At 30.9% G+C, this 72,089-nt stretch overlaps 2 protein-coding genes and 2 non-coding genes across 8 annotated transcripts; 3 read left to right on the plus strand and 1 right to left on the minus strand.

Moving 5' to 3' along the window:
* Window positions 1-3,719: 3,719 nt before the first annotated feature.
* On the minus strand, window positions 3,720-14,471 carry LOC113859375 (oligopeptide transporter 7-like). Its single transcript, XM_027492168.1, has 3 exons — window positions 14,390-14,471; window positions 9,805-10,396; window positions 3,720-4,086 (listed from the first exon to the last, which is right to left on the minus strand). The coding sequence occupies exons 1-3, from the start codon at window positions 14,469-14,471 to the stop codon at window positions 3,720-3,722; spliced, it is 1,041 nt and encodes a 346-aa protein (XP_027347969.1).
* A 25,063-nt stretch (window positions 14,472-39,534) lies between these two features.
* Window positions 39,535-39,641, plus strand: LOC113860287. Its single transcript, XR_003503741.1, has one exon. It is a non-coding gene; the product is annotated as a small nucleolar RNA R71 (small nucleolar RNA).
* Window positions 39,642-46,394: 6,753 nt separating this feature from the next.
* Window positions 46,395-51,088, plus strand: LOC113857987 (multisite-specific tRNA:(cytosine-C(5))-methyltransferase trm4b). Of its 5 annotated transcripts, none has more exons than XM_027490357.1 (9): window positions 46,395-46,671; window positions 46,758-46,902; window positions 47,299-47,389; window positions 47,658-47,855; window positions 47,982-48,211; window positions 48,303-48,434; window positions 49,248-49,315; window positions 49,415-49,476; window positions 50,292-51,088. In XM_027490357.1, exons 1-9 carry the CDS (start codon window positions 46,559-46,561, stop codon window positions 50,423-50,425), a joined length of 1,173 nt encoding a protein of 390 aa, XP_027346158.1. In that variant the 5' UTR covers window positions 46,395-46,558; the 3' UTR covers window positions 50,426-51,088. The 5 variants fall into 5 exon arrangements, with proteins under 5 accessions (XP_027346158.1, XP_027346160.1, XP_027346159.1 ...); XM_027490359.1 differs by having other exon boundaries at window positions 46,409-46,671; window positions 49,415-49,472; window positions 50,292-50,873; XM_027490358.1 differs by having other exon boundaries at window positions 46,409-46,671; window positions 47,658-47,828; window positions 50,292-50,873.
* A 5,091-nt stretch (window positions 51,089-56,179) lies between these two features.
* On the plus strand, window positions 56,180-56,286 carry LOC113860357. The gene has a single exon (XR_003503810.1). It is a non-coding gene; the product is annotated as a small nucleolar RNA R71 (small nucleolar RNA).
* The last annotated feature ends 15,803 nt before the right edge of the window (window positions 56,287-72,089 follow it).

The following is a 72,089-nucleotide window of genomic DNA, read 5'->3' on the forward strand; positions in this document are numbered from 1 at the left end:
GAGCTAAACTTAGAAATATGTGTTCTGATAGACATACTTTCGGCCATGCGAAGCATGTATAAGCATTGCAACACTCTTACATGATTGGCCACCATTTTCTTCAACTACAATGGCTCTAACTTGTTCCATAATAATGCTTTAGTTTTTCCTTAGAGGACCTCTTATAATACGTTATTTGTACTGGATAACTGAATGATAGAAACAACTTTTTGTTAAGCTCATTCCTACTTAAACTCTTTCATGGTAACAAGCTCTTTATCTTTCTTGTCAAGTGCCTTCAAATTTTGATTTGTAAGAACTATCCTTATATGAACCTTCTACGTATTGAAATTGATGAGGTCATTAAACCACTGAAGATCAAACTTTGTTGTCGCTCTGATACTAATTTGTATAATTATTGTGGAAGAAAATTGATATAAGAAAATAAAAGGTTGTTCAACTGATAGCTTACATCTATACATCAGACTTCTATAACTGATATAAAAGTATAATGGTGAGTACAAAGGAAGTTTATATACTTCTCACTATCTTAAACCAAAATACACCTCACAAGTAATTTTTCAGATTTTCATTTAATAAACTTTGACTACCATCAATTTTTCATAATTGATTGTAAATCCTCCTTTTTTCTTTTTCTTATATATGTTCATTGTCTCCTTATGATCTAATTGCAACAATGAACGTATTCATCAACATTTAATTTTAACTAGTCATTTACATAAATTTTTTAGAGATGATTGTCTGATCATTCTTAGCTAACTTAAAAAAAGATTTAAAGCATACATTGAATTATTAAAAGTATAATCAACATGTTTAAATATTTAGAATGTTAGAGATTGAGAATCTTCATATTTTGAATCAAAGATCATAGAAATTGCACTCCAAAGTCTTGAGCAAGCAACACAAAAAAAGAAACGGGCCAATCATTGAATCCTTGGTATTAAATTTTTTTAGGCTTTATTTAGGAGTTTGGAAGAAGAAAGAAAAATGTTAGATGTAAAACTTTAATTTAAATATTCAAATAAATAAATTTCACAAAAATAGAGATAATAAAAATTTTCATTCAAACGGTTCCCAATACATAGTTCATTAAAGTAATTCAAAATAAAGATAGATTACAAGTTTAAATCAAATTATTTCTACAAGAATAGTTCAAATATATAAGAGTTTTCAAAATAACTTTCTAAGTTCTATAGTAGTTTCATCCGTCCCTTCACTGAGTCCGGTACTTGTCGTCTTGGTCACCTAAAAAATAAATGTAAGCGTGAGTATTTAACACTATCACACACAAGCACAGAGACTCACCTTGCACATTTCACACATTTATTAACACAACTCAATCGTGCATCAAACAGGCACAGAGCAATAATTTCAATATTTCATTCTCATTCACACACAGGTGTGCTCACAAAACCATTAAATAATCCACACACACGTGCGCTCACTGTGGCATTGTAATCACAGATTCTTGATGCTCTCAACTTCAAGGACTTAGTCAGTTCAAACCATTGATGGTCGCTAGATAGCTCCCGCTTCACGGATACAACGTGTGCGGTATTGAGCCCCTAAGCAAATGTGTTAGTCAGAGGTTGAGTCAGGAGGAGAGTGTGTGGCCTGTGGTGCACTCACGCTCACTGTTGGTGTCACCACCATCCTCTCTTCCCCAAGGTATTTCTACCACCCCATCTTCTACACCCCCAGTATATCGCTGAACCATTCATAGTTTTCTAACATTTCAAACATCATCACAATCAGATCCAATATGTCATTCACACACATTTCTAACTATTCAAATTATTCAGTATCAATCAATGGCATGCAACCACACACAGTCACCCACAACAGGTTCAACTATTTCATCACATGTAATATTCAACATCAATCACATTGTATTCAAACACACAATATTTCTTATCACAATTCATACCAATCAATCAATTCCATCACAAATACTATTCAACATCCATCACACTATATTCTACACAATCTTTCCATTGAAATCTCATCACAATCAAATCATTTTCATTAAGACATACATCCTCCTACGTTTCAATCATTCACATTACAACACAAGCAAAATAACGAATTTCAAATATAATGAGATAGGGTAGAGTCCCCCTTACTTCAAATCGAAAACCCACAACACTAATCAACAATAAAAGTGTCTTCCACATAGATTTCTTCCTTCAAGCATTCCAAACACGGTTTTAATCTTTAATCTAGCCCCCAAACGACTTTGGAGGCAACTTAATCGGTAATAATAGATTGAAAATTGAGAGAATCAAAGAGAGTTTGAAGAGAGGAATGGGAAATGAATTTCTCAGATCCTAAACCCTTCAAATACTCCTCTGGTTGCGACACTCTCGCTATAGCGAACCATCTCTCGTTGTAATGAGGTTCCCTCGCTACAACGACACCCTCTCTCGCTATAGTGAAAATCTCAGAGGAAACCGCACTCTAGTTTCTGCAGAATCTTGCTACAGCGAGGCACTCTCGCTACAGCGACTACAACCCAAAAATGCACCTCTCTCTATTGCATTCTCGCTACAGCGAAAAGTCTCTCGCAACAGCGAGAACACAACAGAATCACCCATTTCTCCCAAGACCTTCTTGCCACAGCGAAAACGCCACAGATCCATGCTCTACACTCAGGGCCTTCTCGCTACAGTGAGAACACCCTGCAACACACACTTAACCAATATTTTTAATCAATCCAACCACATCCAATCTCTCAATACACAACCAACATCCACAATTATACATATACACACATACACAGATATATATATATATATATATATATATATATATATATATAACGTATTCACACATGTACACATACATTTACATCATCATACTCATCAAATATACATTCAAATAGAACTCCCCAATTTATATTAATATATAAAATATTATTACAAAATTCAGAGCGTTATATTAGAAAGGTAAGGGAGGAAAGGAGAAGTAGGAAGAAGAGTTAATAAAAAATCTTTGAATTAAAGAGAATTAAAAAATATGAACTTATGAAGGTTATGAAACATCTCACTTTCATCTAGAAACTTCTAAACAAGGGTTATTATCAAATAAGCCTTCTCTTTCACTCCCTCCCTCTCCCAAAAAAAAAAAAAAAAACTCTCAAACAAAGCCTTAAGGTTAGAATAAACTTAGCAACTAAAAGCCAGGTTAAAGAAAATGCTCCAAAATCCTTGTTAAATAATGTTGGACTAAAGTTTAGTTTCAAACTATCAGTCTCTTATCACTTGCATAATTGATTCTAAAGCTTCAAGGAAAAAAGGGCTCAAAAAGTAAAATTTGTGATACCTATTTTCCTTCACTCCTTATTTGTTAATTAAAAGCCTCCCACAAGTTTGTTTCCACATAAAGGTTTGATCTTAGGTGGTGTATTCAAGGTCCAAATGATGTCAAAAAGTCTAATTTGTGTAAATAGACCTTAAGTCTTTTTTTACCTTTTTAATGTATCTTTCAAACTTATGGAATGTTAGTGGAACAAAAAGTTTATTAAGACAAAAAGGATTCTCATCCTAAAGAATATCAAGCAGAAGATATATCTAGAGAGTGGAACCTTTTTATATAAAGTAAAAGACATAAATTTAAAGTATATAATTATACATGAATGATCATGATTATAAGATTTGAAAAGTCACATAATCACTTAAAAAGAACACGTGTCTTTTTAAAAAAATTATATAACATATAATTTAATCCTGACTATTCATGACACATATTATATACACAGCAAGTTCTACATACATGAATAAATCATCTGAAAATATAGGAAATCTTCTTGCCTCGTAAAGATTCAACCAATAAGCAAATGGTGTAATAACATACATGAAAATGGCAAAACCAGCAGCAACATTAGCTGTAGCAAACCATGGACTGGCCAGAGGACTACCAAGATAAGAACATATACTAGACCAGTCAAAGCCAATTGCCCCAACTCCAAGACCATGCAACCCTGAACCTAACTGTTGTGCTATAATGGAAGTTGGAAACATCCAGCAGATCCAAGAAATTGATGTTAACATTGGGAACAAGTAACCAGGAAAAACATAATAAGCAAAACTACAAACAAATGTCATAAGGAAGAACTGATTCCGAGTTAACCCGCCCTTCGGTCTCTCTTCTTTCTCGTGCAATGCCCTGAAACTCATTATATATTGTGCATGAGTTATAAATTTTTTGTGCAACTTGGAATTAACAGACATATGATTGGTATTTGCTCGTGCATTTGATGGGATTAAAATCACATCCTTTCTTTCAATATTATTCCTTTTTTTTTTAGAATACAGTTAAAAAAAAACTTATTTTAATAACTTTTACTAAATTTTATTAAATAAATTAAAAATAACTAACTAGTATTATTAGTTATTTTATTAAACTATTTAAAACACTGCAAAAACTTATGACATAAATAATTATCATAAAATTTGTTGCAATGAATTAAAAAATAATAAGTTATTTGTTTATTAGTCGTGCGATATTCAGATAAGAGTACTGCTACTATTACTAATAATAATAATAATACTAATTAATTCATCAAAATGTAGATTAATAATAAAGGGAAAACAAATTTTGCAATTGAAGAAATAAATTCATAACATATATGTGAATGCAGCATGCTCTTTTTAATGTCAAACAACTATTGTCTAATCCTCAATGTTTAACTTAACAAGATGGTGAAATGAGAAAAACAATCTTTGATCTTAACAATAGTGGTCAAATAAATGATTTGTCTACAATATGTGCAAGCAATATAAATAGTGTAGTTGAACAAAGATATTAGACGTGAAAGTGATTATACAATTGCAATTATACTTGTACTTTAAAGTCAAATTTTAAAAAAATTTACGGTAGACAAAATTGATTTTACAATTAAGATAAATGTCATAATTTTGCAACAATAGCAAATGTTACTTTTCATCATAAAGTAACATATACTTTACTGTGTAAAAAATTGAATTCGAAAGATACAAACCACCATAAGACATAGGTTGTCTTTAAGACCTATTAATTATCTTAAAAAATTAAAACTATTAAAAAATTCATTGGAATTTAATAAGTTGAATATATATATATATATATATATATATATATATATATTAGTGTATAAATAATATGTATAAACATTAAATCATGATAGGTTAATAATTTAAAAATAAAAAAATAAAGATCAAATTATAGTATTAAAGGTTATGTGTTAAACTCGGTCTTTAGAAATCAATTTAAACATCCAAATATAATAAATTTTTATTGAAAAAATATATTTATTACATTAAATTTGTAAAAGTATTATAAATATTTTTAATGAAATATTACTATTATTAGTTGTTTAAATCTAATCTTAAATATTGATGTTAACATTTAATATTAATTACTAAAAAAACCCTTTTAAATGTTATGCACTTCCATCATGAAATCACATAATAATATCAATTATATACACTTTATAAAATTAAAATAATATCATTAATTATTTTTATATATTTTAAAAATCTTTCAAATTTTTAATACAGTTATATGTACATTTCACTTTACAAAAACATACATTTATTTTTATTGTAACAAAATTTTAAAAATATATTATTCATAAGCAATACACCAAAAGATGAAATACATCTTACACTGAAGTTCATAAGCAATACACCAAAAGATGAAATACATCTTACACTGAAGTATTATACTTTTCTATACTTTTTTGATAGAATGATTTTTGTATATTAAAGATATTTTATATTTTATATTTTATATTTATTTCTTTTTTCTTTTTCATCACATTATCATTTATCCTTTCACTTTTTTTCATATCTCCTTCTTCATTCCACCTCTTGTATCCAAAAATGAAATGTAAAATAACAATTGCTATTATGCATGATATTTTACAACTCTATACTCTATCGTAAAATAACCATTGTCTTAATAAAATATTTTTCTAAAAATTCATGAATAACTTCAGCAGCCAAAAAACCTTATTATTAATGGAAATGCACAGGATAAATATAAATTTATTCAAATAAAAAGATAAAATTGTAAGATTTTTATCATTATTTATTTATTTGTGTGTTTAGTTAGTTATATTCAGAATTGAATATTATGTCATGTATTTTGTTATCATTTAACTATAAAAATATCAAAATGAATAATTTTTTCTAAAAAAATAGTTCTTTCGACTTCAATTTATAAAATTATATTTTTTATAATTTAGATATTGTTTTTCTAAAACAAAAATGAATACTTATGTGATATAAGTGTGTAATTAATTTAAAATTTAAATATCAATATTTTTCAGGCAAATTTTATAAGAAAAAAATAACACTTAGAATGGCATAATTACAACAATGAAAAATATAACTGAAAATCCATTAAGATAAAGTAAAAATAAAATAAAATTACTATATAATGTTGAATTGTATCTATATATAAATAAAACTCTATTTATATAATTTAACTATTAATTTACTTTTATGAGAAGTTTTTATTGTATGTTATTTAATAATTCAACTTAATGAGTTGAAGATAGTTTCATGTAAATTTTAATCCCCAAGGGAATACAAATATTTCCGCGTATATTCTAAAGTTAAATATTAATACGCATTCATAATAATGTTGGTAATTATCTATATAATATAAGAAAATTATATTTTTGTTTAAACTTTTATTTTAGAATGAAGTAAATATTTATTATAATTTAGATTTAAACATTAGTGCACAATTCTTAAAAGAATGTAATCCATGTGATAAGAAATTTATCCAACTATTTTCAATTTTATGTAATTTTTTGAAAATTTATTTTCAGTATCATGAACCATTCTAAAGAAAATTACTCAAATATGATTCATGAGTATTACCAAAAAAAAAAAGATTAATTACATTTATAAATTTAAATACAAGAATTTCACTGCTAAAATTTGAATAGAAAAATATAAAATGTTCAAATTTTTAGTTTGTTTATTTTTAAATTTGGAAAAAAATAAAAACTATCACATAAATAAAATAAAATTTCATCTTTCAATGATAATTTAAAATAAATATCCCAATACGTAATAATCAAATGTTCAAGTTCCTTTCAAATATCAACAGTTAGAATTTTTATAATTAAAACTAATAATTAATTATAACAATAATATAATAATAAATTGAATGAAAATTGTTTAAAATTTAAAATTAGCAAGTGTAGAATTAAAAGATATTAAAAAATTCATTATTTTTTTTATAGGAATGATCTATAGAAATTATAGATTAAAATATAAATTTAGTCTTGATAATTTATTTATTTATTTATAAAATGATTTTTATACTTAAAAAGTTATGTTTTAATCTATGTTATTTAATAATATTAGGGATAAGAGGATAAGTATTATAAAATTCATAGAAACTAAGATGTTAAAAGAAAAAAAAACTTTTCTAAGATCAAAAGATAATATTTTATTACAAGAAGTAATCTATGGATAAGTATTGATCGTAAAACATAAATATATATTTTAACTAAAATTTTATTAATAAAAAAAGTGGATGAATAATTTAATGCTCTTAATGAAAACTAAAAATTGAGAACGAGAGAGAATTTTAAAAAGGGTTTTATAAGTAAAAAAAATTAAATTAAAATTATATATTGGTTATTGGAGAGACTTATTTAACCTTTTAAGAAAATGTAAAATATAGTGAGGCACCCTCTTTTATAAATAAATAAAGAGATATAAAAAATAATTAAAATAAATTAAAAGAGTAAGTGCATTTAATAAGACAAATAGTCTAGTTTTAATTTATTTAACTAATTATAAGTTTGTTTTGAATATATTATTTAACTAGGAGGCTTATTTCACTAGCTTGTAATGTTTCTATAAACATTACTTTACCTAGCATTTGAATTTGTATACTCTTTATTTATTTATTTTTATTAATTTTAATTTCATCATCATTATCTTAATAAATCCCTTTTTCATCCTTTTTATTAGAATATTTATATTGGACAGGGAGACAAATAGAAAGAGTCAAGAAAAAAGAAAAAAAAATATAATAGGTTATATAATAAAAAAATTGTACAAAAATAGAGGAGTACAAAAGTCTTTACATCTTCTAGTTCCTTTTATAAAATAATGATAAAAACAATTTAATGGTCATATTTATAAGATAACTACAAAATTAAGAAACATTTTTTTATATTTGTTTTTATTAATAATTAATGACCTTAAAATAACACAATTCACGCTAAAATTGGAAATAGACTTTAAATAGAGATAAATTCAAAATATTATATATTAAATTTTTTAAAAATAATGTCAATTGGTAAAAATCATCTTATAAATTTTAAGTTAAATTATACATTTAATTCTTAATCCTTAAGGTTGATACTCGTCTACAAAATAATTTATATATTTAAATAAAATTTTTGTATGAGCATTTTGTTACATTATGATTACTATTGTTCTTCTTTTTAATAGTGTTAACTATATTATAACAATAGAGACTAAAATGTAATAAAATACTTATAAAAAATTAAAATATAAATTATCTTAAATGTAGAAATTAATCCATAAATATGTATTAAAGATGAATCACTAAATTAAAGAATCATAAATTTTAAAAATATTAAAATTTATATATTTAAGTTAAAAATTATTTATGATTTAAGATCATACATATTTATTAATTGAATAAATATATAAATCAATAAAAAAATGATTATTATAGTTAATAAAATACTAAGAATAGTTCATAAATGATAAATATTTTTTATTAAAGTTAAAAAATATCTAAACATATTTAATCTTTTTTAGTTGATATAACTGGAAAAAAAAGGACTAAATATATTTTATTTTTTATAAAAAAGTAGCAAAAAATTAATTAATAAAATTTTAAGTCAATATAATAAAAATTGTTTATTTATATCAAAATAAAAATTTTATGGATTAACTCATATAATAAAGTTCATCTTTTAAAATTTTGAGTAATAGTATAATTTCATATTTTAAATATAATAAATATTTCATTTCTTATATAATTTTTTTAAAAAATATTATAGAAATTTCATATAAAAAGTATAGTTCTAATTAAGTATTTAGTCCCTACATAAATGGTACAAATATTTACCTACAAAAGCTATACAAACACTTAATTAAGATATTTATATACAAATTGTGCAATTTCTTTAGAAACTAAACACTTAAAATAAAAAATAAATTATATATAAATTGATATAATTAAATGTTACAAAATTATAATAAAAATACTAACATATATATTTTATTTATTCTTTTAAAAGTAGGATAAAAGATAAAATAAAATAAAATAAAATAAAATTATTGATTAATCAAGAACAAAGTGTTATGAAGATAAAATTAAATCATAATACATGCATTTTCTCAACTAATATAATTAAGATATTACCTCAATTTAATAATATTTTAAATATTTTTAAATTCTTTCCAAATCAATAAATTATTTAACATATATTTTATAATAATATAAAATTATTTTATAAAATATATTTGATAATTTTTAATATACGCCCCTACCTTGTACCCACAAGTCATAAAAATCGAAGTAAATAAATGTATGTTGGTTTCTTATATGCATTTTTTTCACTACAGTTAAGAATAACTTTTGCATTTAACGTGAGTTTAAGGGACCATGGAGGCGAATCCAAACGTATGCTAAATGTAAAAGAAGCAGTGTATGGAAGGTATATTCAGTGTTTGACTAGAAAATAGTAGAGGCAAATCATTTACTATTATTCATTATTATTATTACGTTTTGGTCAGACAATTTAACAGTTCAACGTACCTGAAAAGCGAGACCTGGACGAGATTTTGGGGCCACCACATGGCGGCGGGCTCCACCAGGTACCGTCGGAAAATCCCGGCCCAACTGAAGCCCAAAATCTGCGTCGTTATAACCACTGATAACGCTACCAAAATCGTTAACTCCTTCTGGTAGAAAACCTTAACGGCGCTAACGAAATGGATGGCGTAAACACTCGCGGCTCCGGAACTAGCGAAGATGGTGACGAGCACGTGCTCCTTCACATTGAACTTCCCTGGATTCAGCGTGAACTCCCACTTCGTCCCCTTCATGAACACTCGCTTCGTCACCGTCGCCGCCATCAAGTGTCCCATCGGAACCACCGCGATCTGCGCCGAAATCGCCGTGACGGAGAGTGGCTCTCTTCGGTACCCGAAGAACTGGTTCAGGAACGACAGAAGAACGCACGCTAGGGTTCCCAAAATCCATGTTCGGAAAGTGAAGGTTGGCAGTGAGGGATCGTCAGTGACCGGGACCGTTAGCGCCACCTGCTCGATCGGAGAATTCTCGTCGTCCGGCGAGTTCTCCGTGCCGCGTGAATCGGAGGCGCTGTCTTTGTTGCGATGCCTTTTAACTGAAAATGTCAATGAATATGCAAATTACAAAAGGAAGCGCTAATTAATGTTCGGACTAATGAAAAATAAAATTAAATAAAATGGAAAATGTGTGTTTGGGAAAAAGTAAGAGAAAGTGAAGATAAGTACTTAGAGGTGCGTTGATTTCATGATTATGATCCATGTTCTCTCGAGCTTGGAAGCTGCAATTCGAAATCCAATTTGTTTATTTATTTTTTTATGTTGGTGGTTTTTTTTTTTAACCCGTGGATGTTTCAGATTCTTATACTAATTTTTTTGCTCGACTCAACGTGATTATATAGACCAATGAGACATGAATCAAATAACTAAACTGATTGGACACGAAATTGATTCGTTTGCATAAAATTCTTCCATTTGATTTTTTAAGAATATGGTAGGAATATACTTCAATTGGTGTGTGTGTTTTTTTTATTCTTAGAAAGTTTTTCGTTAATTTTGTTGAAAAAGTCAAGTCAAGTTTATTCATATGACTCATAATATTTACATAACAAAAAAAATATTAACCATTGTATATTAAATAGTGAATAATTGATTTTATACTAATATTTTTTAATATTTTATTTATTTATTTTCTTAATATTAAATACAAAATTACCAAATGAGAAAGTTTATAAATAGACATTTTGTGAGAAAATTTATTTATTTATTTCTATTTTAAGATTTGAATCTTGTTAAAGATCATGGACATGTTCAGTTTAAAACTGTTATGTTTGAATTTTGATTTGATACAGTGGCGGAACCACGTTACTGTATCTGAGGGTGGCCATGCCCCTCCAAAATTTTATACTTGTCATATTTTACGTATAAATTTTGCATATGTAAAAAATTCTTAAAATTTATTTTTTATTATTCTACACATGTATATATATATATATATATATATATATATATATTATTAAATAATTTTATAGTTTAAAGTTCATGTGATAGTATTTTTTCTTCTTACATATACATGTATTATAACATATTTTGTACTAATATTTGTTCAATCAAAATTACTCTTATAATTATATAAAATTATTATTATTGGACATATAAAATTTTATAAAAATTAAAGATAAAATAAATATTTTTAACATTCAAACGAGAGAAAGTAGCAGGTATAGTGTGATTAATGATTACTACTCATATAATTTATGATTTTTATTGAATTAATCCTTGTTAACATAAATATTTTAATAAAAATAAATTATTAATATCGATATTTTAGTTTTTATTAATAATATAATTTATTATATTCATAAAAAATGTATTAGTATAAAATATTAATATATATTATTAATACATAAATGTTAGTTTATTAGTATTGACGATAATAGTCTTCTTTAATAATTTATTTTTATTAAATAAAAATTATACTAATAAAATATTTAATACATATCATAATTTTTATTTATTAATAAATGATAATTTTTTTGTGTTAAAAACTAAAACTTTTTAAAGAATATACAATCAAACATTTTAGTTATGTAAGTAATTTTTAATATTTGAATGATTAATAAAAAATGACAAGTGGCGGGGTCGTCATCAGACGACGCTCTGTCCTTTGTGGAATCCTTTGTATTTGGACGTGTTTCTTGTCAAGACTCATTGTACATTTATTTCTCCTATTTATTATTTGGATTTTATATTATTATTTTTTATTTTTTAAATATATAATTAAAAATAATAATTAATGTCATATTAAAATTTTAAATAATACATGTCAACCGATACTTAAACTCAAGACTATAAAATAAGTTTCAATTGCTAAAATAATATATATATATATATATATATATATATTAAATAATTTCTATAATATCTTAAAAATTAAGAGAATATTTTATATTTTTTATGTAAAATAATTATATATAATAGATAATGAACAATAGTGATTTATTTTAAAAAAATTATATTTTTTTAAAATTTTTAAAATATTTTAACTCTCACAACTGTTAATTTAAAAAAATATAAAATATTTTTTTAAGTTTATGATAACACACTTTTTTTTTAACTATATGTACCTTTTACATGAACCAGTTTTATGAATTTTTTATTTAAATATTATAATTTAAAAAATAATTTCTTTATTTATTATTTTTTTCTAAATTATTTTTTTAGAGTGAATTTGGCCATGTACAAATATTTTGCTAATACTATTAGTAAAATTTATTAATTTTAATTTTTAAAATAAATTTTTCCACAAAAAATATGAACTAGCAAAAAAACTTATTAATTTTATTTTTTTAAACTAATTTTTACCATAAAAAGTGTAAAATAGAAGAGATCTTATCCTGTGTCAAACAGATAAAATTTTAGTTTGTCATAAAAAATTACAAAACATATAAAGTGATAACACGTTAAACAATTTAATAATAATAATATTAATTAAAAAAAAGTTTCATCATAAAAATGACAAAACTATTCATTTCAGAATAGTTTTAGTTATAAAAAATGGATTAATTAGAAAGTCCTAAAAAATTAAATTTGTCAAAGGTCATAAACTTGAGAAATAGGAGCGGAATAGACCCATATGTGTGAATTTGAGTTTCTTAATAAAAAAATTCTAATAATATAAAAATTCATTGAGAGTCATGAAAAATATTATAATAAAATAGATAAAAATAAAACAAAACTTTTTAAATATCTAAAAAAAAAGTAAAATAAAAGATGTTATATATTATTATTTAATAAAAATATAAAAGTATATAGGCTACTTACTAAGGTTCAATGCTTGATTAAATCATCTCAATGTTTGAGTCCTTCTCCTCCTACAATTTGTAGGTAAATTTTTTTGTTTAAGTTTTTTGGCTTAGAGTATAGAAAACACTCTGAGTTTTTTATTTTTAATGAGTAAAATCTATTGTATCCTTTTTAATTGAGAGGGTTTGGTACCCTTTTTTATACGTGGAACAAATGTCATCACAGTTAAGTTTATGCTAATAGATAGTGAAGTTAATGGTTTATTTTAAAAAGATATTAATACTCTCTAATCTTTGATATATTAAAAGAATCACAACTATTAATCTAAAAAGGATATAGAATATCTTTTTAAGTTTATAAGTACCGTAACAAATATATTTTCAAAAAATTACAGGACTAGATCAAAATTTTGTGGTTCGGCATATATCACCCAGAAAACATGTGATATTTCTTTAAATAAACAATTTCATCATTTTTATGGTAAAATTTATTTTTAAAAATAAATATTGTTATTATCAGAACATGTTACATGGCATCATTTTATATATTTCATATTTTTATGATACAACTGTTTATCAAGTTTTACTAATTGTATAGAAAAACTTTGTCTATTTGACATTTAGCAGAATCTTCACTGTGCTTTCTATGGTAAAACTTATTTTTAAAAATAAAAATTAATAAGTCTTACCAATGTTAGTGAAACATTTGTCACTAATTAAATTTACCTGAAAAATAGTTTGGAAAAAATAGTAAATAAAAAATTTATTTTTGAAATTATCATACTTAAATAAAAAAGCCCAATTCTATTTGATTCGGATAAAATTAACACTCAAGATTACAAATTAAGTTATAAAAATTTTATACTAATAAATCCACATACTCAATGATTTTTATGCATTGTTTGGACAAAATAGAAAAAAAGAAAAATTTTAAAATTGAAAATAAATAAATAAAATATTTGAATAAATAAAAATTAAATTATTTATTTATTTATTTATTATTTGAATGAATGAAAAAAATAGATAACTTAATTAAAATATTCTAATAGTAAAAAAAATAGGCTTAATTATTGTTTAGTCTAAAGGACATTTTGTGATAAGTTCTTATAAAATTTTTTATTAAAATTTCTTAACACTTTATAGGAGGGAGTTAACGATAGCACTCTTACGATATTTATTTTTTATTATTTAAAATTAGTATTTACAAATAAATTTATGAACATATTTTACATAATTACAACTAAATCTCTTCTTCTTCCCTTTCCCCCTCCCTCTCGTGTTACCCACCCCATCTTTTCCCCAACCCCCATCCTAACACCCCTTTAGCTACCCACCCCCATCCCCACACCCCTTTCTTCTCTGTCCCCATTACCCACCTCACCTTTTCCTTAACTCCAACTCCAACCCCACAATCTCTCTAACTTCGTTCTCAACTCTCTTCCTCCCAACACCACCCCGTAATCGCCCCTCCCAACCTCACACTCTCTCCTATCCCATTCTCCACTCTATAACCAATGCCAATACCTTGTAAGTATCACTATCATCATAATCAAAGCCCAATGACACGCATGACCAACTAAAGCACAATATTTGTCTTAGGGAACCCAAGGTAAGCTAGAGTTAGTTCCTCCACTAAGATGTTATCACAATTATCATTAGAAGATTAAGCTGATTTTGTTAGTTTGTTATCTTTAAGTTAATAAATTTATGGTTAAAATAGGCTCCAAGGGCTTGGTTTGAAATGGTGGCCTCTACCCTCCATTACTTCAAATTCAAGCAAGCTAAATGTGATATTTCACTTTTTTATCTTCCAAAAGACAAACCTTACCATCTATATCCTCATATATGTTAATGATATAATCATTCCAAGCAATTTTAAACCTGTCATCACTTCCTTGATCTCTAAACTAAAGACCAAATTTTCTCTTAAAGACCTAGGTCCTCTACATTATTTCCTTGGTATACAAGTTCTGAGGGACACATATGAAAACCTACATCTCAGTCATACAAAATACCTTACTTACCTCTTAACTAGACAAAACATGTTAACTGCCAAACCTGTCAAAACTCCTCTAGCATCTAGCTGCAAACTTGTCTCGGATGAAACTGCAAAAACCTTCGTATCCAAGTCTCTACAGAAAGTGTGGTTGATGCTTTACAATATGCAACAATAACTCTGCCAGATATAGCCTACACAATCAATAAGCTATGTCAATTCATACACAAACCCTTGGAGGTGTATTAGAAAGCTACCAAGAGAGTACTGAGGTACTTAGCAGAAGCACTTGATTATGGTCTTCACTTAAAAGCTTCATAAACACTTGATATAATTGGATATTATGACTCTGATTGGATTGTAGACCTAAAGATATGAGATCTACTACAGGCTATTGTCTTTATCTTGGATCAAACATTGTTTCTTGGCTGGCCAAGAAATAAAGAGCGGTATCTCAAAGTAGTATAGAAGCATTAATTCAAGAGTTTGGCTTTCTTATTTGCAAAAATTTCTTACAGTCATTACTCAATGAACTACATATTCCTCTAAAGAGAACACCATTAGTCTGGTGTGACAACATGGGTGCAGTGCTCTTAATAGCTAATCCAATCCTGTACAGAAAAACTAAACATTTCGAATTGGACCTATGGTTTCAGAGAAAGGGTTGCCAGAGGCCACCTGACAGTCAAATACATTCCTTCCAAGTTTCAAATTGCATATTTGTTAACAAAAACTCCTACTATATCCATATTTTTGAATTTAAGACTCAAACTCAAAGTAAGTTAGAGACCTACCATGAGTTTGCAAGGGGGTATTAGGGAACCCAAAGTAAACTAGAGTTAATTACTCCACTAAGATGTTATCACATCTATCATTAGGAGATTAAGCTGATTTTGTTAGTTTGTTATCTTTAAGTTAATAAATTTAGCTTTATAAACTCCCAACCTCTTGAATTTTAATAATTCAATTTTTCAATAATAATTTTCTAAAATCATTTAAGAATTCTCTGTGTTCATCGTTTCTCCCTTAGAGTTTGTTCTTTTACAATTTGACTTTCTAAGGGTGGAGATATTTGCGATATTATCCTTGTAACAAGATTCCAAAATTAGACATAGACTTCATCATATGCATCATTCTCGTCGAATAAGACCATAACCCTTAAATAGACCAATCTATTGCATGTTTTGATATTATTGATGGGGATATCAAACTTGCATGAGACCTCACCTTCGTTAATGCCAAAAGATAGGTGTTCTAATAAATGTTGGATAGGGATACAGTGCATGGAGTTGGAGTGGTGTAAAGGGGAAGGAGAGAAGGAAAGGTTGGGGTAAAAGGGAAGGGTGAGGGAAAGGGGAAGACAAGGGGGTGTGCAATAGCGGAGAAGGAAATGGGAAAGAGAAATGGTGTTTTAACAAATTCAAAAATATGTTTAGGAACTTATTTGTAAATATTAATTTTAATTAAAAAATAACATGGCATGTCATGTGGTGCATGAAAGTACCAAGCTATCTCTTTGTCAGCCAGCTCAACACTTAACAGAAGTGAGTTAATGGCAGGGACTAAATTCTAACTTTTTAATTTTTTAGGGTCTAAATCTGAACAGAAAATTTTATAAGAACTTATCACAAAATATCCAATATTTATTGGAACCAAAAAAAAAATTAAGTTAAAATTTTAATATAATATTTTTTAATTATGTTATTTTTTATTTTTTTTATGTTTTGTATTATTTTAATATAAAAGAAAAAGAACAATCCCCTCCACCCAAAATCTCACCGGTATGTTTGTGTGAAAGTAAATAGTAGATCTCATAATCTTTTAATTTATATAGCTGGTGAAAAGGTTTTCGCTACCTATTTGGAGGGCAAGTGTACCTGTTAATAAGTAATAAAAGGTTCTCAAATTAAGTTTCCGAAATATAGTTCCACAAGAATTGATTTTCAATTACTAAAAATTTTCTAATTTAATTGTTTGAGCTTCAAAGATACGAGATTAATTAAAACAGGAATTTATAAAATCAATTCTAAAAACTAGAATAAAGAACACATTGCACATCTTGATAGAACTTATCAGAGAGGAACCTAGGGTATATGAGTTTACTCATTCAATCCTTTATATTATTCTTCTATTTATCTCTAAATTTGATTTTCTTGTGATTACCAATCATTCATATAAATACTATTAATACCCAATGGTCATGCAATATTAATATTCTTTTCTCTAAATTAACATCTCCAATGGTCATGTAAGACATCAATTTAAGAAAGCATAAAATACCTATGAACTAGTTAATTTAATAACAATTGAAAGAGAAAGATTGATTTGGTCTACCTAATTCTTTGTCTCGTTTTATCCTATAGATTCATTAACTAATCAAGGTACGATTGTCTGACGATATAATTAATTAGGATTAACAAAGAAGCACAATAGGATAAAATCTAATCACGAACGAAAACCAAATTTAGATTCAAACATTAAAATTTCATAAATTTATGAACAAAAGTTCCCATAGGCTTAGCTATAGACTTAGTTACTCATGCTAAAGGAAAGCACTAAACCAATCATAAACAAAGTCATAGCAAACTAGAATGAGATGAGTTTCTGATCTTCAAGTACGGTCACTTGAAGCTCCAAGTCCTGCCAAGAGTATGCCAACAATCCCGTGCAAGAGAGCCGAAATGAGAGGTGTATCAAAAAGCATAACACAAGATGTCAAAAAAAATCATCTCCACAGGATGCCTGAGGTCTCTCTTTTATAGGGTTTGAAAATCCTAAAAGCTCTTTACAATTGGGCTTCCCACATATGAGCACGACTGTGCATGGGCTCGAAGTATCCCCGTGCTTGTTGAAAGAGTCTGGACGTGTTGATTGATGCAAAGCTCTGATTTTCCATCAATTTGAGCCCAAAATTCACTTGTGGCCTCTTCATACTAAACTACATAATTGACATATAAATTAGTATAAAACCAAATAAAATAAAGATCAAACATGAATATATGGGCTATAAAAGAGAGCCTAAATACATAATTATCAACTCTCTCATACTTATCTTTTTGCTTGTCCTCAAGCAAAGTGCTTGCTAAGAGAATAACAAAATAACTTTAAACATAATACCACAACAAGGAACCCGAGATAAATGAGATAAAAAGAGCAACAAGAGTAATATCACTGAACATAAGCAATCAAAAGGATTCCTAATTAGAATTTTATATTCTCATACTTTTTCACTCAAACATTAAACTAAGATACTTTACTTTTCTCTCTTACTAAGGGACAAAATGAGATATTACTCAGTTCTCCTAAAGAGAAGTGTACTACCATAGACTTGACTATAAACTGACTCTTTCCCAAATAAATTAAATGCAAGTAAAAATCATGAGGTCTTTTTCAGGTTATAATATTGCCAAAGGATTATAATAATTAATGTGAGATAAATGAAGGAAGGTATATACAAAAAGTTAATAAATTATAAAAATTATAACATCCCTTAAGTTTACAAATGAAGTTCTTAGAGTAATTTTTATATTTATATACAATCAATATCTTTACTCTTCTCCCTTTTCATTCATATCTAACCCTTTTTTTCTTTTTCTTTTTTTTCTATTTTTTATTTTCTTTTTCATACTTTTTTTTTGCACATAAGAGATATAAAGGAAAATTTTATCAAACAATTCAGCAACTCAATTTATCTGTTCATAAACTTAAGGTCATGAAAATATTTTATAAATTTAATGTAGGGACCAAGAAAAATCAATAAAGCTTAAAATGGTCAACTAGTTGTATCTCAAACATGCTGAAGATCAAGAATAAAACTTCTATTATACCTCAATCATATTAAAAACATGCAATTAAAAAGAGTACTCTCAAGTTGGTAACAAGTCAAGTTTTAGAGCACAAATTCTAAAGAAATAATCACATAAAACAATGAGGAAAAGAGCACAATTAATTAAATTAAGATAAAATTTCCTTTAAGGCTGAAAACTCACATTTATGGGTTAAAGTTTAATATAGAGCATAAAAGTAAAATACTTAGCTAATTATTAGTTTCTAAATGAAAATATAATGCTAATAATAATCACTCAACATGCTTCTTCTATCTGGAAAAATTGGATTCCATGAGGAAAAAAATTTTAAATTATCATAAAAAAATGGCATAGGCATTTTACTTAAGAACATGCAATAACAATCATTTAATTAAAAATTACTCCCCCATACTTAAAGCAAAATATTGTCCTCAAAGTTTGAAAGAAATCAAATTAAATGTATGCAAAGAGGGCAATTGAAAAAAAGGAAAGAGGTTCTCTGATAATTCTTGGTGCGATGGCTTCTGGTGAGGAAGCACGGCCATGTTTAAACCTTAACCATGCCCATGCTTATAATGTGAAACTTTCTTTCTCAATTGCGCTGTCATGCATGGCCGTGCATACATGTAGCACGAGCATGCTCATTATTCAAAGCTCAAAATTGTGTGTAGGAACAATCAACTCAGCTCTTTTGAGTTTATAATATGCTTATTCTTCTTCCTAAAAATAAAATAACACGAACAAGGTTAAAATAAACAAAAAAAGAAACAAAATTTAAATTAAATAAGATAAGACATAGGTTGTCTCATAGGAATGCTTGTTTAATGTCATGAGCCTGACGTTCCTGTTAAGTCATGGTGAAAAGAAGGCATGAGTCTTAAAGGTGATTCCCTTGATATGTAATTCTCTTCCCTACAGCTTCTTCTCCAGAACACCTATCACACTAGAAAGATTAATTATAAGAAAAAGATGAAAACAAAGAGAAGAAAATTTAAGCTGTAAATCAAGAGGCTTATTAGTGAATGGTTTGAGCTTTTGTCTTTTCTTCTTTTTAGATTACTTCTTTCTTGTTTTTCTTCTTGGAGTTGTATGCCTTGTAGAATTCAGAGAGGGAGAAGTAACATCCACAGTACTCACAAAGTTACAAAACTCTTAGCTAGAAGGGTACTTTAAAAAATTAAAAACTTGAAATACAACTTCCTCATCATCTAGCCTCAATGTGAGCTTTTCCTCTTGTACCCCTTGCAGTGGCCAAGAATGTTCTCCCTATTATGATGAGAACATCATCATCTTCCTACATGTCAAGTACCACAAAGTTAGCAGGAAATATAAACTCCCCAACTTTTATAAGTACATTCTCCATTATGCCTTTGGGGTATGTGATCGACCTATCTGCTAGTTGAAATGACATGGAGGTCGGCTTAGGTTTATACATTCCAAGCTTCCTGAAAACAAAATAAGGTATAAGATTAATACTTGCTCCTAAATCACATAAAGTCTTATCAATATGAGTTTTTCTAATTGTGCAAGGAATAGTAAAACTCCCTGGGTCCCTAAGCTTAAGTGGAAGCTTTTTAAGGACTATAGTAGAGCATTCTTCGGTGAACTTCACAGTTTCATGTGCTTTTAGCTTCCTTTAAAAATTTAGCATATTTGGACATTTGGAGATGGCATCAATGAAAGGCATATTGATGTGCATTTTTCCTAATAGGTCTAAGAACTTGTGGAACTCTTCATCATAAAGAGAGTGACCCTGCAGCCGCTGTGGGAAAGGTATCTTAGGCTCATAGGGCCTTGGTTGAACAAAAGGCTCTTCATTCTTTTCTTTTTCAGGCTCTACACTTGAAGCACAACCTTGCTTATGTTAATGCACGACCATGCTTTTATCATTAACATGGGTGTGCTTGTATAAGCATGGTTGTGCTTCTATTGCAGCAGGGGCGTGCTTATCAGTAAGCATGGGTGTCCTTATAGAATCAACATGTGTGTGCTTCTCAGCAAGCATGGACGTGCATGTGCCTCTGTTTTACAATTCTTATAATTTCTTTCCACTTCTAAGGGTGATGACATTGCATTGCTCTCTTGGATTATGTTCGGGCTAAGATGGTAGTGTTCCGAGTATTCTTTGACTGAGGAGCTTCATGATTTGCTTCAATTGTGATTCAAGTTTTGAAGATTAAGCCCTCAATTTAGATTTGATGTCTGTGAACTTCTTATCAGTTCTTTCAACATGTTGGTTTGTAACATCCAAAATTTTAAGTGTCTATTTTATGCTATTAATTTATTTTCTCGATTAATTTACATGAATAAGGTTAATAAGAGATTAATTGAATATTTATTAGAATTCAAATCTATGTTGATTAGGTAGACTAGAATTAAAAATTTATAGTAGAATTTCCTCTTAGGAGAGAAACCGGTATAGTTTCAGTAATTTAAATTATCAAAATAAAATAATATTATTTGTCCTAAATCCAATGGTGGGGAAGCCATCCACCACACCTTGATCGAATGACTCATAATCAACCTTGTGGCTCATTTGAGACCACAAGATTTATGAACCAATCAAAATTTGCCAAGTAACTCTATTCATCATGGCCACTTGGATATTTTGCTTTCCCTCATCTCTTTATAAATTTATCACTTCTCTCTCTCATTATCTTCTCCATCTTTCTCCTTTTCTTACCTCCATAAACTTTTCTCTCAAGTTCACCTACACTTGCAAATTAGAAACGTCTTTGGAATCAAATTGGTGCTCAAAGGAGGTAGGGTACTATCTTTGTTGTTATGCTTATGTGGATATGTGTAGCTACCTAGCTTATGTTTTAAATATCTTAATCCATTATTTATATGGTGTTTTTATTATGTATAACTGTATTAATGGTGGGTTGGGTGCGTTTGAAGGTAGATCAAGTAGAAAAACAAAAAAGAGAAAGGAAACAAGTTTGAAAACAGAATTTTCTAAGGTTTCCGTACAAATACACTATGTTGACTAATTATTTACTGTTTAAATATTATGAAAATATTTTTAACTTAAACAAGACATCTAGAGCTTTCTGTAAATATAAATTACTTAGCAATTGGATTAGTATAGAATTAGTTATGAATTTTAGAAGTTTTCTTTAAGTTTTAGATTTTGATTTTGGGCAAGTAAGCTTGCGTAAGACATAACTCGTTCCACATAACTTGGATTGAGATGAAACAAAATTTGTAAAAAAAATAAGATTTATTAGTTTATACCATGAAAATTTTAGAGTTTGAGCAGTTCCCAGAATTTTTTTGAAGTTACCCCTAGGGCTGTTAAGTCAGAACTAGAGCAACCTATAACAACCATTTTTAGAGCATTATAACTTGAGTTCTATTTAACCAAATGAAATGAAACTTTTGGATATTAAAATTTGATTCCTTAAATTTAAAATAACATGAATTTAGCAGTCATACACTTAGAATTCAAATTTTGGTGGATTTTAACATTTTTGAGTGCTATTTTGGCTAATCACAGGATAGGTCATAGTAGAAAGCAAAAATCTTGAGCTGTAGTTGTCAAAATTGAATGAGACTAATTAGGTTAGAAAATAGACAAATAGGGCTTCAACATATAAAAAATTCAGGTTTATTGAAGTCATATAGCAATAAATGTAGTAAAAATAAAACAAGGCAAAATTTATCCCTTTAAGGAAAGGATCATGAATTTTAAGGTTTTATTTATTTATTTATTTATTTAATTGCTATGATATATGTGAATGTCTATTTTTTAATTGGCACTATTTATGGGAAAGCAAATATGATCTGTTATGCTGCACAAATTTTGTAAGAATGATGGATAAATTATAAAATTTCAAAGAGATGTGTGAGATACAATATAAAAGTTATGGAAGTTATAAAAGTCTAAGATGATTGAAAGTTATAAGAAAGTCCTATATCACTTGGGCTAGTCTCGGATAAAAAGTTAAAGGGAATAAGTTGGTGGGAGTGTCAGGGAAAGTAAACCTGACAAATCCAGTATAGGAACGAGCTCGATCACGATAAACAGACTATTACCCAAGAGTCTTATAGCCAAGAACTCCCAGGGGACCAAGGATGGGAACATATATGAGAATTAAGTACATTATTATGTGATTGAAAGTATTTTGATTAATATTAATTCATTTCAATGTTGCTTTCAATTACAACTTAAAGTATTGTTATGTCACATTTATGATTCATGTTGAGTCTTTTAATTATTTATTTAATTTCTTGTATATGTGTATCATAATCCTTCTAATATTGTGCATTACAAATGTTAGACATAAAATTTACTTTGCTTCAGGTTTTTAATAATCATAATTGAAATATTTTCTTATTGGTTTAACAACCCTTTATTTAAATAAAAACTAAAGCAACTGAAATGAAAGCGATGTCACATAGAAATACATAGTCCTACTGAGAATTTTTAGAAATTCTCACCCTACTTAGTTTTCGTTCCATTCTCAGATCTACATGATGGACGCAATAACAGTGATCTACATTGAGTTTCCAGATATGCAACTACACTGTGATTCTACCTTTGACTCTCTTTATATAGTTGAATCGTGTCATTTTAGGGTTTATTTCTTTAGTAATAGGGACTTTTTTGTACCTCTTTTTCATTCTGCATTCGATCCTGCTACTCCATATTTCGCATTTCCACTGTCCGCGACATATCTTACACTTGCAGATTATACAGAACCTATATCTGCTTCGCCTTTGTGGGTGATCCCCAAAGATCTACTTGAATCTGAGAGTGACTCATCAAAAGCTATAGACTCATCATCATCCTCCCCTGGACCTAACGACTATACTCCTGTTGGGCTTGCTATGGTCAATGGTTTTTTGTCTGAGTAGTTGGTGGAGTAGCTAACTTGTACAATATGGCCCTCTTTTGGTAGGATAGTTTACTGGACCATGAAGTCTCGTTAGGACTGTACTTTAATGACATGGACCACTGATTTTTTTGTATGTAGTGGTCCTTATATGTATTTGATGAATCCACATTTTATCATGTTTTTACTTGTCTTTTTAGTTTTTCTTAATAGAAAAATTAGACTTATATAGTGTAAATAGTACAAAAATTACATTTTGAGTAAAAATCATAGGTTTATTAATTTTTAGTTAATTTGCATTTAATTACATAGATATAGATTGCAATTTTAATTTTCTTAATAATTTTGCAGAGTCCCCAAGTTAATTTTTGAGAAATCTTGGCCCTTGGATGAAGGTTGGCTTCAAAGTAGTCACTTTCAAGAGCAAAAGTGGCAACTACAGCAAGTTTGGAAATTGAAGGACCCAAAGTAGCCACTATTGTGTCTCATAGTGACCACTCAGGGAGCTCCAGGATGCCGTTTGGTAAGCATTTATGTGCGTGGACACTATTGGCTTTCATAGTGGCCACGCGCACCAGAGTAGCCACTTTCAGCACAAAAAGTGGCAACTCCAAAGAAGTGGTAAACCTTTCATCCTGCGCGTGGACACTCTTTTGGCCCAAAGTTGACACTTTCAAAGCAAAAAGTGGACACTTTGCTGACATGGCATCCAATATAAATAGGTTTTAGGAATTAGGGTACGGGACTTTTTAACACTTTTACACATTTTTCCTTTGCCAAATTGAGACAATTTCCCAGAACATTGGAGTCTTGGGTGACAGCCAAGGGTCCTCTATAGGTTTTAATTTTCAATTTCCCTTTTGATTGTTGTTATATTTACATTGATGCTGCTTACGTTCTTGCATTTCTTTCTTTCATTTGTGAAGCCCATCCATATGGAGGGCTAAACTCCCTTGTAATTCCTAGTCAATGCACATGAATCTTGAATTCTTGGGATTAATTGCAATATAAATCTTTCTTTCCTTGAATTTATTGACCCCAATTTTTGAATGAAATGGAATTTACATGAAAGAAACATTAATGAACCCTAAATTACCCAACAAAATTCTAATTCAAAATTGCTTAATTTTGATTAATTTTTGAGGTTGCTTAATCTTAGAGATAGAGATTGGAGCCCATTAAGATGCTTAATTTTAATTGGGATGTTAAAGTTAATTTTTGCTTGTTAGATTAACTTAATTCAAGGGAAAGAAAGGGGATTATTGAATCATTTGAAAGAATAAGGATAGAACTCATTGATTGACTAGGGATTACTCATTTTAATTGATTGAATTTCATTAATTCACATTTCATTCTTGATTTAAATCTGGAAATTAACAAAAATTCTCCCCCATTTTACTTGCTTTAAAATCCATGTTTACACTTGTTCGATGTATGTTCCCAACCAAAAATTCCCTGGAGACAACCTAGGATAACACCTTAGTATTGTATTCATTTCTTGCATATTTGATGAGGATTAACGACAATCTTTTGCATGACGAGTAGCTAAATTCGTTTCATCAAATTGGCGCCGTTGTCGAGGAGTTTTTGGTGTTGAACTTATGTTGAACATGCTTGGTACTCTATTTTTGTGTCTTACATGTTAGTGTGTTTGTTTCATTTTGAGTTTTTGTGTTGTGTTGAAAGTCATACGAATTTTGTGATCTGTCTCTGCATTGTTGTTGCATGATTTTCTGCATCATTTCCTTCATTCAAGTGCTGCAACTTATCAATTACTCACTTTCAATTTTCTACACTCATTTTGCTACATTATATTCTGATTTCTGCACTTTTGCTGCATAATTCTGCAGAATCCTGCAGAGAAACTTCAATTTATTCTTGCTATTTCGTTAGCTTAATTTGCTTTCAATTTATTTAGTTGATATCTAGTGCATGACCCGATCAAACCCTGGAGATTTGTATCCATTAGACCAGGAAATTGATAGGACTTTTCATAGAAACACTAGGACACAGGGATCACTCTAATCACTCTGAACACTCTGAACCATCATTATCCTCCACTGCATCGTTGCAATCTGTGACTCCAATTTCTATTTACTCTTCTACATTTTCGCTTGACTCTGGTTTTGAAGCAATGGCAGGTGATGAAAGGACTCTTAAGGAGCTAGTTGCACCAGATGTCACATACCAAACATTGTGCATCCAATATCCAGATGTGGACGCTCCTTTTGTTTTGAAGACCGGACTAATTCACCTTCTACCTAAATTCCATGGTTTTGCAAGTGAAGACCCTCACAAACACTTGAAGGAGTTTCATATTGTCTGCTCCACCATGCAACCTCAAGGTGTCCCAGAGGAGCATGTCAAATTGAAGGCCTTCCCTTTCTTAATAATGGACACCGCAAAAGACTGGTTGTACTACCTTCCACCGGGATCAATAACAAGCTGGGATGCTTTGAAAAGACTCTTTCTAGAGAAATTCTTTCCAGCCTCGAGAGCTGCATCCATAAGAAAAGAGATTTGTGGAATTAGACAGCTAGAGAGGGAAACACTATGAATACTGGGAAAGGTTCAAAAGATTGTGTGCTAGCTGCCCCCACCACTAAATTAGTGATCAGTTGTTGATCCAATACTTCTATGAGGGACTGCACCCTATAGATCGGAGCATGATAGATGCTGCAAATGGAGGGGCATTGGTTGGCAAAACTCCAGTTGCAGCCCAGAATTTGATAGAGAATATGGCTGCCAAGTCACAACAATTTGCAACAAGGCAGAACTCTTGTGTTACCAGAAATGTCAATGAAGTACAAGCTACAGAATCTAGTAAGCTGGACCACAAGCTTGATGAATTGGCATCCATGATGAAGCAATTGGCTGCCATGCAAAAGAATACTATTGCATCACAGCCTCCTCCCCATCCATTCCAACCATGCTATATGGCATTTGCTCATCTACAGATCATTATACTGATAGTTGCCCCACTCTGCAAGAGTTTGAAACTCTGGAAGGTAACCCCCAGGCTTATGCTGCAAATATATACACTAACAAATTTCCTTTTCTAAATTCGCAACAACAGCCCAACTGGGATCTATCTTCGAATAGATATAACCCGGGGTGGAGGAACCATCCAAATCTTAGATGGGGGAACAATTCTCAACAGTAAAACCAGCAGCATGCCAATCAATATCCAGGACATCATGGTGGTCCAAGCAGACCCCATCAACCCCAACATCAACCACAACAAGCTCAGCAGCATCACCAATCATCTTCCTCACAACCAAGTGCACCAAAGAAAAATGAGCCATCACTAGAGGAGCTCATGAAGCAATTGACCATGAATAACATCTCCTTCCAGCAAAGAACCGAGGCTAGTATCAAGACTTTGGAGAATCAGATGGGACAGCTAGCCTCGTCTCTGAACCAGATGCAATCTCAAGGTTCAAGAAGCCTCCCAGCACAAACTATACCAAATCCTAAAAATGTGAGTGCAATCACTTTGAGGTCTGGAAGGGTTATGCAAGAGCCCATAATATCCAGAGAGAAAGTAGACTTGATAAATGCTTTCTATACTTGATCCTACATTGTAATTCATGAATGATAATTGAGAGTTTTAAGCTATTCATTGAGAAAATTTACTATTATTAATTTCATTTTATTCATATTTCAGGAAAAAGGATCAAGAAGTGAAAGCCTTAAAGATGTCGAGAATTGAAGAAAAAAAAGAAACCAGAGATATACACGGGCAAGTACATGCCCGTGTATATGAGCGTGTATCTCACTGGTCATGTCAATTGAAGTGTATCATCAAGATCAGAGATGTACACGGCCAGATACATGGCCGTGTACATGAGCGTGTACTTTTATGGAAAGCTTTGAAAGACATCTATTAGAAAACAGAGATGTACACGGCCAAGTACATGGCCGTGTACTTGGGCGTGTACTTTTACGCGCGTCAGAAATTTAAATTTTGCGAGAAAATTAACCCTAGGATAATTTCTATAAAAGGAGAACTGAACTCAAACCTAAGGGAGGCGGTTTTTGGAGACAAAAGACTCAGAGACGGCAAGAGGATGGGATTAAGCATTTTATTTCATCTCTTTTGTAATTTTAATTTCAAGATGTTTAGGTTCTAACTTTCTTTTGAGTATCTAGACGTAATGAATCCTAATTGACTAAATTTTCTGGAATTCTTCTAATGCTATTTCATGTTCTTTTCTCTTGGGTTTAATTTAGTATTAATTTTCTCTATCTTGTTTTCTTGTTTGAATTTGAGTAAAATTCTTGCATGAATTTAACATTGCTCAATTAAAAAGACTTGAATGTATTTCTAGAGATAGAAAGACGTGAGTTTTCTGTATTAGGATTAACCCTAATTATGGAATTCATAATGAACTTAATGTAGCCTAGGGGTATTAATTAAGGAAGAGATTTCGATTAATCAACTGAGGGTTAGGAATCATTATCCTTGAGAAAGGTATTGATTTAATTTGGAATTTCCTACAGCGATAAGGGTTTGGAACTAAGTAGTTGAAGAAGAATTTCAATTATTTGGACACTTAGGGGGATTTACAGTCTAGATACTTGCCTTTTTACATTGAATACCTTTAGTCATAATTTTTTATAATTTATTTTCACTAGAATATCTGTTCCTTTTAATTTATTATTCTTTTACTTTTAGCAATTTCATCAACAAGGTTTATTTCTCATATTTATTAACAATTACGCAATTAAGGAAAAGTTTCTTAATAACAGTCCATGTGGATACGACACTTGGTACTTTAATTTTAATTTTAATAATATTACTTCGACAACGGGTACACTTGCCCAGTGATCAGTTTTTACACACCAAGACCCAAGCTGTACTTCATTTGCAGTTGAGCTGAATGGAGAGGAAAAAGCTCAAGAACAACCAGAACCTGCATCTGCCCAACCAAAGGTGGCGGACAATATTGAAAGGGCAATTCCTCTCCCGTTCCCTCAGAGAGTTGTCCAACCAAGCAAAAAGATTGAAGATGCTGAAAAAGAGATGTTTGAGACCTTTAGGAAGGTAGAGGTGAACATATCTCTGCTAGATGCAATTAAGCAAATTAAGCAAATACCCAAGTACGCCAAATTTTTGAAAGACTTATGCACCCACAAGAGGCGTCTTAAGGGTAATGAAAAGGTAAATATGGGTAGGAATGTTTCCGCACTCTTTGAAAAACAAAGGTCCACAATGCCTGAGAAATGTAAGGACCCCGGAACATTCACTATCCCATGCATTATTGGCAACAATAGGATTGAAAATGCCATACTAGATCTAGGAGCATCTATAAATGTCATGCCATTATCCATTTTTACTTCACTATCTCTTGGCCCTCTGCAGCCTACAGGTGTGGTTATTCAGTTAGCCAATAGAAGCATCGATGTACTAGTCAGGGTGAATGATCTCATCTTCCCGGCCGATTTTTACATTCTAGACATGCAAGAGGGGGAGTCAGTGAAGGGTGCTGCACCAATCATTTTGGGAAGACCGTTCTTGAAGACTGCAAGAACGAAGATTGACGTGCATGCCGGGACACTCACTATGGAGTTCGGGGACAACATTGTGCGGTTCAACATTCTGGACGCCATGAAGCACCCATCAGAAGAACACTCTGTGTTCCAAATTAGTCTGTTAGATGATTTGATAGATGCTCAATTTTTTAAGTTTTTAGAAGAGGAACTTGCTCTTAATATTTCTGATTTTTCAGATAATGCCACTTGTAAATACTGTACTAATTCTTCTGTGTGTGAAAATTGTATTTTAGATTTTTTAAACATAAATTCTGCAACTTCTAACACTGAGAAAATTGAAAAATTAGTAGGGGTAGATAATGATTTCTTGGGTTTAGCAAGTACAGTTGAATCTGACCTCTTAGATTTGAATGTTGCAGGATTGTCTTCCACTGAATGTGCCAAAGCACGTCCTTCTGTGGAGCTACCCCCAACTTTGGAGCTCAAGCCTTTGCCAAAACATTTGAAATATGTCTATCTAGAGGCAAATGAGAAGGTCCCAGTAATCATCTCTACTGCACTGAATACTGATCAAGAGGAGGAACTCCTAGAAGTGATAAGAAGGCACAAGAAGGCTATAGGGTGGACCCTCGCTGATATTCCTGGAATCAGCCCCCCTCTTTGCATGCACAGAATATTATTGGAGGAGGGTGCTAAGCCAGTGAGACAACCTCAGAGGAGGGTGAATCCCATCATTTTAGAAGTGGTGAAGAAAGAACTCACCAAACTGCTGCAAGCTGGGATTATCTACCCTATATCTGATAGCACTTGGGTTAGCCCAGTCCAAGTGGTTCCCAAGAAATCTGGGCTCACTGTAGTGAAGAATGATAAAAATGAGTTGATACCCACCAGAGTCTAGAACAACTGAAGAGTCTGCATAGACTACAGGAGGCTTAATCAAGCAACCCGAAAAGATCACTTCCCATTCCCTTTCATTGATCAGATACTTGAAAGATTGGCAGGTAAATCCCACTATTGCTTTCTTGATGGTTTTTCCGGTTATTTCCAAATCTGTATAGCACCTGAGGACCAGGATAAGACCACTTTCACATGTCCCTTTAGCACTTTTGCCTACAGGAGAATGCCATTTGGCCTGAGCAATGCTCTAGGAACATTTCAAAGATGCATGCTTAGTGTTTTTTCTGATTTAGTGGAGCATTGCATAGAAGTCTTTATGGACGATTTCACTGTATATGGCCCATCTTTCTCTGCATGTTTAGTTAATTTAGAAAGAGTTTTGAAAAGGTGCATTGACACTAACCTTGTGCTAAATTTTGAAAAATGTCATTTCATGGTAGAGTAAGGTGTGGTGTTAGGCCATATCATATCTGAAAAGGGAATTGAAGTAGATCCTGCAAAGCTTGATATTATTGCACAACTTCCTTACCCCTCATGCGTGAGGGAGATACGTTCTTTTTTGGGCCATGCAGGATTTTACAGGCGGTTCATCCAGAACTTTTCCAAGATTGCTACTCCCCTTTCCAAGCTGCTGCAAAAAGAGGCTGAGTTTAATTTTGATGAGAAATGCAAGGAAGCCTTGAATATGCTTAAAGAAGCTCTGACCACCACACCTGTCATCCAACCCCCAGACTGGACCAAACCATTTGAACTCATGTGTGATGCATCCAACTTTGCAGTAGGGGCTGCGTTGACTCAAAGGATCGGTAAATTTCCTCACATAATTTACTATGCCTCTAGAACTTTAGACCTTGCACAGTGTAATTACACTACAACTGAAAAGGAGTTATTAGCTATAGTCTTTGCATTGGATAAATTCAGATCATATTTGTTAAGGTCCAAAGTTATAGTTTTTACTGATCATTCTGCTTTGAAGTATCTACGGAAAAAGACAGATTCCAAGCCTAGGCTCATAAAGTGGATGCTTCTACTTCAAGAGTTTGATCTGGAGATTAAGGATAGGAGCGGAACCCAAAATCTGGTGGCTAATCACTTGAGCAGAATAGAGGGAGTTTCCAACCCTATTGCCATCTTAGATGAATTTCCTGATGAGCAACTACTGGAGTTGTATACTTCGCAGACACCCTGGTTCGCTGACATTGTCAACTTTCTTGTTGCAGGGAGTTTTTCCAGCAAATGCACCAAAAACTAAAAAGGACAAAATAAGGAGTGTTGCCAAACACTATGTTTGGGATGACCTTATTTATGGAAATTCTACAGTGATCAAGTCATTAGGAGATGCGTGCTTGATGAAGAAATCCCATCCATACTACAATTCTGTCATGCTTCAGCTGTGGGAGGGCATCAAGGACCCCAGAGAACAGCAAGAAAAATATTGGATGCAGGACTGTATTGGCCTTCCATTTTCAAAGACTCATGGAAAACATGCTCTACATGTGAGAGATGCCAAAGAGCAGAAAGAGTCATTACCTGGAGACAGGAGATGCCCCAGCAACCTACCTTGTACTGTGACATCTTTGATGTCTGGGGTATTGATTTCATGGGACCTTTTCTCCCCTCTTTTGGTTTTCTTTATATTCTCCTTGCTGTTGATTATGTTTCAAAATGGGTGGAAGCCAAAGCCACCAGGACTAATGATGCCAAGGTTGTTACCGATTTTGTCCGTAGCAACTTATTTTGCAGGTTTGGAATTCCTAGGGCCATCATTAGTGATCAAGGAAGTCATTTCTACAATAGGACAATGGAAGTCTTGTTAAAGAAATATGGGGTTGTCCATAAGGTTTCCACTGCTTACCACCTACAGACCAATGGGTAGGTTGAACTCTCTAATAGGGAGATAAAGAAAATACTTGAGAGAGTGGTTCAGCCCCATAGAAAAGACTGGAGCTGCAGGCTTGATGATGCTTTGTGGGCACACAGGACAGCATTTAAAACACCCTTGGGAATGTCACCATACAGGGTGGTTTATGGGAAAGCTTGCCATCTACTGGTTGAGGTAGAACGCAAAGCATACTGGGCGGTGAAGCTGTGCAATATGCATTATGACTTGGCTGGGGAACAAAGAAAGTTACAACTGCAAGAGTTAGAGGAATTGCGCCTTAAAGCTTATGAGAACTCCAGAATCTACAAGGAAAAGACTAAGCATTACCATGATAAGAGAATTTTAAGCAAGGAATTTTGCACTAATCAAAAGGTCCTTTTATTCAATTCCCGTTTGAAGTTCATGCCTGGGAAACTCAAGTCAAGGTGGATTGGACCATTCACAATTACCAAGGTATTTCCTAATGGTATAGTGGAAATCAAAAGTGATTCCACCAGCAAAAGTTTCACAGTGAATAGACATCGCCTGAAACAATTTTTGGAGAATTCAGTTTCATTGGAGGAGGTTAAAGAGGTGGATGTGTACTCTCCTATCATTTCCTTCAACCAAGGCCCCTGTCATGAGTAAATCACTTCACACGTCAAACTAGTGACGTTAACGAAGCGTTCTGTGAGAGGCAACTCACAAGTGAATAAGCAATTTTGTCTTTCCCTCACTTCCCCTTTGCATTCCTTCAATTACATTTTTGTCTTCATTTGTGGTGTAATGAGCTAAGAAATTTCTTGTATGCTTTAATTTTGTGTAAATAATTCCTTGTGGATTCATAATTTTGTAGGAATTCTAGCAGCAGCACCACTTTGGGCACTCATTCTTGCTAGGTACAATTCATCCTTCGTGAAAGTGGCCACTTTCATAGGCTATAGTGACTACTTTGGCTCAAGGTAAGCAATTCCTTCTCTGTAGTTCCCACTTTTCAGAGTAGGAGTGTCCACTTTGGTGCTCAGAAGCTCAATCATTTATGCGTGGACACTTTAGAGACCAATAGTGGCCACGCAAAAATCTCGTTACATTTAACTCACTGTAGTTCCCACTTTCCCAACCAAAAGTGGCCACGCACAAATAGAGTGCAATTTAACTCACTGTAGTTCCCACTTTAGCAACCAAAAGTGGCCACACGCAAATCAAAATGCAATTTAGCCTCTCTATAGTTCCCAGTTTCTTAATTGAAAGTGGACACGCCCAAATTGCCCTCCAATTTAGCCTCTTTGGTGTTCCCACTTTTCTTGTTTGGAGTAGGCACGCCCACACCTCATTTGCACTATTCCCCTTGGGCCCAACCCAAAGTAGCCACTAATTCCTTTGAAAGTAGACACACTCACCAATTTCACACAATCCTCACCTCACACGACGCCCAGCACGCACCCACTTTCACGTCCCAATTTCACACACCCACTCACACCCATTCACACCCACTCACTCCTAGTCCCAAGACGCACCTTCCCTCACCACACCCACGGCTTCAAGCAAGGTAATTCTCTCAATTTCTCTCCATTCATAGTTAGGGTTTTTAGATTCCCCAATTTAGGGCTTTTCAATTTCAATGAAAAAAAAAGGGTAAAATTGAAATTGAAGTGTAATTCTTGTGTAATTGAGCATTCTTACATGAATTAAAGAAGGCGAGGTCCCTAAATTGCACCCAATGGGGTGTATTATTCCTATTCAATTGGACGTTCCCACTTTTGTCCCCAATAGTGGCTACACCCTTTTTGCCATGACTCCCATTTGTTGTTTTTGTTATGCTCCCCTCCTTCATTTTTATGCTCTAAACATGCCAATAATGCTATTAAACTTCTTGTTCATGTATGTTAGTGCCTGAATTTGGTTCGTGCCCATTTCCATTTAGTTTTGGCCCCTCCATTTTGCTATTTTGCTTCTCAATTCCATGCCATTTTACTTTTGCTGCACTTGATCCTCATGCACATTACATAATTAACCATGATTGTTGATCTTTATGGGTGTTGAACATGCTTTTCGTGACTTTAATTTCACTAATTGCTGCATTATGGTCCTTGAGCTTAGAAGCCATATTTTGCTATACATTGGATTGCTATACATAGTGAACGTATGCCACACCATTCTCTGTGCTTAATTGTTCTTGTCTGTACCATTTGAGCTCTATGCTTTGCCCACAAAATGCCTCTTTTTATGGAATGGAATGTGTTTGTAGGCTATGTACCATGATTGACATTGGTTGCTCTCTGAGTCATATGTAGCACTATACACCCTTTTGCACACAAATTACTTAGGATGGTATCAAATTATTTTGCAGCCCCTGGTTTGATTGCTTGCTGTTGTGTGTTACCGTGGAGGGTTGACCCAATTTCCCTGCATTACCTATTCACATATTCTTTCTTCTGTGCAGATAATGTCAAGCAATCCTAGAAGGAATACCCCCAGAACCAAGAGGAGCAGGACAGCTGAAGCCTCTTCCTCTCAGCCCCCTCCTACCCATGACCCCAGGTTCAGGTCCCCAGAGCATGAACTGTATTTCATGGAGAACATCCTGAGGCGCCAGATCGTCCAGGACAGGAATTTTGAAATCCAGCAGGGGAAATTTCCACAGTTTCAGGAGGAAATAGACAGGCGTGGCTGGGAACTTTTCACCTCCTGTGCAGGCAATGGGTGGAAGGACATCATCACCCAGGAATTTTATGCTAATGCCCTACGCCTTGCAGATGACCCTTATCCCCCCAGGCACACCATGGTCAGGGGGAAACGAGTTAGTTTTACTCCAGCCACCATCCAGAGGGTTTTAAACATCCCTCCTCTGCAGAAGCAACCTGGCCAGCTGGATTTCACTGTATTTTGCAAACAGAAGGAAAAGGATTACTAGCCTATACTTCAAACAATCTGCATTGAAGGAGAAAATTGAGAATTTGATTGTAGAATGCAGCCCAAGAATCTGACCACCAAACACCTTCTCCCGGCTGCTAAGGTGTGGAGTATCTTCGTTGTCAGCTCATTCATGCCAGTCATCCACACCTCCACCATTGCAGTGAAGAGGGTTGAACTCATATATGTTATCCTCACTGGCATGCCCATCCATGTTGGGGAGGTCATCTGCAGTGCCATGCTGGACGTCCTGAAACGAAGCAGAGATTCCTTAGCCTTTCCTTCCCTCATCACTTTGTTGTGTCAGGATGCAGGTGTTGATTTTGGAGATTATCAGCAGCGAATCAGAGCAGTTCCCCCCATTTCCACTGCATTGGTGAAGGATCTGCTTAACCCCAGAAATCTTCAGACCCAGGCCTCACTCTCCCAGTAGAATTCAGGCCCGAGCCAGGTCTCCCAGTCAAGGAACAGCTGCACCAGATAGCTAAGCGGCAGACTGCCCTCCATGCTCGCCAGAACGCCATGCTCCTCCTACTGGAAACCATGACGCTGAACATTGGCAAGAAGATGGGGATGACTTCGAAGCAGATCTACTACTCCCCCACCGTTCCTGCCTCTCATCTCTGAGCTGCTGCCCAGCATGACCTACCTCCATTCAATCCCAATGCCCCCAGAGATGCCCCTAACTCTAGTTCCTTAGAGGAAGCAGAAGAAGTAGAGGAAGATGAAGGCGCCACCTCATCCACCTCTGATGAAGATGCCATTTAGTCTACCTTTCGTGTTTTCTTTTATTTCTCTGCTTGTACTTATTTTCTTTTATTTTCCCAAGTAATTAGGAACCACTTGTCCTTTTATTGTCTTTCCCTTCCTGCTTTTATGTACTTTCCTTCAAACAGTTATGTTACCTCCCTTTCATTTTATTTACTGAACTCTTGTTATCATTGTGCAGAGATGCCCTTAGTTCCATCAAGAGGAGCATCATTTTACCCTGAACTTTGAATACATTATCCATAAAAAGGGGGGGTGAACTCTTTGTCCCTGTTTTGCATTTATTTCTCGCTTACTTTTCCTTATTTCATGCCTTCTCTTTTCTTTTTAATCTAGTCCTGTTTTATAATTTTGCTTTTATGCTCTGATTGCATTTCCCATCCAACCCATACTCATTCTCATTTTTGTACATATTTCCATTCCTAACATTTTGAACATATTTTCTTGCTGGGTGAATTGTGCTCACATTGTTGTAAGTTCTTGTCACCTTTACCATGGTAGTGAATTGGGCCTCTTACTTCTTTTTCTGTGTGCATATTACATGTATTGTCGCATTCATCCTCTAGAACTTGCCTTGTTTCTTAATTGAATATGCATTGTGTAATTTTCCATCTAGATGATCAAGGCCTTCTTTGCACATACCCCCCCACCCTTGCACCTCCTTTCCCTTGTTCCCCATGTCTTACTTTTACCAAACTTAGTCTGCACCAATAATTTCCCTTCCTTAAGAGAGGCATTTCTTTTGAGTTGCCTCAAGATATATTGCAAGCAACTAAGTTTGGGGTGCGGATTATGAGTGTAGTTGCTTGAGGACAAGCAACATCTTAAGTTTGGGATGGTGGACAGCATACATGTTAATAATACATGTCAAAAAAAAAAAGAAGAAGAAAAGAATGATTGTCAAAGTCCATGATATCACAAAAAAAATAAAATGAATGAATGAAAAAGAGAAAAAGAAAGAAAAACATAGCAAGGCAATTGAGTTGAGAAAGATGCCCACATAAAGCAAATTAATGAAAAATGTGGTGAAACAATGCTTGAACCTCTTAAGCTACATCATTTAAGGCATTCTACTCTAGTTGTTGTACTAAATCACTCAAAAGAACTTCCTCCTCTTAAATACCCACTTAATCTTGTGACCCTCCTTGATTAAATTTGAACCTATCATAACCCCCATTTGTGACTAACAAAGCCCTCATGATAGGTAGTTCATTGTGTCTAGGCAAAGGAGATTAAGGATATGGGCAAGCCTATGGTAAGGTGAGGTAAAATGCATGAATTGAGGGAAAACACTTAGCCTAAAATGTTATTGAGTGATGAGTGAAACACCACCTTGTGAGCTGGATAGTTTCTTTGCATTATGTGAGTCACATGAAACTTTGCTTGATTCTTTTGTTTCAATTTAGTGGGACTTTGTATGAAATATTTGACATGAACGTGATTTCTCTATTGAATGAATCTATGGTTGTGAAAATTTTGGAATTGTCAATTAAAGCATGAAGTTGAAATAAAAAAAAAAAATTTAAAAAAAATTAGATAAATCCAACTCTCCTCATTTAATTTGCTTGAGTTTTGATTTGCTTGAGGACAAGCAAAAGTTTAAGTTTGGGGTTGTGATGAATCCACATTTTATCATGTTTTTACTTGTCTTTTTAGTTTTCCTTAATAGAAAAATTAGACTTATATAGTGTAAATAGTACAAAAATTACATTTTGAGTAAAATAATAGGTTTATTAATTTTTAGTTAATTTGCATTTAATTACATAGATATAGATTGTAATTTTAATTTTCTTAATAATTTTGCAGAGTCCCCAAGTTAATTTTTGAGAAATCTTGGCCCTTGGATGAAGATTGGCTTCAAAGTAGCCACTTTCAAGAGCAAAAGTGGCAATTATAGCAAGTTTGTAAATTGAAGGACCCAAAGTAGCCACTATTGTGTCTCATAGTGACCACTCCAGGGAGCTCCAGGATGCCGTTTGGGAAGCATTTCTGCACGTGGACACTATTGGCTCTCATAGTGGCCACGCGCACCAGAGTAGCCACTTTTAGCACAAAAAGTGGCAACTCCAGAGAAGTGGCAAACCTTTCATCCTGCGCGTGGACACTCTTTTGGCCCAAAGTTGACACTTTCAAAGCAAAAAGTGGACACTTTGCTGACATGGCATCCAATATAAATAGGTTTTAGGAATTAGGGTACGAGACTTTTTAACACTTTTACACATTTTTCCTTTGCCAAATTGAGACAATTTCCCAGAACATTGGAGTCTTGGGTGACAGCCAAGGGTCCTCTATAGGTTTTAATTTCCAATTTCCCTTTTGATTTTTGTTGAATTTACATTGATGCTGCTTACGTTCTTGCATTTCTTTCTTTCATTTGTGAAGCCCATCCATATGGAGGGCTAAACTCCCTTGTAATTTCTAGTCAATGCACATGAATCTTGAATTCTTGGGATTAATTGCAATACAAATCTTTCTTTCCTTGAATTTATTGACCCCAATCTTTGAATGAAATGGAATTTGCATGAAGGGAACATTGCTTAATGAACCCTAAATTCCCCAACAAAATTCTAATTCAAAATTGCTTAATTTTGATTAATCTTTGAGGTTGCTTAATCTTAGGGATAGAGATTGGAGCCCATTAAGATGCTTAATTTTAATTGGGATGTTAAAGTTAATTTTCACTTGTTAGATTAACTTAATTCAAGGGAAAGAAAGGGGATTATTGAATCATTTGAAAGAATAAGGATAGAACTCATTGATTGACTAGGGATTACTCATTTTAATTGATTGAATTTCATTAATTCACATTTCGTTCTTGATTTAAATCTAGAAGTTAACAAAAATTCCCCCAATTTTACTTGCTTTAAAATCCATGTTTACACTTGTTCGATGTATGTTCCCAACCAAAAATTTCCTGGAGACAACCTAGGATAACACCTTAGTATTGCATTCATTTCTTGCATATTTGATGAGGATTAACGACAATCTTTTGCATGACGAGTAGCTAAATTCATTTCATCAGTATTCCTGACTATATGTAAATAACATGGTGTCTTATATACATATATGTATCTAGTTACCTTTCTGTAAAATGTATAAGTTAAATTAATTACTATGTTTATCCAGGTTATTCTATATTTGATTTTCTTTTATTTTTGTTTTTATAATGTCTCACTCCTTTATACATCCGATAATTTACTACTAAACCAATATGAAATGAATAAGTGGAATAAACAAAATTTTTATTAATATAATGCAACTACTGCATTTAGTAATTATGACTTAAGCATAAACTAAATACAGTAGGGTGTTACATGGTCCAACTTGGACTCAAGCTCTGTCATCCTCTTATCAGAGTAATGCACATACTGCACCATTTGTTCTTAAAACTAAGCTTTTTTCCCTTTTACTCTTACTCCTTGATTTTGCATATGGGAAGGGTAATAAACACTTGAATTTTGACTTCTAAAGTCATTCCCCAAGAGTTAGGAGGAATATTTTGCCACGCCAAGTTGTGATTACCCATAAAATTTGTCTCTTCTTGCTTAAATTTTGGGCTTGCAGAAGCTCTTGCAGGTTAGTCTTAAGCCTTCATTAAAGATTTTAGTTGCTTTGCAAGAGCTGCCATTGGGTTCATTAGTGGGCTGCTGCTCTCTGCTTGGTAGACTGGAGCGGTCTCTTTCCTCTTGATATTGTAAGAGTTATCAGTGTGCCACCAGAAGCTAGCAGATGTCATCTCATCTATTAACTTGTATGCATCATTTGGATCTTTTCTTATGAGGGACCCGACATTGATTATAGCCCTGGTGGTGATTGATAAGCCACTATAAAAGATCTGCACTTGTCTCCACGTCAAAAAATCGTGATGAGGACATCTCTTCAAAAGCTCTCCAAATCGCTCTCATGCCTCGAACAAGGATTCTGCTTCATATTATTGGAAGCAACATATCTCCGTCATGAGTTTTGAGGACCTTGAGAATTATTGAGTGAGGTCCTCCCAAGTTATGATGGAATTGGCTGGGAGTGAGGCAAACCAAACATTCACCTTTTTAGATACCGAGAAGGGAAAAAGACAGAGTCAAATAGCATCGTTGGAGACTCCTTTATATTTGATGGTATTAGTTAATCGTATGAACTTTGTCAGATGAAGATTAGGATCTTCGTTGGGCATGCCTCCAAACTAGATGGAGTTTTGTACCATAGTTATCAATGCTGACTTCAGCTCAAAATTGTTGGCCTCCACATTAGGGGCCACGATGCTTCTAGGAGCGCCTCTAGCAGTGGATGTCATGTAATTTTGAATTGATCTCCTTACATTTGCCATTCTTTGCTCTCTCACTTCTTTTCTTTGTCTACGCGATGTTTTCTCAATCTCCAGATCAAATAAACAAATTGTAGAGCACTTAGAATGAGTGAGAATATACTAAAAAAATTATAAAATAAAAAACTAAAATAAAATAAAATAAAAACTAAAATTCTTCAAATAAAAAATTGAAAAATAAACAAAACAACATTAAAATTAAGCAAAATACAAATTGTTTCGAGATTTTCTTAATATTAAAAAAGCAATCCCCAGCAACGACACCAAAAACTTGTTCAGAGGGCAAGTGTACTCATCGAGAAGTAATAAAAAGTTCTTAAATTAAGTTCATGAAATAGCATCCCACAAAGATTGATTTTTAATTTCTAAGAATTTTTTAGTTTAATTGTTTGAGTTTCAAAGATATGAGATTAATTAAAACAAGAATTTATAAAATCAATTCTAAAAACTAGAATAAAGAACACAATGCACGTCTTGGTTGAACTTATCGGAGAGGAACCTAGGACATATGAGTTTACTCATTCAATCTTTTATGTTATTCTTCTGTTTAACTCTAAATTTGATTTCCTTGTGATTACCAATCATTCATACAAATACTATTAATACTCAATGGTCATGCAATATTAATATTCTTTTCTTTAAATTAACATCTTCAATGGTCATGCAAGACATCAATTTAAGAAAGCATAAAGCAACTATGAACTTGTTAATTTAATAACAATTGGAAGAGAAAGATTAGTTTGGTAAGCCTAATCCTTTGTCTCGCTTTATCTTATAGATCCATTAATTAATTGAGGTACGGTTGTCTGATGATATAATTAATTAAGATTAAAAAAGAAGTGCAATAAGATAAAATCTAATCACAGAACGGAAATTAAATTTAGATTCAAACGTCAAAACCCTATAAATTTATGAACAATAGTTCCCATAGCTCTAGATATGAACTTTGTTACTCATGTTAAAGGGAAGAACTAAAACAATCATAAATAAAGGCATAATCAAAAGAAATAGCAAACTAGAGTGTGAGATGAGTTCCCGGTCTTCAAGTACAATCGCTCAAAGCTCTAAGTTCTGCTAAGAGTATGTCAAAGATCTCATGCAAGAGAGATGAGATGAGAGGTGTATCGAAAAGGCAAAGACAAGATATAAAAAAAAAATAAGGTATCTCTTTTATAGGATTTGAAAACCCTAAAAGCTCTTTATAATTGGGCTTCCTGCATATGAGCAGACTGTGCATGGGCTTGAAGCACCTCGTGCTTGTTGAAAGGGTCTGAGCGTGTTGACTGCTGTGAAGCTCTAATCTTCTATCAATTTAAGCCCAAAATCCACTTGTGGCCTTTTCATATTAAACTACACAATTAACATATAAATCAGTGTAAAATCCAAATAAAATAAAGATCAAATATGAATATATGGGCTATAAAAGAGGGCCTAAATACAGACTTATCACTACCTCTATCAAAATATAAATTGAATTATGTAGTGCTAGGTTGAATTGACCTAGGTCATCCTCTTGCGAACGTTGGGTACGAGATTATACATCAAACATGACATGAGCATTTAGTTTAGGAAATAAAAATGGGGGTTTTGTTGTTTATAAGTTCAAAAGCATTCAAGCAAGAGAATTAAGTTGAGGTAATCAATTAACAAAATATGTTAACCTCTAGTGCATCCATATTGGTTCAATCATAAATCCTCAAAGAATTAATAACTCATTCTTTTCTCGAAGTACGTTAATTAGAACAAGCGTCAATTAATTTTAAATTCTCATGCAAGATTAAGCAAGTCACATGTGTTCTAATCCTTGGTCCTTAGAATTAAGTAAACTTAGGACCCAACCCAGAATTAAGCAAACTGAGTTTCCCTTATTAAGAAAGAAATTTAGATTGATTAAGCAACAACCACTATTTAATTCCTAACTCGATTCTCACGAAATTAGGAAAAGTGAAATTCAATGGAAAAAAAATTTGTATTAGCAATCAAATCAAGATTTCAAGAACCATTATGAACTTACTAGGGATTAATAAACAAAAATTAGCCTTCCATAGGAATGAGGTTCAACATTACAAGAGATGATGTTCAACAAAACCAGAGAAATTCAAGATAAATGGAAGAAAAGAAAGATGAAGTAAGAAAGAAACCCTAATTTGAACCCTTGGCAGTTACCCAAGATCCTGACCTAAGCCTTTGCAAAGTGTGTGAAATGAAAGTACAATAAAATGGCAAAAAGCTTCCTATCCTAAAAGTGAAAAATTTATTTACAGTAAAGATAACATTTCCTAGAGTGATTACTTTGACTATTAATAGTGTTTACGCGCAACTCTATACACTTTTTCTTCTTCATAGTGTTCACTTTCACAAAAGTGATTACGCGCAGTGCGTGTAACTACTATGATTAGCGAAAGTAAATACGTGCAGCTTTGTTGGATAAACAAGCTACGCGTAATCACTATTTTTAGTGAAAGTGATTATGCACAACTTCTCTTCTTGAAATACTCTTTGTAGTGTTTAGTATCACTGTTGGAGGTAATTACTTTCACTTGACTCTTGGGGGCAGCTTGCTGTAGTGATTACTTTGGGTGCTAAAAATAATTACTTTCACTCAATTTTCTCTCAAGAGCTTAAGTCCCCTGAATTTTGTCCAAAAATTTCTGTACAATTATTTTAGTGAGTAAAATTGTAAAATTGCAAAAGATAATTACAAAATTAAAGTAAATTGAACCAAAAACAAGAAAGTTGGAATAAATGGCATAATTGAAATTTTTATGGTATTTATATTTTCTAACTTCATTTTTCCATTAAAAATCTATAAAAAAGAAAAATAAAATATTAACAAAATGTGAATTCATCAATAAAATTAGAATGTTTTTAGTAATATAGGAAAATATCATGCTATTTGTCTTAATAATTATTGATATAATTTTAAATGAATGGACAATCAAAATTGATTATCCATTATCTATGAAATAAGTAATTTAGATCAATTTTAAAAATTTATATTTAATATTTTTAAGAATTTAAAATTTATTTAAAATAATTTTAATATTTAAATTTATTATTAAATTATCTTTTATGTTTTCATTTTAGTCTCTTTTCAAAAGATAACATTTGAAGAAAAATTTATATTTTTATATAATTTTATTTTGTATTTTTTTTATTGCTTCCATTCTACTTGTCCATTAACATGTAGGTTTAAAGTCCTTCATTCCTTGCTTGAATGTCACTTTGTAGTTTTGATTTGTGAGTGAAAATCTTATTATATGAAACTTGAGAAAGAGATTGATTGATTAAACTTTCACTTGTTGACTTTTACTTTTATTTTGTTCGCTTCTTTTTTATTTGGTCCAATAAATTTATACGTTTTTGCATAAGTCATTGGTTGTTTTGATTTACCTATTCTAACATACCAGTACTTAAGTTTGATGTTAGTGATATAAAATAAAATTAAATGAAAGAAGAATGCTACTAGTAATTGAAAACAAAAAAGTTGCATCACTCAAAAACTGAAAGTGATATATATGTTCATTTAACTTAAAGTCATTATAATTCCTACATGAAAAGCTTTATGTTTTCATGTCATCAAACATCCCTTGTAACAATGTGACTAATTAAAATTGGATAAATGATATAGAATAAATCATGTGAAGAAATATGAATAGGAATAGACATCTTGATAGAGTTAAACTATGAAACGCATCATCATACTTAAAATAAATATGATATATTTGTTTATAAAGATCTTTCATATCTTGTATTCAATAGAATAAAAAGACAAATAGACCTAACATGTCATATGAAGTTTAGCCTATGCAATGTCAAAAAAATACTAATTTAATTAAGTTTTTGCTCCTTTTAATATTCATATTTTTATTTAATTTTTTAATTTATTTTTTTCAAATAAATTTTCTGTTTTTTATTTTGAATAATTTTTTCTATTTGATCCTTTTAAATATTATGATTTTTTATTTAACCTTTAATTTCAAAGGGATAAAATGAAAAATTCATGCTACTATGAAGATTAAATGGAAAACTTGCAATATTTGGGATGATTAAATCACATTTTAAAATATTTAAAGAGATTAAAGTGAAAATAAATTTTGTAAAAGAATTATTCAATAAGAATATATATTTTGAAAGACTCATTTAAAATTATTAATCATATATATAATTTACGAATACTAGTTTTTAAATTAAAATAATTTTAAGAGTATTTTAAATTAAAATGCTTTTAAAAGTGTTATGAAATGGAGACATTCTTAAAGAATAGTTTTTTTTTTTTATCACGTCAAGTGATTTTTTTATATTATACACTATTTTTAATTTAAATTTTAGAATATGCATAGTTTATTTTTAATTTTTAAAATATAATAACATATTTATTATCAATAATTATAATTTAAAAATATATAAATTTATTTAATATAAAAATAATCATACAATATATTTAAATTATTTATTAAAATATTATTTTAATTTAATAATATTCATGTAGTACACAAAAAGTTACTAATTAAATAATAAATTAATGAATTTTTGAGTGATCATAATTTAACTTGGCTAAATATATTCTGGTCTTTGTCATTACATTTATCTTACATTTTATAGTCTTTGAGATTTTAAATTTTTTATTAACTTTTAATTTTCTAAAATGAAATTCATTTTACATTTTTTTAAACCTAAAATAATGAAAAAAATAAAGTAAATAAATTTTTATAAAATTGAAAACTAACAAAAAAAATTTTAAGTGCATTCGTGTTGATGATTTTGATAGGCTCTTATGTGGACCAATAAGTTATGTCTACAATGAGTTATGGATTAGATGATACATTATGAGTTAGCAATATTTTATCATTGGACAGAAGTATAAAATAATTAATGGCTTAGATTTACTACAATTATCAAATGATATTAATGCTTGTTATTTGATACTTGAGATAATTTCAAAATTGAAATATATTGCTATTACCCAAGGAATGTCATTTCCTTTGTCAAATAATTAAGCAAGTTGAAGTGCAATCAAAAGGAAATTATACTTTCAAAACATGAGTATTGTAGTTTAGTTTAGAAAGTGATAGACATAATTTCATTTGTCATTCCTATAAATATAGGAAAAAAAATATCAACTTTTATCCTTCAATTTGCATGCACCCATCAATTTAGTTCATACGATTTTTAAAATATCATATTAATCCTTAATATTAACTATTATCAATCATATTAATCTTTATTATTAACTTTAAAAATAGGTAATGAAGGGACGAGTTAATACATTAAATAACACATATGTCTATATCTAAGAGGTCAAAACAATGTCATACTGTTTATCCTTTTCAATTGGGATTTTTTACTGCAAAACACCATTTTTCATCTTTAAACACTTAACAATGTTGATCTACAATACACAATTGTATTGTGGAACTATTCTGACCCATTATCCCCTCCACTTTCCTTGCATTGAACATTTAAAGCTCCATCCTCTTCTTCAACTCTTCACACTCTTTGCAAATCTTCTCTTTCTCTACCTCCTTTGCCTCCAATTGCTTTTTGTGAATGAAATTCATGTAGCTATTGAGAGTGTATTAGTATAGAACGTTGTGGTATTTCGAATAGGAAGAGAGGTGGAGGCAGAATTTAGACATCCAAACTAGTCGATGGATGAGGGCGTAGAATGAAGGCCATTGGTGAGAGATAATAGGACTTCGATGAGAGAGAAAGAAAATTGAAGATTTGGTGAAGGAGAGAACATTTATTTGAAAAAATTGAGGAATTGTGGGAGCATAGGAAGGAGTTTATGGTGTAGACAACCAATTACTAGAACTAACAATTTTTGTTGAGGTTGAAGGTGGAGCCATTGATGTGAAAAAGAGAATGAATAATGTTTATAGTGAGTTAGACACTATAACATCTTGTGAAAGAGACGATAAAAGATTTAACGTCATTTTATTCTTTTAGGTATAGACTATTTAATATGTCTAACTCATCACTCTACTTTTTAATATTACTCAACAACAAAGATTAATATGATTCATAATAATTATTGTTAAATATTAATACAATTTTTAAAAATTTTAAAATTTATATTGATAAGGGCATACTAATATTATTGATGATAATTAGCATTAAGGACTAATATAATATTTTAAAAATATTAAGAATTAATTATTTAGCACACAAATTGAAGGGAGAAACGTGTACATTTACTTGTAAATATAAAGCTTAAAGAGCTTGCGATGCTTATTTAGATAACCTCCAACATAGTGATAGAAAGGTTTCAAATTTCAAATTAAAATATCAGTTAACTATAATAATTAGGTAAAATCTAAAAAGATTAATGAACAAATAAATATTTAATAAATCTTAAAATATAAAATTATCAGAGGAAGTACAGGCACCTTAGAATTTATCAAATCTTTAAAACCTAAAACTAAAATGCACGAGCCATGGAATTTTTAAGGACTAACATGAAACTCACCCAAGTAATTGATTGTTGACGACGACCCAAAGAGCAAGACGAATAAGCATTTACTCTCTTCCCACGGCCGAAGCTGATTGAGGAATTAATGGAATACGCTGCAAAGGTGCCACTTCCAGAAGCTTTCCTTCACTTCTTAGAGGCCAACGGGCTCGATCCATCCATTTATACTTCAATTGATTCTACCCCACGATACATTCGGTAATCCCTATTTTCACTCTTTCTCTACCCTTCGCCTCCTTTGCTTCTCGCTTCTGAATTTGGTACATTTTTTTCGATGTGGAAAGGTTGAAACCCGGTTGCGAAACTTGTATTGAAGAGGTTGAAGCAGAGGTTAAATGCAAGCTTCAAAAATTGGAATGGTTACCGGGGTTTTACTCTCTTCCTGCTCATGTTCAAATTGCTGGCTCCAGGGCATACCGAGAAGGAAAGGTGAGTGAGAAAGGACTCTTAGCGAAGTAGTTCGGTTCAGTTTCGATAAATTTGGGTTATTTTGATGTCAAAATGTATGATTTGAGAACCAAATTGGTGTAATAATCTTTCGGGTAAAATACACGTTGGGGCTACTCGTGGAATTCCGACTTAGTCCCTGGACGTTAAAAACTTTAAGTTTTTGTCCTTGTAACCAAAACATAACGAAACACTTGCATAGGAACCAACACCTACGTTATTTAGGTATTGATATTAATTCGTAAATGAGTGTCAAATAAAGGAGCAAGATTTGTATTTTAACCTTTCCGAAGGTGAATGCCATTTTATTTGTGTTTTGCAGTGCAGCTTATTTAAAACTTAGCTTTCTTCTTTTTATGTTTGGTTGGGTTGTATCAGATATATGGAATTGATGCATCTTCTGGAGCTGCTGTTATTGCTTTGAACATATCACCAGGAGATCATGTCCTGGACCTTTGTGCGGCTCCTGGTAGATATTTCTTTGCTTGCCAAATTAGGCTTATATGCTCTGTCCTTTTATTGTTTATAACTATTGTTAAAAGAATAACCGTTTTTGAGATTAATATTTCTTTGTTTTGGGAAGATTTATAAAATTGTTAAGTTTTAATGACGATTTTACGAATATTTTTTGTCCAGGATGTTGTTTTTAGTTGAAAGAGCAATTTTTTATATAATTTTCTATTTGCTGAAGTAACAATTTGTCAACTGTAATGGTAATTGTTCAGTTTTTTTTTCAGGTGCTAAGCTTTGTATGATACTAGACCTTCTTGGCGATTCAGGCTCTGTAACTGGAGTAGATGTTGCAAGGCATCGTTTGGCAGCATGTAGAACAATGCTGCAGAAATATACACTTGGTGATCGGTGCCGGCTTTTTGTTGCCGATGGAACAACATTTTCAGTTATTCCTTGCGGATTCCATTCTTACCATAAATCATGTAATTGAAGTTTAACTTGTTAAAGAGATGGTCAATTCTGGAATGCAATACTGCAAATTTAATATTACATTATAAATTGCTATTGCTTATTTTTGAAATGTGTTCATTCTATCAAGTATCAAACAGGTGAGTCTGGATTTGAAGAAAGAGGGGATGTGTTCAAGGAGTGGACATCTAGAAGACCATGGAAAGAGAGGAAGAGGGCAAAAAAGAGTGTTACTACACAGTTTGTGTCTAGATCTCAGCCTCCTGAACTCATATATTATGGACAACATTCTGGAGTTGTTGGTCTTACGAAAGGAGAATTGTACAGGACTCTATCTGACAATGAGATTGCAAACCATGGCTATGACAAAGTAACTTACTACATTCTTTTAAACTTATCTTGCACGGTTCTTTGCTTTCTTCTACCCTGAAAATTTGATTATCTATTGGGATTTGATGCAGGTCCTTGTGGATGCAGAGTGCACTCATGATGGTTCAGTTAAACATATTCAAAAGTTTGAACATTGGGGCTGGGGAACTCTTCAACATCGTCTACTAGATGCTGAGAGGACTGATAACTTACATGTTCTTCAGGTAAGTGACTCATTATACCCTTGATTCATTAATATGTATCCTCTATTATTGTAGAAAATTTAACGGGAATTATCATCTTCAGTTCTTTCCTCTCTCACACACATTCTGGCACATAACCCCATCCAAGAAGAATTAGCACAAATTGGTGATTGATGAGATAGTGCAGGATTATTGAGTGTGTTGGTGGTGCCAAATTCTGAAATTTGTATGCTTTTCCTCCTTTTGCACAGAGTGTTTTGCCTAAAACAAGTTTGAAAATTTAAGTGCTTAAGTGAGCAATCATGAAGGCACATGTATAACTAATAGGTTGACATCTTGAAGATACCTTTGGGTGGTTAAGATGATGAAACAAGACAACTCCCTGTGCATTACCTTTAGACCTCCTCAAAAAAATAGGGAATTGGAGATGATAAGGAATATTTACTCATGGGTCACTAATTGAGTATGACGGAAGACTTCATTTCAAAGCTACTTGTTAGATTTTAGTATGTTATGCAGGAAGCATTGTATGGCCTGGACTAAATGATCTTCAGTCATTAATAAAAGCATCATGATAAGAGTTTTTGGATTTTAAACCTGTACTTGCAAATATGACAAATCTCATTTTATGCAACGGGGATTTCAGTTTCATGTTTACCTAGTTAAATGTTTTGCCTTATTTATACGCAAAAGAGAAATGAAACATGAGATTTCTTAACAAGATACTGGAGATTGTTCTCCTATTGCCATTTTCAGCATAATTTGTGCATGCTTGCTAGTAGTCTGCAATATCACTTTAACGCATATACCTTTTGTGTCTGCTTCTGGCTACAGTTGAATCTTCTCAACAATGGTTTCAGACTACTAAAAGTTGGAGGATCACTCATCTACAGCACTTGCAGGTACTATTTACTTTATTTGGTTCTTTTTATTGCAGTCAAAACAAAGACACCCTATCATTTTTGTCATGTCATTTTTTCTAACAAACACCTTGTTATTAGCTTAACTGTTGCTCAGAATGAAGATGTAGTGGAACAGTTCTTGAAGGAAAATGGAACTGCTGGTAGGATCTTCCTGATTCAATTTATTTCCAGTGCAAAAATTATGTCTGAATTGTCGACTATGTCTTTTTGACCATGTTTATAATTGATTATCCATTCAGGAATATGATTAGCCGTTTTACAGTGCTTGTTTCCTATCAAATGTTTTGTGCTTCTCTTGTAGAAATTCCCCATTCTTAGATGCTTATTACCTCTATCCTCAAACCTTTTAACCTTGTTCTTTTTGGAGACGAAAAAGCTCAAGCTGAATGGGAAATTGTCACATATTACTAAATTTTCAACTTTGTCTGGTTGACCTACAATGACATCTTGCACTTTCTTTCTTATTTTGGTGGACGCCATTAACTTGCGAAAGTTTGTGATGTAGCCCGGTAACAGACTAATACTATTTAACTTAAGATGTGTTTGGTTTGTGAAAATGTTTTCTCTTTTAATTTTTTGTATTAATTATTACAAAATTGTCACCTTGTTTCTACTTATTACTTGTTTCAAAAAATCAGCACAAGAAATGATGAAAACAATGGAATATTGTCTTTATTATTTCTTATACAAATCTTAAAAATGAGGGAAAAAAAAAGAAAAGAAAACTATGTAGCATTTTTGTAATTATTAGTGAAAATTGGAAGTGGAAGCCAAAAGCGTATCCACCAGCACCAGCCAGATGCATTGTTAACTTGTATAACATAGTTTTTAGTAGTGATACTCCTTGGATCATATATACATGGTATTTGCTTCATGCCAATTGAGTTAACATGACGTACATGTCCTACTGATGTTTGTTCCTCTTATATTTTACAACTTTTATTTCAATCTACAGAGTTGATGGAGATAGATGCTGCTAGAAATTGGCCTTGCAAAGGTGGTCTTATACAAAAAACATGCCGGTTTGACGCCTTAACATCACAAACTAGTGGACTCTTCGTGGCAAAGTTCACAAAACTTGTTATTTGATCTTCTCTTCTTAGAGAAAGTATTATTTTCAAATGCCGGATAGTTTTTTATATACTTCGAACACATTAGAAAGTTTCATAAAATAGATAATTCTTTCATCATCATCATCATTATGCAGCCAATTGGCTTGAATTTAACTTGATAGTTCGAAAGTTAAACTGTTAGTTGAAGATTTGACTTGAGTCTGTGGAGTAAAAGTCTCATTCCTGGCAGCAGATCACCCTCTTCTTAATGTTTATTATAAGTTCAATGTTGACTGAAGGTCTCTGGGTAATCTTCGGAGGTCAGGATTGTTGGTTTTGTAAGGAATGACGTGGGAAAATGGCTGGTCGGTGTTTTTTTATTTTTTATTTTTATTTGTCTCGAATCTTCAAGCTGAATTTCTGGCTCTCTTGAATGGTTTTTTCAAGCTTGCATGGGAATGAGGAATTAGGGAGATTATTTGCCTTGCGCCATCAAGTAGGTTTAGAATCGGAGTCCACTCGGCACGTTTATATGCTTGTATTGTCAATAACATAAAAGGGCTCCTTCATTGCCTTGGAGTAGAAGTTAAGCATTGATTGCTAAGAATAAGAGACATTGATTTAGTTTTTGTCGTGTAAAACAGTTAAGAATGTGTTTACTGTGAAATTTTTTTAGCAAAAAAAAAAAATACAGTGAAATATTAAAAAGTAGAAAAAAAGAAAAAGAACAATTGTAATGAAATATTAAAAAGTAAATAAAAAATATTAAGAAATAATTACAATGAAATAAACTTTAATTAAAAGAAATTATAACTTTAATTGAGACAATGTATTTGTTGATATCTTTTTAATAGGATATAACTTGTATGTAGTACTAATGACAATTTTTGAGATATAAAGTGTAAGTGTTCAACATATGAAGAGGTTCTTATCCTAATATCTAAAGATTTATTTGCATTTTGTCACATTAATTTACAAATACAAAATAAATGTTTCTAATATGTTGAATGTTCGGAGGGCAAGTGTACCTATTGAGAAGTAATAAAAAGTGCTTAAATTAAGTTTTTGAAATATTTTTTCACAATAATTGTTTTTTAATTACTAAGAATTTCTTAATTCAATTGTTTAAACTTCAAAGACACGAAATTAATTAAAAACAAGAATTTATAAAATCAATTATAAAACTAAGAGTAATGAATACAATGCACGTCGTGGTTAAACTTATCGGAGAGGAACCTAGAGCATATGATTTTTCTCATTCAATCCTTTATGTTATTTCTCTATTTAACTCTAAATTCGATTTCCTTGTGATTACCAATAATTCATACGAATACTATTAATACTCAATGGTCATGGAATATTAATATTCTTTTCTCTAAATTAACATCCCCAATGGTCATGCAAGACATTAATTTAAGAAAGCTTTAGGAGCCTAAGAACTTGTTAATTGAATAACGATTAGAAGAGAAAGATTGATTTGGTCCACCTAATCCTTTGTTTCGTTTTACCCTATAGATCTATTAATTAACCGAGGTATAGTCGCCTAACGATATAATTAATTAGGATTAAGAAAGAAGCGCGATAGGATAAAATCTAACCACAAAATGGAAATCAAATTTAGATTCAAACATCAAAATTTCATAAATTCATGAACAACAGTTCTCATAGCCCTAGCTATGGACTTAATTACTCATGCTAAAGAAAAGAACTAAAACAATCATAAACAAAGCCATAATCAAAAGAAATAGCAAACTAGAGTGTGAGATGTGTTTCTGGTCTTCAAGTACGATCGCTTGAAGCTCCAAGTGTCGCCAAGCATGTGCCAAGGACCCGTGCAAGCTAAAGTCAAGATGTAAAAACGGTTCCCTTACGATGCTTGAGATCTTCACTTTTATAAGATTTGAAAACCCTAAAACCTTTTCATAATTGGGCTTTCCACAGATAAGCACGACCGTGCATGGGCTCGAAGCACCCTCGTGCTTATTGAATGAGTCTGGCATGCTAACTGCTGCGAAACTCTAATCTTTCATCAATTTGGACCCAGAATGCACCCAAAATCCACTTGCGACCTCTTTATACCAAACTGCACAATTTATATATAAATTAGTGTAAAATTCAAATAAAATAAAGGTCAAATATCAATATATGGGCTGTAAAAGAGAGCCTAATTACAGACTTATCAACTCTCCCATACTTATCTGTTTGCTTGTCCTCAAGCAAAGTGCTGGTTAAGAGTAACATCATAACTTAAAACATAATACCACACAAGGAACCCGAGATGGGGAGATAAAGAGAGCAACAAGAGTAATATTACTGAGCATAAGCAATCAAAAGGATTCTCAATTAGAATTTATTTCCATACTTTTCACTAAAACATCAAACTGAGGTACTCTACTCTCCTCTCTCACTAAGAGACAAAATAAGATATCACTCATTTCTCCTAAAGAAGAGTGTACTACCATAGGCTTGACTATGAACCGACTCTCCACTAAATAAATTAAATGCAAATAAAAATCACGAGGTCTTTTTCAGGTTATAATGTGGCTAAGGGGTTATAATAATTTGAGGTGAGATAAATGAAAGAAAGAGGATATACAAAGGGGTAATAAATTATAAAAATTATAAACATCCCCTAAGTTTACAAATGAAGCTCTTAGAGTAATTTTTATATTTTTGTATATGAATAGTATCTTTACTCCTCTCTCCTTTCAATCATATATAACCCTTTTTTTTTCTTTTCTTTTCTTTTCTTTTTTTTCTATTTTTTCCATTTTCTTTTTCATAATTTCTCTCTTTCTTTTTGCATATGAGAGATATAGAGGAGAATTAATCAAACAATTCAACAACTCAATTGCTCCATTCATAAACTCAAGGTCATCAAAATATTTTATAAATTTAATGTAAGGGACCAAGAAAATCAATAAAGTTCAAAGTGGGCAACTAGTTGTATTTCAAACATGCTGAAGGCCAAGAATAAAAATCCTATTATGCTTCAATTATATTAAAAACATGCAATTAAAAAGAGAAGTCTTAAGTCAGTTTCAAGTCAGGTTCTAGAGCACAAATCTTAAGGAGATAATCACACAAAACAATAAGGAAAGGGGTACAATTAATTAAATTAAGATAAAAATTCCTTTTAAGGCTCAAAACTCACATCTGTAGGTTAAAATTTAATGTAGAGCATAAAAGTAAGAAACTTAGCTAATTATTAGTTTCCAAATAAAAGTATAATGCCAATAATAATCACTCAACATGCTCTTTTATCTAGAAAAATTGGGTTCCATAAGGGAAAAAGTTTTAAATTATCATAAAAAATAGCATAGGCACTTTACTCAATAACATGGAATAACAATCATATAATTAGGAACTACTCCCACATACTTAAAGCAAAATATTGTCCTCAATGTTTAAAAACAATTAACTTAAAAGCATGCAAATAGGGCAATTGAATAAAAAGGAAAGAGGTTCCCTGATAATTCTTGGCGTGACGGCTTTGGGTGAGGGAGCACGGTCATGCTGAAATCTTGAACACGCCCATGCTGATGATGTAAAGCTTTCTCTCATAGCTATGACTGAATGCACGGCTGTGTATGGGATAAACACGGGCGTGCTTCCAAATCAAAGCTCAAAAGTGTGGGAATAATCAACTCTGTTTTTGCAATCTTTCAATATGCTTATTCTTTATTCTAAAAATAAAATAATAATAACAAAATTAAAATAAACAAAAAGAAATAAAATTTAAATAAAATAAAAAGACACAGGTTGCTTCCTAGGAGCGCTTGTTTAACGTCACGAGCCTGACGTTTCTATTAAATCATAGTGGGAAGAAGGTATGAGTCTCAGAGGTGACTCCCTTGATATGCAATTGTCTCTCCAGCATCTTTGTCTCTCTAACACCTATTACATCAGAAAAATTATTCATAAGATGAGGATTAGAATAAAGAGAAGAAAATTTAAACTTCGAATTAGAAGGCTTATTAATGGATGGCGTAAGCTTTTGTCTTTTCTTCTTCTTATATTGCTTCCTCCTTGACCTTCTTCTTGTGGTTCCATGCTTCACATAAATTGGAGGAGGAGAAGCAACATCCATAGTGCTCACAAAGTGACAAGACTCTTGGCTAGAAGGGTATTTGAAAGAATTGAAAACTTGAAATACAACTTCCTCATCATCTAGCCTCAGTGTGAGCTTCCTTTCTTGTACGTCTATGATGGCCCTAGCAGTGGCCAAGAACAGTCTCCCTAGTATGATGGGGACATCATCATCTTCCTCTATGTCAAGTACCACAAAGTCAGCAGGAAATATAAACTCCCCAACTTTTACCAGTACGTTCTCCATTATGCCTTTGGGGTATATGATCGACCTATCTGCCAGCTGAAGTGACATGAAAGTCGGCTTAGGTTTATGCATTCCAAGCTTCCTGAAAACAGAATAAGGCATAAGATTAATACTTTCTCCTAAATCACATAAAGCCTTATCAATATGAGTTTTTCCAATTGTGCAAGGAATAGTAAAACTCCCTGGGTCCTTAAGCTTAGGTGGAAGCTTTTGAAGGACTATAGCTGAGCACTTCTAGGTGAGCTTCATAGTTTCATGTGCTTTCAACTTTCTTTTATTGGTCAAAATCTCCTCTAAAAATTTAGCATATTTGGACATTTTGGAGATAGCATCAATGAAAGGCATATTGATGTGCACTTTGCCCAATAAGTCTAAGAACTTATGGAACTCTTCATCATAAGGAGGGTGACCTTGCAGCCGCTGTGGGAAAGGTATCTTAGGCTCATAGGGCCTTGGTTGAACAAGAGACTCTTCCTTCTTTTCCTTTTCAACTCACTTGAAGCACAGTCTTGCTCAAAGTGATGCACGGCCGTGCTTTGATCACTGTCATGGGCGTGCTTGTATAAGCACTGTCGTGCTTCTATTGTAGTAGGGGCGTGCTTATCAGTAAGCACAGGCGTACATGTAAAATAAGCATGAGCGTGCTTCTCAACAAACATAGGCATGCATGTGCCTCTGTTCTGCGATTCTTGTAATTTCTTTCCATTTCTAAGGGTGATGGCATTGCATTGCTTCCTTGAATTAGGTTCTGGCTGAGATGGCAGTGTTTCGATCACTCTTTGACTCAGGAGGTTCGTAATTTGCTCCAATTGTGCACTCATCTTAGAAGAGTTGGCTTGTATTTCAGATTTAACCTCTGCAAACCTCTTATCAGTTCTCTCAATATATTGGTCCAACTTGGATTCAAGCTCTGACATCCTTTTATCAAAGTAATGCACATATTGCATCATCTGTTTTTGAAAGTTGGACTGAGATCAAGGGGCTTCTTTTCTTTCAGGTCTTGCTCCCTGACTTTGCATATGAGGAGGGCGATAAACACTTGAATTTTGACTTTCAAAGTCATTCTCCCAAGAGTTAGGAGGATTACTCCTCCACTTTGAACTGTAATTGCCCATGAAATTTGCCTCCTCTTGCTTAGATTATGGGCTTGTAGGAGCTCTTACAGGTTGGTCTTGAGCCTTCATTAAAGATTATAGTTGCTTTGCAAGAGTTGACATTTGGTTCATTAGTGGGCTACTGCTCTCTACTTGGTAGACTGGAGCGGTCTCTTTCCTCTTGATGTCGTAAGAGTCAGCAGTGTGCTACTGAAAGCTAGAAGATGTCATCTCATCTATTAGTTTGTATGCATCATTTGGATCTTTTCTTATGAGGGACCCTCCTGCTGCGGCATCAATTGTAGCCCTGGTAGTGATTGACAGGCCACTGTAAAAGATTTGTACCTGCCTCCAAGTTGAAAAATCATGATGAGGACATTTCCTCAACAGCTCTCCATATCGCTCTCATGCCTCGAATAAGGATTCTAATTCATGTTGTTGGAAGCAACATATCTCCGTCATAAGCTTAGAGGACCTTGATAGAGGAAAGTACTTTCCCAACATATCTGCCATTCTTTGCTCTCTCACTTCTTTTCTTTGTCTACGCGTTGTTCTCTCAATCTCTGGATCAAATAAACAAGTTGTAGAACACTTAGAACGAGTGAGCATACATTAAAAGAAATTGTGAAATAAAAAAAATACGAAAATTATAAAAAAAAAATTTAACAATAAACAAAACAAAATAAAATAAAACAAATATTGTTTAAATCAATTAAATTTGAGATTTTCTTAATATTGAAAAAGCAATCCCTGGCAACGGCGCCAAAAACTTGTTTGGAGGGCAAGTGTACCCATCGAGAAGTAATAAAGTATTCTTAAATTAAGTTCTCGAAATATCGTCCCACAAAGATTGATTTTCAATTACTAAGAATTTCTTAATTCAATTGTTTAAGCTTCAAAGATACGAAATTAATTAAAAATAATAATTTATAAAATCAATTATAAAACTAAGAGTAAGGAATACAATGCAAGTCGTGGTTAAACTTATTGGAGAGGAACATAGGGCATATGAGTTTTCTCATTCAATCTTTTATGTTATTTCTCTATTTAACTCTAAATTCATTTTTCTTGTGATTACCGGTCATTCATACGAATACTATCAATACCCAATGGTCATGCAATATTAATATTCTTTTCTCTGAATTAACATCCCCAATGGTCATGCAAGACATTAATTTAAGAAAGCTTTAGGAGCCTACAAACTTGGTAATTTAATAACGATTAGAAGAGAAAGATTAGTTTGGTCCACCTAATCCTTTGTCTCATTTTACCCTATAGATCTATTAATTAACCAAGATACGGTCGCCTGACGATATAATTAATTAGGATTAAGAAAGAAGCACAATAGGATAAAATCTAACCACAAAACGGAAATCAAATTTAGATTCAAACATCAAAATTTCATAAATTCATGAACAATAGTTCTCATAATCCTAGCTATGGACTTAGTTACTCATGCTAAAGAAAAGAACTAAAACAATCATAAATAAAGCCATAATCAAAAGAAATAGTAAACTAGAGTGTGAGATGTGTTCCTGATCTTCAAGTACGATCGCTTGAAGCTCCAAGTGTCACCAAGCATGTGCCAAGGATCCCGTGCAAGAAAGACGAGATCAGATGTGTATCCGAAAGCTAAAGTCAAGATGTAAAAACGGTTCCCTTACGATGCTTGAGATCTTCCCTTTTATAGGATTTGAAAACCCTAAAAATTCTACATAATTGGGCTTTCCGCAGATGAGCACGGTCGTGCAAGGCCCTAAGCACGACTGTGCATGGGCTCGAAGCACCCTCGTGCTTATTGAATGGGTCTGGGCATGCTGACTGCTGCAAAGCACTAATCTTCCATTAATTTGGGCCCAGAATGCACCCAAAATCCGCTTGCGACCTCTTTATACCAAACTGCACAATTAATATATAAATTAGTGTAAAACTCAAATAAAATAAAGGTCAAATATGAATATATGGGCTGTAAAAGAGGGCCTAATTATAGACTTATCATTGAACCTAAATAGCATTTACACACAGAGCATTTTTTTTTTTTACATTTTTTTATCATCTTTAGAACCTTTGAATTTAGATACTTCCCGTATAGAAATTGCTTGAACTACAATTGTCAATGATAGTAACTCATTTTGATGACACCTTACAAAACTTCTTTGACAAATTTAATAATTCATTTCAATATCTTGCAACTTTAGAATGAGCTTGATTCTAATGTTTTGTTGACGAACTTTCAACCTACAAGAGTTATCCATATCAATTTGGGCAAAAAAATATGTTGAAATGTCATCCTATTTTTTTTTACTGAAAAATCAATTTTTACTTTGTCATACTCTATACAAAAAATTTGTCAAAATTTATACTTTGATTTAAAATTAAGGCGTTTCTAGCCATATTATGATGGTAAATTCATATAAAAATTACTATGAAAATCACGTATGATTTTTCAAAAGAAATGATAAACCTCGATCATTATAAATTAATTTTTTTGACCAAAAAATACAGCATAAGATGAACCTTAAACAATGTAAAATCTATTTTGACCAATCTTTATAATATTTCTTTTTATCCTTTTCTCGAGCAAAAATAAAGCCTTCATATTTGAAAAATTATTATTTTGTCCAAACAACTTGATAACAAAATGATGATTTATTGTAATAACTGAATGTTAGAGTTTATTTTAAATATAAAATAATGTCATTTTAAGATATTTACTAGTAGTTTATTTTCACCCAATATTATTAAGATTATTATGCACTAATCTTTTTTAATTTTTCTCAATTTCTCTTTGAAAACATAACAAAAAGTAATGAAGGAATATAATTTAGCTATTGAAAAAGGAAAAAGCAAAAAAAGACATACGCACATGTATAGTTTTTGTGAGAATGTAGGCACAATAGATGAAGCCACAGGTGGATTCGTCATCCATCCTTCAATTGGCAAAGCTAACATAACGAGTGACTTTTGTACAATGCAATAAACGACACGAAATCAAATATTACTCCAAAGTTTATTTGTCTTGGTTTGTAACATTGGTTGACAATAATTTGAGGGGTGTGTATGAATTTGGATTTTCAAAAAATTAATCTAGATGAATTTAAAATTCAATTATATACATTGAATTTTGAACCAATCTATTTTAATTTTTTTAAAATTAGTTTAAATTTAGTTTTAAAATTTAGATTTAATTTAAAAATAATTTTAAATATGGTAACAATATCCTATAAATATTTTTTATATTGTTATTAAATTATTATATTAAAAAATATTTAAATTTTATAATAACTAATAAAAAATTATATTTACATGCATATATTTTAATCTATTAATAAAATAATTTCTTTTATTTTTATATTTTATTAACTAATAAATATTTGTATATATCATACCTTTTATCATTTATCTACCACACAAATTAAATATACGGATTGAATTTTAAATTATTTTATTTTTTAATCAATTTAAAAATAGTTTTAAAATTTAAATTTAGTTTAAAATTTATTTTAAATTTAATTTTTTAAACTAGTTTTAAATTTAATTTTATGTTAAATTAGTTTTAAATTCAATTTTAAATTTAATTTTTAAGAAAAAATAATTTTCAATACATTTGTTAATTTAGGTTTTAAGGTAAAACTAATTATTTTGTACACACTGTTGCATTAAATTAATTAATATTTATTAATTGTATTATATTTTATAGGAGTTCATAAGATATTTATTATCATTTTGAACTTATTTTTAATAAATGGAATTGATGATAAAAGTTTAAATTAAAACCTTTAGAAATAAATTAATAATATAAATAATGATAATATTATTATGTTATAATATTTTAAAAATTAAAAAATATACATAAATATAAAAACAATAGTAGCAATTAATTTAAAAATATTTGATATATTTTAATATTTTTAACATAAAAATTATATTTAAAAAATATTATTTTAAATATTTAATTTTAATTATAAGAATTAAGATTAATAAAAAAAATATTAGTAAAGAATTAAGGTAGTACTTTTATACATATGGATTTGGATTTAAAAAAATATATAATTTTAGAAAGTGAATTTAGAACGCTAAACTGGTTATACACAAATATAGTTAATAAAAAAATCAGTCTAATATAGATCTAAATTTTTAAAACCAGTTTAACATTGGCTATAAATTAAAGTTATAAAATAGATTTTTTACCTAGTCCTAACAGTCACATTGAAAATTGCTTATACTCATGCAACATTCTCGTAGTGAGTTAGTCTAATACTATTTATTCTTAATTTGTGTGCGAAAACTTGATACTTATTGATGTGTGAGACTCCATCATCAATAATTTAGTCACATACTATTTTTTAAATATTATATTGTACTAATATTAATATTTTACTAAGACATTTTAAGAATAATATTGAGTAAGATCTCATAATCGATTTATTTACTTGATATTTTATAAAGTTGTATTTACTATTATAAGACATAAAAATATTTATAAAATAATTAAATTTAAAATGTCTCATTTATTAAAATAAATAATTATGATAAAAAAAATATGTTTATAATGTAAAAGGTTTTTAATACATACACTAACATTAGATTAATAAAATTTATTATTTAAAACAAGTTATTTAATGTACATGTTAATTAATTCTTGAATGTTTTTCCTAAATATTTGAGGTCATGAATATATTACTATATTCATTACTCTTTATCCTTCTAGAAAAAAATATATGTACAAACCAAGAAATTCAACCATCCAATTAGAATTACTTGATAAATTTTAATTTATAACATGTTTAATGTCTTTAAGACCTATATATTAATTAGTGTAAATACATTATTTATTATGCTTATTCAAATAATAAATAATATTTTCTTAAATTTTAATATAAACACATAAATAAAAATAATATTCTTAACCTTTTTTAGATAGCAAATTAAAATAGAAATAAAAAGTAATTGACTAGTTATTCTAGACCAAGCATTTCAAGACATTCTCATTTAGGCAAGAATGGATAGAATTGTCTCAACTGTCTTCTCGTTCAGACGAGAAGACATAGGAAAATGCAGAGCTCTTTGGATCAGGTCTCACTTAGGTGAGAAGGCTTCTTGCTCAAGTGAGTTTATCACAAAATTGAGTAAAATTTTTTGTTTAGTATTTTTGTTCAAACGAGAATGGTCTTATTTAAGTAAGAATTCACTCACTCAAGTAAAAAGTCGCAAGTGAAAATAGTATATAAATAGCTTCAGTGTTTTAAAACTTAAAACACAAGGCCAATAACCCTTTCTCATATCACTCTATGTTCTTTCACTCCCTCCCTAACTAGAAAACCTCATTACTCTCCAAATCTCCCTCAAATTCAAACTTGAACATTTTTTCTCACTTGATTCCAAGTTCTTAGAGCTTGATCTCCTACTTTCACTTTTATTCTATCATTTTCTTTCTTCTCAAAGTTACTTCACTTTGTAATGTTTATTGAGATCTTGGTCTTTCGAACAACCTCTTCCATCAAAACATTACATCCTTTAGATCTTAAGAAAAACTTGATTTTAAAGACGCCACCTCTCATATCTTTGTTGCAAAAGACATATTTGTTGGTAAGGAGAGTTGATCCCAAACTTTAAATCCTAATCATGTGTTTAGATTGTAAAACTCAAAATACCCTATTTTGAATGGTAGATCTATAATATCTTCTTAAAATCATAATGTCAAAAATGGATTGCTTAGGTATGGAAACCTATGGTTTGGTTCAAGATTCACCTAAAATATAATTTTATAGTAAAGGTTATGAGTAATGAAGTTTTTATGATTTTGTTATTGATTATTATATATAGGACCTATTAATTTTGAACGATGTAGGTGCTGGAGAATGAAAATAGGAAATGTTAAATTCTAGGATAAGTGATTTTTATTAAGACCAAAAGAGTGTGATCTCCAACAATGTAACTGTAGCATGTGATTTAGTTTTAATGATTTTTTAAACTGTATGATTGGATTGAGTTTGAAGGTGTTTGACCTTCAGCATATTGAATTGATTTGTAGAATATGATATTTTGAATTGTTAAGAAAGTATTAAATTGATTGCATGAGAAAAAGAATGATAAAAATAAAAATTTGTTTGCTTGGTTATGTATGTGAAATTGTGATATGTGTTAGAATACAATAATTGTGTAATTATAATATATGTATTGTATCATATTGATTGGTACGATTATAATATATGTGTTGTAATACATCGACGGATGTGATTATAACATATGTGTTGTAACACATTAATTAGTGTGATTATAATACATGTATTATGACATATTGATCGATGTGAAAATATATGCTATGAAAGAGTAATGAATATATTTGCAATAAAAGAATTCAGTGCAAATTTTCAGAATTAAGTTCCCATATAGATAATTATAAGGATATACTAGGGTATAAAGTTCATAGACAATTTGAGAAATCTGGAAGAAATGAAGGTAGTGAATGTTGTTCACGTATATGTATGTTTGGAGGGCAAGTATATCTGTTAAGAAGTAATAAAAGGTTATAAAATAAGTTCTCGAAATATTGTCCCACAATGATTATTTTTCAATCACTAAGAATTCCCTAATTTAGTTGTTTGAGCTTTAAAGATATAAGATTAAGATAAGAATTTGAAAAATCAATTATAAAACTAAGAACAAGGAATATAATGCATACCTTGATTAAACTTATCGGAGAGGAACCTAGGACATATGGATTTTTTCATTCAATCATTTATGTAATTTTTTCATTTAATTCTAAGTTCAATTTCCTTGTGATTACTAATCGTTCATACAATTACTATTAATACCTAATGATCTTGCAATATTAATATTCTTTTCTCTAAACTAACATCTCCAATGGTCATGCAAGATATTAATTTAAACAAGCATAAAACACCTATGAACTTGTTAATTTAATAACGATGGGAAGAGAAAGATTGATTTGGTCCACCTAATCCTTTGTCACGTTTTATCCTATAGATCCATTAACTAATCGAGGTACGGTCACCTAACGATATAATTAATTTAGATTATAATTATGCGCAATAGGATAAAAGCTAATCACGAACAGAAATCAAATATAGATTCAAACTTTAAAATCTCATAAATTTACGAACAATAGTTCCGATGACCCTAGTTATGGACTTAGTTACTCATGCTAAAGAGAGAAACTAAAGCAATTATAAACAAAGTCATAAAGAAAAGCAAACTAAAATAAGATGAGTTTCCAATCTTTAAGTACAGTTGCTCAAAGCTCCAAGTACCTCTAAGAGTATGTCAAATATCCCGTGCAAGAGAGACGGGATAAAAGAGTATGCTATGCATAGTCCCTCCAAGAGTATGCTATGGACTGACTGCTGCAAAGCTTTTATCTTCCATCAATTTGGCCCAAAACGCACCCAAAATTTACTTGTGGCATCTTTATACTAAATTGCACAATTAACATATAAATAAGTGTAAAACTTAAATAAAATAAAGATCAAACATTCATATATGGGTTGTAAAAGAGGGTCTAAATACGTATTTATCAATGTACATGATATAAGCGAAAACATCATAAGCCTGACACTCATTTCCTAACTATACCTTTGCTACGGGGCCGTATAACACACGCATATCCATGTGTGGTAATTAACTAGGGACTATCCATACTGACGTAAGTCCTTCATGACTAAGAAAAGCATGTTGGCTATAATTTACCGTGAGTACTGTAAGTACCAACAAATGATGAATATATCAACATTTGGAATGATCAAAATGGCATAAATACAAAGATTATATAATTGGATTTGATTAAATGTGAAATTTTTTGCTCTAGTGACTTTTGAGTGAAATTTTATATGAATAGGTTGCTATTGTCTTAATGCATGTTTGTGTTTAATTAATATTGTCTACATCATTTGATTGTTACATAAAGTAAACATTTAGAGTGGCGAAGAATACTTACTCTTACAAATATTTCATGGGAGTGAAAATAAAGAAGCAAGAAAAGTAAATTAGAATAGTATAATCAATGAAGATTGATCTGTTCTAGGATCATACTCTCAGTTGTATGTACAAGGAAGAATTTGCTTTGTTGTGACTTAAATTATTTTGATTTTGTAATGAATTTATTGAATCCTAATTAAAGTTGAAATGACATGTATCTGATTTTGTTGAATCCTAATTAAAGTTGAAATGACATGTATCTATTTTAAATGTCAATTTTTAGAATATATAATATTTTGATAAATCTTGTTGTAAATAATGAATTGAGATGTATTTGTAATATCTAGTAGATAATTATTTTAGTTGCAATTTATATTTGACTATAGTTAAATAAATTTATATTGTGAAGATTAATTTTCATCTTTACTATGAATGAGACACATGTGTAAAGTTTTAAAAAATTTACTAACTTATATTAGTCTTAGACTTATATAAATGTAAACTTTTCTAAATCATTCATATTTTTTTTAATGTATTTCTATTAAGTTTTATTGAAAAATATATATAAAATAAAGGACAATAATTAAAAGAGAAAGAATGTCACATCTGGAGCTTAAACAATTTGATGTTAAAACATCATTTTTATATGCTTAGCTTGAAGAACAAATTTTTATGTAGCAACCATAAAAAGTCAATAGTTGTTATATAAAAGATATGAATTACATGATAAGTCATAGTTGTTATAGAAATGACTATAACAATTATGTATATCATAAAAAGCTCCTATTGTTTTACATAAATATCATGCTTATTGTTTCTAAGAACAACTAAGAATATTTGGATATAAAAATTCATAGTGATTGATCTACTAAAATGTTATATTTGTCTTTGAAAAAATACATTGAGAAAATACTAAATTATTTTATGATGTAGAATGCAAAATTTTGTGGGCACTTTGATGATTATCCATTTTAAAGCCAAATTCTACCAAGTATACAAATAGAACCCAACCATACATGCCCCCCAATTATATCTTCCAAATTCGTCCACACTAACAATCCACCACTCTTTCCTCAAAAGGTGATTTTAATAAATAACCAAATAATACTTGGACTAAGGGTCAAGTTGGTAATTTTTCTTACATCCCCTCTGGAGCCCAGGTATCATATTTTATGGATTGCTATTTCAAGTATTGCTCTCATTGAACTTCTTATGATGTTAGGATATGGGTCAAATAATAAATATTCCTTTTTGGGTAGTCTACAAGCTGCTGCTCAATCGATTAGTTATGAAATATCATTAACTCTATGTGTGTTATCAATATCTCTATATGCGATTTGTTGATGATTATCCATTTTAAACCATTAATTATGATATTACTATGGTTTGTTAAAGATGGAGAGAAAATGTCGCATGTTAATTATGTGGATATTGTTGGAAGCATTATGTACATTATGATTTGTACTTGACTAGATATTTCACTTTATTAGTATTGTTAGTAGCAAGTTAGAATGTTTTGAAATTATTTCTTTAATATCTTTCAGATACTATGAATGTTGACTCAATTTATAACAAAAGTTTTACAAATATTAATAATATTATTGGTTGTACTCATTCTAATTATAATAGAGATGTTGATAAGAGAAAAAATATGTCCTTTTATGCTTTTGATAGTACAATTAGTTAGAAAAAAATTATATAGTTAATTATTGTATTATTCATTAAAAAAATAGAATGTATGATTGTAATAAAAGTACTAAAGAAAAGTATTTGCCATAGATGTTTTATTGGCAATTGTGTTTAGAAATAATATTCTATTTAGTTTCAAATATAATTTGAGGGATTGTAACATAAAATATAAATAAAAAGTTATTGACTTTACATTATTTAATAAAATTATTTTGAAAATATATTTTATTTAATTTAAATTTTATTCTCATTGACTTTTTTATTCTTGAAATATGTCATCAACAATTGCATATAACTTTTAAATAAAAAGAGAAAATTTTACTTAAAATAAGTTTCTATATTTTTTCACTTTTGACATTGACATTTAGCATAGAAACTTAAATCATTAACTAATACCATTTAATTCTAAAAAGTTTAAATTATCCTTAAGTAGTTTATTTTCCTATTCAATAAATATAATGAAGAACATATTATAAAATAAAGTTTATTTTTTAGATAAAATTAAAAACATTAAATGAGATTGATTAATTATTTTAACAAGTGTAATTTAGTTAATAAGATTGACTATTGCTGATTGTGATAATAATAATGGTAATAGGTGATTAAAGAGACATTAAAGATAACAATGACAACAAATTTTGATATCAACAATGATAATAATAGTAATTAATGGTAATGATGGTTAAAGTGGCGAGAATGGAAATAATTGTAGTGATATTAACTAAAATAATAATAGAGAAATAGCATAACATGTAGGTCTTAGTGATTAAGGATTTTTTTACCTCCTATTTCAATTGGATATGAGTAAAAGTCTCCTAATAAAACTCTTTATGAATAAGGTTTGTAGTAGGAAAGATAATATAATTAAAAGTATATTTATAGGTAAGTTAATCTTATGTTTTTGGCCTACAGAATATTTTCATGAGTTTTAATTTGAAGCATTGAGATTGAGTTTCTAAAATATTGTACAAGAAAAATATGTATATTTCCATTCTATCACCTAATTATTAACTTGCCTACAAATTTAGATAAACTAAACTTGCATTACTGATGCTCATAATCTAAAACCTAATTCGGTATGTCAATTTCAAATTTGCATTTTTTAAATTTGATTAATAATTAATCATGCAATTAAAAACAATTAAGATCAAAATAAATAACCAAAACTAAATTTATAAAGAATACGAACGATAAATATTAAAGTTCATATCTTATATATATAGGAGGATCCTATTGTATGGTGTTGCTTCTTTGTTATTTTGAAGGGTTAAATCATGAAGTGTTTTGTTTATCTTAGTTTGTGAATAATTAGTGATATAGATAAAATTAATCTAATGCAAATGTTAATAGATAGTTAGTGTATAAAATTGTTACATATAAATTGAAAATTCTTTCATTTGTTTGAAATAACTTTGCTTTTTATCACAAACATTTATTTTTTTATTTTTTAATAGAGAGTTGAAGCATATACACTAGTGAAGAAATATTATCAAAAACTTAAATGTATATAGGTCTTGAGATTTGAATAAAGTGTTTTAACTTATTTGAACTCTTGTCATATTCGCTTATTAAATATATGATAGTTGAGTTGCATATGGATATGTGAGCTATAAGTTTAACTACAATTGTTCTTATCTTTTAGTTGGAAATTGTACTTATACCATTCTATGGAAGCCTAATATATGATGACTAAAAAATTTGATATTCAATAATTTGATAAATGCGTTAACTTTGATTGATAGTTATTTCACACAACAAAATTTGAAGATAACAAATTCTAGAAAGGAGAAAAATCTTGAAACAATAACTTATTAGGATGATATTGATATTGTTTGGAATAAAGAAAATTTTCTAAGTTAAAAAATCATGTTGAAGGATGCTACATTTCGATAAAATTTTGAGGGTCAGGAATGAGCCTAAAAATAGGTCTAAACTTAAGAAGTATTGGAAAGTTGGCCAATACCTTTTAGTTTCATAACAAAAAGGACACACTTCGAGCTATTTTAGAGGTTTTTGTCACCTCATTGATTTTTCTCTAAAACTGCTTGAAAAATAGAACTGACAAAAAAATATTCTAAGTCCGCAAAACTGATGGCCTTTTCGAGGAGTTTTGAGGGATTTCTAAGTCCCTGATACCCAAAACTACTGGAAAAACAGGAAATGGTCAGAAAATATTCTAAATCCACAAAACTGATGATCTTTTCGAGGAGTTTCCAAGTCTCTGACTCCAAAAATTGCTCAAAAAATAGGAAGTGGTCAGGAAATATTCTAAGTCCACAAACCTGGTTGAGCTCTAAATTCCCTCCAGAATTGCTCGAAAAATAGGAATGAGCAAAGAAAATATCTTGAGTCCACAAACCTGGTTGAGCTCCAGATTCCCTCCAGAATTGCTCAAAAAATAGGAATGAGCAAAGAAAATATCCTGAGTCCACAAACCTGGTTGAGCTCCAGATTCCCTCCAGAATTGCTCAAAAAATAAGAATGAGCAAAGAAAATATTCTAAGACCATGAGATCAAGACAAGCTCTCAAAACTCCAGAATTAGTCGAAAAGAGAAGGCAAGGAGAAATTATTCTAAGGCCATAAACTAAATGAGCCTCCTAAGACCCTCCCAGAACAACTCGAAAGATGAAAAAATTGACTTGAAAGGTTAAGTTCAGAAGTAGTTATTAGCAGTTACCAACATTGAGCAAAGGTTCAACTATGCAAAATATCGTGGGTGATAACGGTTACCAGCAGTTATCGACAGCACGATCACAAGCAATCGTGGATAATGGACATAATAGTTGAAGGCAGTTACTAAGAAGTGTCCGCAAAAGGAGGAGAACGGTAGTGATTAGGGATGGCAATGGGTAAAGTACCTGATGGGCACCCGCAAAATTTACCCACAATGGGTAGGGTATTTACCCGCTATACGGGTACGGGTATGGGTGTGAGTAAAAACTCGCAAATTTTAATGGGGATGGGTGCGGGTATGGGTATCTAAGTACCCACCCCACCCCATACCCGCATATATATATATATATATATGCTTGAACTTTATTCTACAATTATGCATTAAATTTTTGTATTATTATATTACTTATGTGAAGTTATATAAGATTAATATAAAAATATATTTAATAATAAAATAAACTAAAAAATTTATTTTGGTTTATATTTTTAATAAAAAAAATTATTTACTATTTTATATCATTTAATTAGGCTAACACAATTTAATTATTACATAGTTAATATAATATTGACTTTTTTTAAAATATTATTTATATATGACACACATAAAATATTTTTTACACAAATATTTTTGTTAATAAAATCATATTGATGTTTAAATCATAAAGTGAATGATAAATAATAAATATATTATAAATATTTTATAAATTTTACAATCATCTACTATTATCGTAAACTTATTATTTATTAATAATATTTAAATTTTATTTTTATATTTTAATTTAAAATAATATTTTTTTATATAACATATGTACTACAAGTACAACTATAATCTATTGAATCTAAATAATATTATTCTTACTATTTATTCACTTTCAAAGAAGTTTTTGAAAAGATATAAATATAAAAAATTATTGTTAATTTTTATTTGTTAATTTTTTTAAGATAAAAAAGTATAATTTTTTTAATATACACGTATATTTCTTTATTATAAAATTTTATTGTAACTATTTATCTTTTATTAAAATTCTTTTTTTTTAAATTTATATACATTATAAATATTTAATTCACTAAAACAATTTTTCAAAAATTTATATTTTTGATAAAATACTTTCGTATAGTATATGAGTTAAAAAAATACTATTATTAATATATATATATATATATATTAATTATATTATATTATTTTAATTAAATCTATTATTTTTCTTACAATTTCAAATTCAAAAGTTAAAAAAAATATTTTATGTATCAACTTTTTGTTATTAGTATTGAACTTCTCTACTTTAACTTTATTCTCATTCTCAATGTCTGTCTCACTAAAACTTAATAACTATGAAATGTTATTCATTAGAGTTTGTTGTTAATGCCATCACAAGAGGTTACTAAGTGATCCCACACGAAGGGACAACCATTGTATAGATCTATTTCATTGTCATTTTGACATTACCAACAATCAAATCTCACACAAAATAGAATTATCACTGACAAATAACTTGTGTGTTTAGTTTTTGCTTATTGTTTCTAAGAATTTTAGTTTAGAAAATTATTATATTAAGATACATTTAACATTTATGATATTTGAATATTTGTTTTTTATCTATATTTGTACCTTATTCGGCAACTACATATTGAATTTTTATATTATTATGCTACTTATGTGAAGTTATATAAACATATTTTTCTTTATAAATATTTTTTTTCTCAAACAAGCGCAGGTAATGGGTACAAGACGGGTATGCGGGTACCCAGAGGGTACGGGTACAGGGATTAATGTTCATATTCATGCAGGTATGGGGCCGGGTACGGGTATTTTTTTAAAACACGGGTATAGGGATGGGTACTGTAGTACCCTACCCATTGCCATCCCTGGTGATCTTCCTGCCTATAAATACCCCAAAGTGTCATTTTTTGGAGGACGAGTTTTTGCACCCAGACACCGCACCTAAAACTCTCTGCACGCTGAAACCCTGCACCGCGCCAAACACCAGCTACAAGGAGACTCACAGTGACCGTTGTCCGCTGTTGTGAGGAGTCGTATGTTTATATTCACGCACCTTTACATTCCTGCACATTTACCTTTCTGCATTTTAATTCCAGCTTGTTGCTTATTTCGTTTCTGCAATTTGTTTCCTATTTTGCACTTTTTCTGTAAAGACCCTCTACGTTTGATTCAATTCTGCACGTTTACTATTCCCTATTATTGCTTAATACTCTTTTTACGCCGTTAATTTGAGCATCACGTTAACAACACACTTAAAAGAACTCAAAGAGGACCTAATCCAGTCCCCAGATTGTTCTTGGATTATTTGTTTACAAAACTGTCATTTTTCACCATAAACAGATATAAAGGTTTTTTCAACTATTCAATCATACATATAAGATGATGGATAAAACTGGATACATATTAAAATTTGAAACAAATAACTATTCTGTATTCTAAGTACAATTTTAATTATATGTACAAATAGATTTATTAAAATATTGTAAACTCTAAATAAAAACTCGGTAATATAATTACATTTCTCAATTTACATTAATCTTAACAGAACAGTCTTTTTCCTTTACAATCTCGTACAAGTATGTTCCTAGAACGAATTTACCCTTATCTACTTCTTTCTTACCTAAAAAACGTTTGTAAGGGTAAGTATCCTTCGCCCCACTAAATTCTCATTTCATAAAAAAAAATGTAGAAACATTTCTAATACAACATATAATAAATAGACATATTCCATTCTTAACAGTTTTAACCAAACAAAATTATTCGTATCCATCCTTCATCATTTAATTAAACAAAAGTCATCCATGCATAATATTGCACATTTAATCGGTCATCATTCAATCCATAACTTTGTGCCATTTTATCCATTCAAGTCTTAAATCGCTGCCAACGCATTCTCCTTAGTACGAAGGACTTATGCAGCATGGGTAGTCGCTGATCAGCTAAACCACACATGAATACAACGTGCGCATTCACAGCCTTGTAGACAAAGGTATAGTTAGGAGTTTGGTCAAGAAATGAGTGTGACGTGTGCAAATGCATTCTACTTTTACATCGTGTACACATTAGTGAAACCGCATTTACCACTCTCATTTCTCCTATATTTCCATAACTAACTCTAGACCATATACCTTCAATGTATCCTGAACTATCCATACAATATCTCAATAGTGGCATATCAAGTTATACTATTTTAATGCATATGTTGCAAACAAACTAATCAATGTACTACAAAATATGCGTTATAATCTCACCCGTCGGTGTATTACAACACATATATCATAATTGCACCAATATGTGTATTTGTGACACACGCATTAGTATCCCTTTTTCTTTTCTCCATACATATTCATCACTTTCAATTTCACAATTCCTCTTTCTCACATAATCAATTTTATACTTTCTAAGAGATTCTAAAATATTCATATTTAACCCAATTCACACATATAAGATACGATACCTTTTATATCACTCTCACACAACAGCAAACTTCTCAATTCCACATATAATCACAAGGCAAGCACATATCATGACAAGTTCAATACAATTATCATGTTCTGTCATTTCAGCACATATTCACAAGACAGTAACATATTATTACACAATTCCATGCAATATACTGAGGGTCAGACATCCTCGAACTCAGCCCAAATAGTGCAATCCAGAATATACTGTCAGAGATCACATTCTCTCAGCTTTAATAGAATATTTTAGCCTAAAGTTCAGCACATTCCACTTTTTCACCATTCAACACAAATATTATATAAAAAAATATAGTAACTTATCAATAAACTCATTTTTACTCGTGACCATTTATGATAAACTTCATCTTAAGTGATTTTAAACAAATCAAAAACCTCTTTTATACCAAAAATCTATTTCAAACTTACATAGTTTAAAGAAAACTTTATGGATTTACTTTTTAAAATATATTAGCCCTCTTCTCTTAAGATTAATAAACATATTTAGGT

This window comes from Abrus precatorius, unplaced genomic scaffold, assembly GCF_003935025.1.
Source record: "Abrus precatorius isolate BTA unplaced genomic scaffold, Abrus_2018 Scaffold2, whole genome shotgun sequence".
NCBI classification, from domain to species: domain Eukaryota; kingdom Viridiplantae; phylum Streptophyta; class Magnoliopsida; order Fabales; family Fabaceae; genus Abrus; species Abrus precatorius.

Coding starts and splice junctions, on each gene's coding strand:
- LOC113859375 (XM_027492168.1), bottom strand. CDS start 14,471: ATGGGGACAGAGAAGAAAGGGGTGTGGGGATGGGGGTGGGTAGCTAAA. Junction 10,397..14,389: donor GGGGTTGGGGAAAAGATGGG/GTGGGTAACACG, acceptor TGACATTTTCAG/TTAAAAGGCATCGCAACAAA. Junction 4,087..9,804: donor GTCCAGGTCTCGCTTTTCAG/GTACGTTGAACT, acceptor ATTTGTTTGTAG/TTTTGCTTATTATGTTTTTC.
- LOC113857987 (XM_027490357.1), top strand. CDS start 46,559: ATGGAATACGCTGCAAAGGTGCCACTTCCAGAAGCTTTCCTTCACTTC. Junction 46,672..46,757: donor TCTACCCCACGATACATTCG/GTAATCCCTATT, acceptor CGATGTGGAAAG/GTTGAAACCCGGTTGCGAAA. Junction 46,903..47,298: donor GGGCATACCGAGAAGGAAAG/GTGAGTGAGAAA, acceptor GGGTTGTATCAG/ATATATGGAATTGATGCATC.